General features: G+C 41.5%; 3 protein-coding genes across 3 annotated transcripts in view; all 3 read right to left on the bottom strand.

The window, feature by feature from the left end:
* Positions 1-3,002: 3,002 nt before the first annotated feature.
* rem2.S (RAS (RAD and GEM)-like GTP binding 2 S homeolog) lies at positions 3,003-8,527 on the bottom strand. Its single transcript, XM_041580190.1, has 5 exons — positions 8,357-8,527; positions 5,567-5,896; positions 5,405-5,478; positions 5,052-5,259; positions 3,003-3,917 (listed from the first exon to the last, which is right to left on the bottom strand). The coding sequence occupies exons 2-5, from the start codon at positions 5,886-5,888 to the stop codon at positions 3,640-3,642; spliced, it is 882 nt and encodes a 293-aa protein (XP_041436124.1). The 5' UTR covers positions 5,889-5,896; positions 8,357-8,527; the 3' UTR covers positions 3,003-3,639.
* A 10,443-nt stretch (positions 8,528-18,970) lies between these two features.
* lrp10.S (LDL receptor related protein 10 S homeolog) lies at positions 18,971-30,911 on the bottom strand. The gene is made up of 5 exons (XM_018243934.2): positions 30,718-30,911; positions 27,901-27,936; positions 25,534-26,686; positions 24,066-24,195; positions 18,971-21,563 (listed from the first exon to the last, which is right to left on the bottom strand). The coding sequence occupies exons 1-5, from the start codon at positions 30,746-30,748 to the stop codon at positions 21,021-21,023; spliced, it is 1,893 nt and encodes a 630-aa protein (XP_018099423.1). The 5' UTR covers positions 30,749-30,911; the 3' UTR covers positions 18,971-21,020.
* Positions 30,912-53,640: 22,729 nt separating this feature from the next.
* Positions 53,641-60,948, bottom strand: part of LOC108707025 (matrix metalloproteinase-14) — a 20,752-nt gene continuing 13,444 nt past the window's right edge. The window contains exons 2-10 of the mRNA XM_041580189.1: positions 60,253-60,401; positions 58,959-59,081; positions 58,352-58,659; positions 57,455-57,622; positions 57,077-57,249; positions 56,781-56,919; positions 56,307-56,457; positions 56,078-56,193; positions 53,641-55,930 (exon numbers count right to left, since the gene is read on the bottom strand). Of these exons, the coding sequence (XP_041436123.1) occupies positions 55,608-55,930; positions 56,078-56,193; positions 56,307-56,457; positions 56,781-56,919; positions 57,077-57,249; positions 57,455-57,622; positions 58,352-58,659; positions 58,959-59,081; positions 60,253-60,401 (1,650 nt within the window). The 3' untranslated portion in view covers positions 53,641-55,607. The remainder of the gene's footprint in view (positions 55,931-56,077; positions 56,194-56,306; positions 56,458-56,780; positions 56,920-57,076; positions 57,250-57,454; positions 57,623-58,351; positions 58,660-58,958; positions 59,082-60,252; positions 60,402-60,948) is intronic.

Below are 60,948 nucleotides of genomic sequence, written 5' to 3'. Positions count from 1 at the left end.
TCTGCATCCGACACGGATCAATGGTGCGACTTCATCCCTGACAATGCATTCACTTTCCTTATTTCTGTCGCATGAGATTTGTCGCAGGCGTTTTTTCACAGCGCGTCGGATCGCGCCAAAAATGTCCGTGTAGTCCTACCCTAAATGCTTTAAATACAGATGGCCTCAATGCATGTAGCTGGTGCCAGGCTCAGGCTCTGTTTCACTGTGCAGGGTGGCAGGTGCAAACACTATGGGGCAAATTCACTAACATTCGTAGTTTCGCCAGGCGCAACTTTGCCGCACTTCGCCAGGCGTAGTTTCGCCAGCGCTCCGCAAATTCACTAAAATCCGAAGTTGCGCTCAGGGGTAGCGTAAGGTTGCGAAGTTGCGCTAGCGTTGATTCGCTATGTAAAGCAAAGTTACGCTAGCGAAGGCTAATTTGCATACGGCGCGAAATTCAAATTTCAATGGAGGAACACGTATCAGCACTACAAATGCCTGGAAAACCTTCAAATCATCAAATAAAAATTTTATTTTGCCCTAGACATGTGCCCACTGTCTAGGTAAGTTGCCATGAGTCAGGAAATGTAGGGGGGAAGGAGGGGAGCCCCAAAAAAATTTTCGATCTTTTTCAGCCTATCACCCATAATGTAGAAAACACGCCAGCGTTTTTTGGGACTTAGAAATTTTTTTTTTTTAAACAATCCCTATCTACTCTATTGCGCTTCGCCAGGTCTGAGGTGGCGAGGGAAGTATAGCGTAAAAGGTAGCGTTCAGTACACTGCGCAAGTTAGTGAATTTGCGTAGTTGCATCGCTAGCGAAAATTCGCCTGGCGTAAGGGTGCGAAGTAACACTAGCGAAACTATGCCAGCGTTCGTTAGTGAATTTGCGCAGTAACGAAAATGCCAAACGCTAGCGAATTAACGCTAGCGTTCGGCGCTTCGGCGCTTAGTGAATTTGCCCCTATGTCTACTAACAAAGGTAATAACCCGTTGTGCAATAGTGTATTATTAAAGTATATTAATAAACTGTAACTGTTATTAGAGCATTTGAATGTATTACATTTCAGACCCATTGACTTCTTTTGACTATTCCCCCAATGTAATTTGAGCTTCCACTAAAGTTTTGTTTCAAATACAATCTGGGTAGCACTTCTGACTTGCAGCGTTGGGGGTCCTGAGTTTGATTCTATTTGCTTGCAGTTTGTATGTTATTCCTGTGCCTGTGTGGGTTTCCTCTGGTTTCCTCCCACACTCCAAAAACATACAGGCAGGTTAATTGACTTATGTAAAAATTGACCCTACTGTTGGTAAATGTGATCGATAGGTCTGGACTGGGATTCAAAATAGGTCCTGGAATTTCAAGTACACAGAGGACCAAACAGCCCCCCAGCAGCCCACTAAATAGTGATTTTCTGTGGCATCTTACAGCAGCCCCTCAGATTGCCAGTCCGGGCCTGGCGATAGAGACCTTAGATTGTAAGCTCCACTGGGGCAGGGACTGAATGATGTACAATCTGTGTAAAGCTCTGCACTATATAAATACCAGGAACGAAATAAATGTAAACAGGTATCAGTAAATGCACAATTTGAGAGCAAACTGTTGATGTGCCTTTTGCAATGTTGGATGTACCCTCAAACCTGCCCATTCTGCTATCTGTCCATCAGGCTCTGCATTAGAATTATTCCTTCACTTTTGGAGAAGTTCTTCAGGAAGGCAAGTTGTTCAAGCAAGAGACAGCCTACTGGCTTTTTCCAGCACAAGTGACTGAAGCACTGGGTGAAGGACAGAGAAAATGGCATGAAAATGACACATTATGTTCCTGGGATACCATTGTTCAGCTACTAATGAAGTGATACCTCCATCTCTGGGTTTGGGGAGTTGTTTTTTTCCTTCACCTCAAAACAACCTCTGAAAAGGGGAATCTCCTAACCAGGCAGTACCACAGTGAGCTAAGTAATGTGTAACAGCTGGGGGAATGGTGCCAACAAGCAACATACAACCATGGGACAAGGTGACAGCACATAACCTGTGACCATGGGGAGGCATATTAGCAAGTAACCTATAAACAAATTGCCTATAGCATAGGAGATCTGCTACCAAGCAACCTACATCCAAAGGGAGGTGTTACCACAGGTAAATTAAATAAAACACCTCTGCCCAATGGGCACTACCTTTGCTGTTTATATTTTAAAATACAGCATATCTTTTAGACACCTCTTAAAATGCAGAATGCCTAGTTTTTTAGAGTTGCCTATTTATTTTTGTGGACTTTTGTTTTCATATGTATTCTGCTAAAAAGGAAAACATCAGGCTCCCATATCAGACTAGCCAGTGCTATTTGTTGTGTTTTGGTTTCTTTCTCTTCTTCTGTATATGATTATGGGAAAGTCTCACTGTAGAAAACAGGAATGTGAGTTACAGACCAGAGAATTGTGCTCAGGAGCCTTATTGTCTGACCATTTATTATTATGTAAAACATCTCTCTCTGCTAATAATCTCATCCTCCACAACTTGTCAGGTACAAATCCCAAGTGAGTTGACAATTTTGTTATAGCTCTTCCTTGACAAAGCTGGTTACAGGAACATTTGGTTCTTTGTATTTCTCCTGCTCCAATCACAATAGCCTGCACTGTGCCTTGAAAGGGGGGGGGGGCTGTACCTTGCATGAGTTTCCATGGAAACCACACCCCCAGATCCAGGGGAGCACTGCAAGATGGTGGGCTTGGGGTTTCCATGACAACAAAAGCTGTTCAGATGAATATCTCCTTTTAAGGTCGGGACTGAGAGAGATTGTTTTGAGGGGAGGGAGAAAGGTGTCTAGAGAAAATATGTACTGAAACACATAGCAACCTGTCCTAATCCATGTGACATATAGAAATGTGTGCCTGAATGATTGATTTATCAATAATCAGTCCTTTGGGGTTTCTCACATGCAAAATTTTAGGTATTACTTCATCACCCCAGTCGCTCTCCCTGCTGACGCCCAGAATAACCATACACCTTCTGCACACAACGACAAGCTTCAAAAAACGAGTTTATTTCTTTTGTTGTCCTTACATTTCTCTCCTCCAGAACAACCTGCAGCAGCCTCCCTGTCCAAACCATCCCTCCACAAGGGTCCCATAATGGTTACCCCTGTTATCTAGACTAGAACGTAGCACATCAGTCTGTACTGTGCAAGACGTTGCTGTCTGGTTGTTGCCGCACAAAATCACCTGTCAATACCGACACCAAACTCGATTAAAGGTTCTGTATAAGACGTCGTGTGTTCAGTATGACAACATTCTGTAGAAATGAAATCTAGAAAATGTGTCTGAAGTAGAAATATGGCAGTAGAATGGTTGTGGAGAGGCCAGTGATTGGCGTAACATGGTTCTGGCAGGGATTAGACAACACTGACAGCCAGTAACCCTTTCTGGAATGAGCTCACTCATTACATTTACTGACCCTAACACGCATGTAACCCCCTGTGCCCACCAAAGCAATGCCATTAGGTCACAGATGATCTGTCTGTAGCTACCATGACTGATGTGGTTAGTCTATGGTTCAGCATGAAGTCAGTCATATCAGTCAGCGCCTTCTTTGGTTTCACACCATGACTTTTTTCACGTGATTACTATGTTGCTTTAATTTTTCTGTGGCTGGTCAGTTTTTCACAGTACTGAAAGGTCATGGCAAGACTTTGATCTCTGCTTGAAAAAGCCACGGTGCTTTCCCATCATCCCTTGCAGAAGGCGGCGTGCTCTTTTGGTCAGACTCTCTCTGCGGCCAGGAGTCAGGAGAATTGGGGTCTTCACACTGTGCTCTCCTTCGTCCTTTCTCAGGCGGATCTGTCTTACCACCCCCTCAAGCAACTCGTGGGTGTTGTGGTGTAGTGCAGCTGATATCTCTGTGTATTTGCAGTTCAGCATACCTGCCAAAGATCGTCCCTCTGAAAATATAGAATGCAGCCCCTTTAAAGGACATGTAAAGCCTACATTTTCCTACCATGTATATAAGTTGGGCATATCTTCCCCACCCAAGCCACATCATTTGTACTGCATATGTCCCCTCACATTTTTCTAAAACAAATAGCAGCTTTCACCTGGCGGCCATGTTCCCTCTGACACATGCAGAAGCGTAACTAGAGGGGGGGCGAGCCCTGGCGCAGGACGTGCAGCCGGGCCACCGCCCCCCTCCGTACACTCGGAAACTGAGGGGGTGCGGGCCCTGGCCCGCTCGCATCCCCTGCTCCCCCGGTAGTTCCACCACTGGACACATCATCAGTAACATAGAGACATGTATGCTGTAAAGTTCATGCAATGCAGAATGCAGCTTAACACAGGCACAGCATACTTTGATAAAAAGTTCTGCTGGGTTATGCACTGTAATGGTTAAGCTGAGCTCAGGAGAGGTGGTTAGGAGAAAAAAATAGGATCAGACAGCTAAAGTTTCTTCATTGGCTGTTAGACTGGAGGGTGTGTTTAGTAATCTGAGCCGAGAAGAACTGAGCATGCTCATAAATCAACAGCCAAAGGAAATTCCCGAGGGAGGGGACTGAGTGGGTTAGAGGAGTAGAAGGATTTCTAAGTGATTAAGGGGATGTTGCAACCTTACTATTAACCTTTTAACAACCAGATTGGCAGTTTTCATGTGGGACTGGGGGCCAATGTGGCGTGATTTCATTGTTATAAAGATAGCTAGAGTTTTACCAAAAAGCCTAACAGAGCTGCTTCTCCTTATTAATGCAACCATAAAATTTAATGTAAATCAGTTTTCTGGCAAAACTGTTCTGCTTTGCGAAATGTTATGTATTTTGGGGGACACTTACAAAACACAGTAGTGTTTTCCAGAAGCTCAGGGTAAATAACTGTCCATATGTTAACATTATAGCCTTCTATTTAAAATCATGTTTCTTTTTGTCTGTATTATTCTGTTACAGACTAGCTACTCAAATAATCAGGGTCTCTGCTGTGTAGTATACCATTAGGTAGTAAGATTGTAGTAATGGCTTCAAGTAATTATACAGTATTCCCTGATAGTATAGAACTATGATAAAATAAATCCCACCCATAAGAGACTATACCTTCTATGCTGACCTCTCTTGAGCGGGCCAGGTCACCTTTATTGCCAACAAGGATGATGGGAATGTGGCGATGAGGACGAGCTGTGCGCAATTGTAGGAGGAGACTAGGGAGGCGCTGGAAAGTGCTACGATCTGTCACTGAGAAGATGAGAAGGAATGCATCCCCCATCTGGAGACAACTGTCCTGCATCCAAATCTGAGGACCAGCCTGAAAGGTGGGCACATGGGTCACTGTTACCATGGGTGGAGCAAATGGGCAATGTATACATAAGTGAGGCAATGGTATTTAAGCACCCTTTTTAGTATATGACATTGATATCATGACATGGAATGTCTTACATTGACCATCTCACCTGTTCCCAGATGTCATATACAATTAAAGCAGTCTTCTCTCCATCCACAAGCAAATTCCTTTCATAAGTGTCCTCTGCAAGTGACAGAATGGTGAGGGTGAGATTCAACTGGAACACATTTCTGAACTCTTTACTTAACACTTTTTACACTATAAAGGTTACCTGGATGTTCTGATTCATGAGGAAAGGTGTCTTCTACTCCTCCAAATATGCCAGCTAGGGTTGACTTTCCCACTCCACTGTCGCCCAGCAGCATCACTTTGTAGACCCCAGTGTCTGGGCTACTTTCTGAAGACCTGACAGAGTCTGATGACCCAGAATGGACACTTGGCCAGTCCAGCTCATCTACTGCTTGTGTGCGTTTCAGCTGGTGCTTGTAAGGTAAAGGCATACTCCCCCGTCTGCGAGGTCCAGAAGAAAGGGGGAGGCTCCCCCGGTGCTGCTGCTGCAACCCTCCTAATTTCTCTCTCTTGTTTAACGTCATAGTAGATTCTGTGGGAAGAAAAAAATAATCACTGAAACCTAAACATTGGCACAATTTGTATACGGCCCAAATAAAGTTGGACTTCCAACAAGCAGTTTGACAAAGTGCCCATATGTGCATGTTACAGCTTTATAGATGTACAGTAAAACACTCTGCCTATGGCTGACCTAGCAGTGACAGCTGGACTCACTCACAACTACTTGTTCTGATAAATGGATTAAAGCTTTTGATCTGTGCCAGCCCCATGTGTCACGTCTATGATTTATATGCTTCCTTCCTTTTCTCCTTTTGCTTCCTATTCCACTAATTACATTCATCCACGCTGATCTGTTGTCTGCTTATTTTTGCATATTTGGAAAGTGCCAAGAAAATTAAAGAAATAATAACAAACATAAGCAAATTCAGTGCTATACTGCAGTGCAATAGAGCATTCTAATCCTAATGGGTTGCCATTAGTAACCTTCCTGACCATCTGTTGCCCTGTACAAATAAAACATTTGTGGTCCTGTTTAGCCTGGCACAAAATATTGTCTTCAATGGAATAACCATAACCCCTTGATGGTCCTGATTATAGCAAAACCAATGGTCCAGTACCCAGTTGGTCTTTATAATGCAAAGTCAGCTCAGACACCCACTGTCTGGTGCACCCATCAGTACACTGCCATGATAAGGGTTTTATAAGTCACATGTTGCTGGGGAAATACTGAGCTGTCAGTATTCACTGTCAGCCATTGGTTTATACTATACATTAGCTGGATTCATGTGCACTTTATAGCACTGAGCTGTCCGTGGGGGTGTGCCAGATGCTGCATATATCTGAACTTTGTCTATCTGCAACAGGTGGGCACTGTTAGCCATAAGAGAGTGTGATGCTTCCATTTGTTATAATGTGGGGTACACTGTATTAACTAAAAAAAAATATTGGCAACATTGCTGATCCTCATCTCTCTGGTGTAGTAATGATCTTCCACTATGTTTATGTTTGTGTTGCTAAATATGTGAATGCATCAAGATGTTAATTGAAGTCTTATGGTTGCCATCTGTTTCCAAGGGGTCGAGTGCTGCTTATTCATGTCTCCTGTTCCCTCTTGCTAATGTATCACCCCATATTATGTAATGCCAATCTTCCCTTTTCTAACCAAATCGGTCTCAGAGTATTATATAATGGCACCTCTCCCTGCTTTATAATCCAGGATGATCTCTGATCAGTAAACAGGACAAACTCAGATTATCCCCACTAATTGTATTAAGGCAAAGTCCACGCCTCCAGCGCTGATTTCGTTTTTCTTCAAGTAATTTATACGTAGATAAATGCTGGAGCCCTATCATTTCCATGTAGGAACAAAATACATATGTTGCCGTCGGTACCCAGCACAGATAATTTCTTCCATGGCATCTTTGCTCCCAATATGACTCATCACTGAATATGGCTTATTACTGAATATAATCACCCATACTTTAATACTTTTCCCTGACTGACTGCACATCACCCCATGATTATAAATGTGTCTTCTCCCCGCAAAGACATTAAATAACTCTGCGTCATTAGGGTGATATTGCTCCAATCCTGAATTAAATCAAATAGCTCTTCACTTCAATTGGTGACATGAAATAAAATCAGAGAAATGCAGAGATTGGATCACTGTAATGATCTGGGTTTAGTGTCTGTCCCTAAGAGACTTCCAAATCCCCAAGAGACCTGCCCAGTGTCTCCCTGCTCTACTGGAGCCTACAGTCTAATAAGGCAACTATTTTATCAGGAGCCAGTTAACCTGCTTGTATATTTTTGGAGTGTGGGAGGAAACCCACGCAGACTTGGGGAGAACAAAGTCACTGCACATAGTAGCCAGGTTGGAATTGAACACTTACCTGCAAAAGAATTGATTAACCCCCCCCCCCTTTTACCATCATTGTTGTTAATAAATCTCCAGCAAGTTACATAGCACTTTACAATAATTTATAACAAACAGGCGTCTTCCAATAAGTTAACAAATGAAGGTTCTACTCATAGGATCGAAATAATGAAACATTTTCAGAAATGAGTTAACCATTTCTTTGCTAGAGACATTTGGTACAGTGATCAACTCCTTCCATGCCAGGTATCTGTGGATTTCGTATGACAGCTATGCAAGGCATATCTATGGAAGGGTGTTGCTGTACAGACACAGCTTCTCAGCTTCATCAGCAGCACAGAGGGCACTGACTGACAACCATCAACTCAGCCATCTTTCCCTGTTCCATACTGAATTCTGTATAAGGGCAGGGGATATGTGTGTATGTATATATATTTATATATGTACTCACACATACACAGATATCAATGAAATATACAGAATCTTTCCTATGTCACTTGGGAACATGTCTGTGGCTCCCTGTAACTAGTGCAGATAGAGGTGAGATTCCGCCATGTCTGAGCCCACACATCTCCCTGTCAGCACGTGAGTAGGATTCCCTGGGTTTCCACCTACCTGTAGCTGCCACTGCTTGTGCCTGCTGTCAGTTGTTGTGCCCCCTGCGCCCAGCTCCTCACTGTATATCACTTTCCTAGCTGTGTCTCCCTGCTCGTGTGACAGACGCTTAATCCCATCTGGTCTGCACCTCCCTTCGCTTTTAAACAAGCCCCACATGACACACACTGTGGGCAGGGGAGTCCCTCCCTCTGCTGGTACAATCTAGGAAAAGCACAGGAGTGAGGTCATTGGGATTCCCTTTCAGGAGGACACGTGACCATAAAGTGTCGGTCCCTCTTAAAGTGGCCATAGACGAAGCAATTATAATTTTTCCTGGAAAAGATCTCTCCAAGAAAGATTGTTTGTTTCAATACACACACGTGTAGAGCTGAATCGTCATATATACAGGTAGATATACGGGAAGAAACAATAGAATTCTATCTGGATCTGACGATTCAGCACTAACAATGGCTGATGTTTGGGTGCCTTCAAAATTTTCCAGCCAGCCCAATCAACGAGGCGATCGATATCCAAGTCTTCTACCGATATTGGTCAGCTTGTCTTCCACCATACACGCATACGGATTATTATATGAAAATTTGGTTCGTACGATATTATCGGTGCATCTATGGCCACCTTAAAAGAAACATTACAGTTGTCTAATGTGACTATGGGTTTCCCTCTCAGACCTCAGCGGTGCCTGTGGGTGTTGGTGGTTCTTGTGCAAAATCCCCAGACACAGCCGAGCCTTCCCTTGCGCGGTTGCTAAATTGAAACACTGCAGTATTCGTACCTCGGCAACAAGCTGATTGACTGCACAGAATCCTTCTGTTACCACATTCTCTCCAAACCCCATATCACCTTTTCACCTCACCGTGGGTCCACAGCACAGAAACAGCAAGATGGAGAAATAACTTTGCACATTGTAGATCTAAAACCTTTGAATAATATGTACCAAATGAAATGAGATAAAACATGTGCAAGGGATCTAGGATCCTGGGACTATAAGAACTATTCAGTTATCCAAAGACTATGGGGCTAAATCAGGTACAACTTTGTATGAAAAAGCTAATGGGTTAAAAGTCCAGATAATGAAAAACCTTCATATAGATAGTAAAGGGATTTTAAAGGAGAACTAAAGCTAACTAAAACAAAAAAAAAGTAGACTTGATGTGTTGTACATTATGCTATAGGCTTCTGTACCAGCCCAAGGCAACCACAGCACTTTAGCAGGGGAAATTTGTGTCTCCAAAGATGTATCTTCCCATCTTCTTTTCTGCTCATTCACTGCACATGCTCTGTGCTGCTGTCACTTACTGAGCTTAGGGACTGAAATATACCACAAATGTTTACCACAACTAGTTTCTTGTTTTATTTTACCAAAAACAAACTCAACCTAACTCCCATCCACAAATTTGGCTGATTTACTAATAATTAAACTTTGGCCTGGGTCAGTCATAGAAAGTCTGGAGGGACTGAAATTGACAGACATCTTTTTCTAACCAGCTTTCACTGTAATTCTCATCCAAAAATAACTAGAGACACAGATTGAATGATTCTGTACCAGAAGCTTCAGGCTTCTCCCCACATGCTTATAAGGATGCAACCCACTCACACCAAAACAGATGCACTAGCAAGTGTCTCATGTGTCACGCACTGCTCATTTAGAAATTCTATGAATGCCAGGAGCTCTGAATGAATTATTTCAGGATGACACTCAGTTTTTTATGGATGGTGGATCAGAAAACAGGCCTATTTACCATTCCCCCCGGACATTAGCAAACAACAACTGATAATGAAGGTTTGTGATAAATTACTATTTTAGTATGACATGAAGAAATATCCCACTACCCCTAAAGCATGTAATTATTAGAGGCCAAGTTCCCTTTAAAGGAGAACTAAACCCCCTGTACCAAAAGCCTCCCTTAACTGCCTGCCATTGCTGCCCCCCACCCTCCCCGTACTGTGCATTAGTAAAAAAACAACCCCTAAAAAACTAAATCTGACCCTAAAATGCAAAGCAGCACAGCGGAGCTCCCAGGCACCATCTTTCGCCGCTTTGTATTCTTTCGGGGCTCAACGCCAACACAAAGCCTGTGGGAGCATGCTCAGCTGGGCCAAGTCAGGAGTCGGCTTTAACTGCACACGCTCAAGTTTTCTTTGAGACCTGAAAGAATACGAAGCAGCGAAAGGCTTGCTGCATGTTAGGGTATGTTTTTTACTAATGCACAATGTAGGAAGGGAGAGAGGGGGCAATGGCAGGCAGTTTAGGGGGGGGGGGCTTTTGGTATGTGGGGGTTAAGTTCTCCTTTAAAGCTACTGACACCAGAAAATAAACCTTTTGTTACAGCTATCATAGCAATGAGCCAGATTCAGTTCAGTGACAAAAGGTTTATCACGTGAAAAGTCACAGACAAGATTCAATTTGAGATGCAATTCAAGTCAGTCCAGTCGCTGTTTATCACGTGAGTCCAGCCCATCCCCAAATCCATAGGTCCAGCCCACCCCCAACTCTGATAAGCCAGCCTATCCCCCAACTCCATAGGTCTAGCCTGCCCCCAACTCTCATAGGCCCAGCTTTCCTCCAACCTTGATAGGCCCTACCTGCCCCCAATCCAACCAAGCCTGCTCCCAAGCTGAATCGGCCCAGCCCCAAACTAATTGGCCCAGTCCACTCTCCTATTTCCTCCCTCTCTCTTTTACCCTTGTGCCCCTATTATGTGCCCCTATTTCATCCCTCTCACTCTCTTACCTTGTCTGCCCCTTTCCTTTCTATTTTGTGCCTTTATGCCCTTATTTTCCTAGATACTTGGTGGGTCAGTAGCCAGCAACACTTTGTCTAGGAGCCCCGCCAACATGGCCCCAATTGGGCCCCACATTTGATAGGCTCAGCCCTGCTTTTACATTAACTATCTGATCCCCCATGTTCCTGTATCAGGGGGCTGTCACATCTGTCCAACACTAGTCTGCAGTAGTAGCATCAGAAGCGCTGACAGTTTGAGACGTGATAAAAGAGGCTGTGGAACTTCAAGTAACAATTACTTACAGACGAATCTGCAAGAAAACCATTAATATGACTTAAAGGGTAACTTTTAATATACAATTCGTTTTTTTTGTGTCACTATACCTTTAAGAATAACAAGAAAGAAATTAGAATATGAAACAGTTAGCTACAATGTGTTGAGAATGGGTAAGTCTGATAATAATGAATGAGAAGGAAATCATGACAGACACTGGCAATGAGGAGTGGGATTGTCAGTGAGCTTCATGATACTAAAGAAGTGAATCCTTGCCTTGCTTGTGTCACGGACGGGGTTAATGGTGTCAGAGTGAGATGTGCTCTGATAAGAGCTGCCGGTCATCATTGGGACTGATAATATCTGCTCCCCGAGTGCTGAAGTCATTATGCATGGACCTTGGGGAACAGGGTAGGTCACAAAATGATAGTGCTGTTTTCCAAACAGAAACCTTGTTGTCGATGTTCCAACATACTTTCGATATGTAATTCACTTTGTAATCCAGTTTAATATTGTAACCTCACGATACACATAAAAACTATTGGATAACTCTACTCACCGTCAGATAACTTTATTTCCACTAATTTGATGTACAGTTGTGTTCAGAATAATAACAGTCCGACGTCACTAACCTGATCAATCCCTGTTTTTGGTACAAATTATATTTCTACATGGCTAATAATTTACTAATAGGTGTAGTAGAGTAATAGAAAACCAACAGACCTTGCATGCAACACAGATGTGCAGCAGTTCTCAGAAACACGGCTTATACAACGAAATATTAGTTCAGTGATTCAAAGGAAAGAAAAATCTTGAAATATTTTTCAGTTTATACAGTGAATGTTGGAGTTTGTAAAGAAGAATGCAGATATTGCTATATTGTCTTCACTTTCTGTAAAGGAATAACACAAATTTGATACATTTTCCTTCATGTTTTGATTTGGAATATAATGTGCAGCGTTCCTAATGCATTTATGTGTATGGCAATAAAAGCTATAATAAGGATTTTGAGCTTTAGTCACTTTTTTTAAACACACTGCTGTTATTCTGAACACAACTGTATATATATCCCAAAATGCTTGGAATCTACGATACACTGAACTTTTAGGGGTGTACTTATTAAAAAAAAGTTCCCCCTCATTTTTATCAAAAACAAAAATTCGACCAAACTCCCAACCACCAATGCCCTTAATTGACCTTAATTGAAAATCTGAACGAAAACCCCCCGAAACATTCAGAGTTTTTGGGGAAAAATCGTGAAAATCTGAGCTTTTCCCGCAATAATTTTTGGGAAAATGTAATAATAAATAAGCGTTGAAAACCCGAGCGGGTTAGATCGGAGTTTGTAGCAGCCCGTAATGAGATAAATTTGGACCTTAATAAATAGCCCCCTTAGTGTGTTTGTGAAACCTATTTATTTTTTTTTAACAATTCCTTTATTTGCACAACTATCAATCGTACAGACAGTGTGAATCACATAGTTGTCATTGTTGTACAATGTCAATAAAGAAAATTTAACAAAGCAAACATAACCGAAGTGATGTCATTCTTCACAAATACAGTCATCAATGAAGGGTAATACAATTAAACGCAACATTGTAAACCAAGATAAAGCATTCACCTTTGAATTCTCATCTGCAAAATACAGTAGAAAGCCAGTAAGACAATACTTCACAATATCACCATAGCATGGAGCATAGCCCAGGAGGAATAATGTGCATTCCTGAGGTAAAACAGACCTTAAGGCACGTCCGGGTCAGGATCATCCTCTGTCCACGGCGCCCACACTTTATTAAATTTCTCAGGGCAACCCCGCCTTAGATACGTTATTTTATAGAGTGGCAGTGCGTTCTCAATTACCTGTTCCCATTCATGCAAAGTAGGCCCATTACTAGATTTCCATTTTATAGCTATCATTTTTTTTGCATACATACACAGAATAGATAGCAGAGTCCTCTGAGCGTGTCTCGGGACTAGATCAGTTACTTGATTCAGTAAGAGGACTTTGGGATCCATGGGCAGCGGGAGACCAGTTTTCATCCCCACCAGCTGTGTTACCTCTGTCCAAAAATTATAAATAACCGGGCATTCCCAAACCATATGGAAAAACTCCGCTGGGGAGTGAAAACACCTGGGACATACATCATGTATATTCGGGTTCATTTTATGGAGTCGGTATGGGGTAAGGTACACCCTATGCAAGTAGTTCAGTTGTGTCATTTTATCTTTACTACAAATAACCCCTTCAAAGGCCGAATCCACAATATCCTCCCAATCCTCCGAAGAAACCCCAGGAATGTCCCTCCGCCACCTAGCCATCAGTTTACTAAGGGAAGCACCCCCAGCCTTCATCAATTGTGCATAAAAGGTCGATAATGGTTTATCAAGTGTAACCTTACGAATATTTAACTCAATGGGTCTGGGAGTGGTATCTATTGCATTGTACTGAAATTGGGTGTGCACTGCATGTCTCAGCTGCAAGTACCTAAAAAACATTTTATTAGGAAGTGTAAACTTTTGTTTCAGATCCTGAAAAGCCATCAATCTGCCCTCCACCATAATATCTGCTAAGTATTTTATGCCATGAGTAGCCCATAGTTGCGGAGCTGGAATGGTACGGAGCTGCTGGAGTTTGGGATTGCCCCAGAGAGGGGAGAATTCTGAGCAAGACTGGTGTGGCTTAGGATAAAATTGTAGAGCAGTCTGCCAAGCTCTCACTGTGGTTCTCATTAAGGGAGAGATGTTTTTGGTAGTTGAGGTACCCCTGTAGAGAAGGTTTTTCAATCCCTCAAGGGACCCTACCAACTGCGCCTCAAGAAGTGTAGCTGCATTGGTGTAAGACGGAGTGGCCCAATTCCTTGCCACCACCAGTTGGGACGCCAGATAATACCAGTAAAGGTTAGGAGCAGCAAGGCCTCCCTGAGTGGTCGGAAGCTGTAAAGTACTAAGAGCCAACCTCGGGTGAGAGCCATTCCAAAACAAAGAAATCATAAGGCTTCTTAACTTCGCAAAGACCGAACTGGGGATTATCAATGGGGCCTGCCGAAACACGTATGTGAGCTTTGGTAATAACATCATTTTAAATAAGTTGATGCGCCCTAGTAAAGTGAGGGGAAGGCTCAACCATGCCTCTTTCTTTTGTGCGATGTATCGCAAAATGGGTTGTATATTGAGGTCCACAAATTGAGAAAGGTCAGCATGAATCCAGATCCCCAGGTACTTGAAAGACTCCACCCATTGAAGACCATGGGCCCGTTCAGGTAAGTGGTGGGGGGGGCGGTCTATGGGGAAGATCACTGATTTGGCCCAATTGATCTTGAGACCAGAGTAGATGGTATGAGTGTTAATGATCTCTAATGCGCTGGACAATGCTCTATGCGGGTTAGGTAGATATAAGAGTGTATCATCTGCGTACATAGAAATAGTTTCCCGTCTTGTGCCCACTATCAGACCCTCTATTTCTGGTGAAGTTTTAATTTGGCAGGCCATGGGTTCCATCGCAAGTGCGAATAACAAAGGGGATAAAGGGCAGCCTTGTCTAGTACCCCTGCCTATTGGAAATGCCTTTGATACCGACATATTAGTTCTAATCCGAGCCACTGGCAAACAATAAAGTTCTCGTACCCAGGCAACATATTCTGGGGGAACGCCCACCCTCCGCATTGTAGCCCACAAATACCCCCATTCCACTGAATCAAAAGCCTTCTCGTTGTCTAGAGAGGCAACTACTCTTTCCCCTCTGTTGTCATGCAGAATAGAAATGTTGGTGAAAAGTCGCCTGATATTAGTATCTGTCATTCGGCCCGGCATAAAACCAGTTTGATCGGGCGAAATCACAGAAGCCATGTGAGGTGCAATGCGCACCGCTAACACTTTGGCCAGTATTTTAGCATCCACATTTATGAGTGAAATAGGCCGGTATGAGGCACATTCCAATGGATCTTTGCCTGGTTTAGGGATCAGAATGATAAGCGTTTCTCTCATGGATGCAGGAAGAGGGTTCCCCATCCGAATTCCATTAAATAAAGTGGCCAGTAGGGGTGCTATTTTTTTAACATGATGCTTGTACCACTCAATAGGCAAGCCATCCAGACCTGGAGTTTTCCCCCCTGGAAGAGCTGAAATAGCCGCCTCTACCTCCTCAGACGAAATAGGCATAGCTAAATCAGTGCTGGCCTGGAAATTCAATGCCGGAATGTCAATGTCTTGCAGGTATGTCTGCACCTCTCCCTCAGAAACCATCAATTTGGAACTATAAAGGTCAGAGTAATATTCAACAAAACGTTTATTAATACCTTCGGGGCTAGAGGTAGTGTCCCCATTGACCAGTTTCACCGCCGGGACAGCCCCGGAGGCATTAACATCCTTAGATAGTAGAGCCAGCAACTTCCCATTCTTGTCCCCAAATTCAAAAATGTTAGCCTTTTGGTAGAGTATATGTTTCTTTGTGAGTTCAATTTGCGCTAAATGCAGTTCCCTTTGCCTATCCTGCCAAGTTTGACGGGTGCGGTCAGAAGGTTGCCTAACATAGTTATCCTCAGCCTCCTGTACCTGTTGCGTTTTAGAACAAAGGTCCGCCCTCTGAGAGTCCGTAATAGCCTTAATATTACTAATGAATTCCCCCCTAATATACGCCTTAAAAGCATCCCAGGTGCAATGTGGAGACACCTCCTCAGTATTCGTGGATAGAAAAGCCTCTATACTAAACTGTATGGTCTCATTCAGATGAGCATTATTTGCCCAGTAGGGGCTCAGCCTCCAGACACGGTCTGCAGGCGACTGTGAGATGGATAGGGTAAGAATTATGGGCGAGTGATCAGAAATTCCCCTGGTAAGAATATCAACTTTACGGATCCATTTATTTACCTCCGGACAACCCAATGCTAGGTCAATCCTGGACATGCTGTTATGACCCGGGGAGTAACAAGTGTAGCGCTTCACCCCTGGATTACGGGCACGCCACAGATCCACTAGTTGGAGTGTGGAAGACCATTTATTTAAGACAGTGGATGAGATTCTAGGGGGGTGCAATTTATCCAAGTCTGCATTTGCAGTGGCATTAAAGTCCCCCATAAGGAGGAGAGGTGCCAGTGGCAATGTAAGAAGCTTATTGGTCAGCTCAGTTAAAAAAGATTCCGTCAGTGGAGGCGGGGCATACACATTTGCTAAGGTGAATTGTTTACCCTGGAGCATTCCTTGCAAAAGAACAAATCTGCCGTGCCTGTCAGATACAACAGTTTCTACAATAAACGGACAGGTTCTGCAAATCAGAATAGAAACCCCTCTAGAGTAACTAGAGTAGACTGAGTGATACATCGAGGTTATCCAGGGTTTTTTCAAAGCAAGTGTCTTCCCTCCCACCAAATGTGTTTCCTGGAGCAATATAATCTGGGGTTTGTGCCTACGTATAAAATCAAATACCAGTCTTCTTTTTATCGCGTCCCCTAAACCCCTTACATTCCACGATAAGATATCAACCTTAGCCATTATACCTTGCCATAAGATGCTTAACCAAAATATCAAACCAGATGAGATGCTTCTCATCCCCTTCACATACTGCAGAAAATGATCTGGTATCACAAATGACATCAAAAAACCTATTAACTGGTAATCCCAAAACTATTCCCACTTCCCTCCCCACCCACTCCATCCTGACAAAATGAGTGAGTCTACTCCCAGAACGAACAAAAGAAAAAACAACTTATCAACGTGTTGGGGGGTTAGTGTCCGCCAGAGGCTCAGATAAGCGTTAACCTCTGCTTCTTCTGTACTTTCGCTCCAATGCTTCCAAAAACCTGGGGCTGGAAAGAAAAAACAAAATAACTTCCTGCCAAGGGTTGGCCAATGTCATGTTACCTGTTACAGGAATGTCCACCAGCATGTCATGTAGTGGAGAAAAACTCCCAGGATAGGTGACACTGTGTGAGGACAGTTGAAGTCCTGCGCCTGTGGATACAGGGTATCATGTCCTAATTCGGGCATATTTGGGAAAAGGAATCAGTCCCTGCGTGGGGAGTTGCGTGGTCAATCTCCAGCCAGTGTATGACCTCCTCGGGTGCGGTAAAGAAATGAGCTTTCCCTCGATCCGTGACCCTGAGCCGCGCCGGAAACATCATGGCATAAGGGAGCTGTTTCTGTCTCAGCATGCTCTTGGCTTCCGTGAATCTCGCTCGTTGCTTTCTTACTTCCGTGGAGAAGTCAGGGTAAATTGAAATCCTTTGGTTATCATAGTGAAGGTCCCCAGCCTTCCTGGCTGCTGTTAATGCTGCATCTCTGTCTCGATAATTCAAAAGTCTCGCTATCAATGGTCGCGGGGGTGCACCAGGTGGAGGTGGCCTCCCAGGTATACGGTGGGCTCTTTCCACAATAAAAGCATTGGAGAAGACCGACTGCCCAAATGTAGAGGAGAGCCAATGTTCAACAAATTTTTCCACCTCTGCCCCTTCCGCCCTCTCAGGCAGACCCAGGATCCGTATGTTATTCCTCCGGAGCCTGTTTTCAAGGTCATCCGCCTTGCTCTCTAGCTGAGTCAGCTGTTTCTCTGCGTTTACAAAACGCCCTGGAAGTGGGGCAATGGAGTCTTCCAAATCACTTATCCGCCGCTCAGCCTCACCCGTTCTCTCCCGCAATTTCTGCGTGTCATGCTTCAGAATAGCAAAATCAGTCTTTAATTCGTCTATTTTCCCCATTAGCATGGTGTGGTTGGTAGTAATAGCACTGAGTACTTCAGTGAGCGTTGGTTCTATAGGCCCAGGTGCGCACTCTGCAATGGCGTCCATAGTGGGGGAGGGGACCCCATCCGGGGTGCAGCTCACCTGGCAAGATGCCTTTTGTGGGGTATCTGACGTACCTGGCTGTATTCCCAGGGGTGAGGGTGCTCTCGCAAACCGTGCCAGCCGTTTCTCCGCAGATTCCCCTACACCCGCTGTCGCCTCCCTGTTGGTGCGCGGTGAACCCGCTCCAGCGCCATTTTGAGTCGACATGGCGCGCCGCTTCCCAGAATCTGTGGCTGCGCTCTTCCTCCGACCGCGTCTCACCATCCGTGCAGGGCACAGGCAATCAGGCAGCGTTTACTCACTGGGCAGTGAGGATTGCGTGCAGGTAAGTGGCAGGAAATGTCCAGTATATTGGGCCCCAGGACGGAGCTAAGGCTACCCACGTCCTATCCGCTCTCCATGCAGGCCACGCCCCCTCGTGAAACCTATTTATAGCATCAACAATCATCCTATAGCCCAGGGGTCCCCAACCTTTTTTACCCGGGAGCCACATTCAAATGTGAAAAGTGCTGGGGGAGCAACACAAGCATGAGAAAGTCCCTTGGGATGCCAAATAAAGGCTGTGATTGGCTATTTGGTAGCCCCTATGTGGACTGCAGCCTATTGGAGGCTCTACTTGGCACTATACTTAGTTTTTATGCAATTAAAACTTGCTTCCAAGCCAGGAATTCAAAAATAAGCACCTGCTTTGAGGACACGGACAGCAACACCCAAAGGGGTTGGAGAGCAACATGTTGCTCACAAGCTACTGGTTGGGGATCACTGCTATAGCCAGTTCTTTTTTTAAATGATGTTTCCATCACAGGATTCAGACTTCCTCCACCCACGTAATACCATTGTCATTTTAAAGATTTATTTATCCATTTTACATAAATCACAGTAATAAATAATTTACAGAGCTCAACAATCACACTATCAAAATCCAATGCATTATTAACCCTTTTACAGCCAGAAACACCAATACACCAAAGCAAATGTTGACATCTGTAGGCATCAATGGTCTGCAAATGGTTAACACAGCACTTCATATATATACATACCTTTACTATTATTGTGCTAAAACTTCATTCAAATAAAAAAGCTGCACACGCCTGGCACTAAATAGCCCCTTGCGTGCTGTGCACTGGAGCAAAAGTAAGAAAGATTTAAAAAGGAGATTTTACATAGAAAAATAGATCATCAGATTCACATAAAAGTAACTGGTGTCGTGTGCAATAGGACACCTTCCTTTTGAGGCACACAGTAGAACATTTAAATCAGTCCTTTTTCCCCCGCTTTCAAAAATAACCCATGATCCCACAAATCTGAATTCCAGGAAACATATTACCAAAGAATACGTCGGCTTCTTTTAGAATTACTTTGCTGCACTCTGCACATTAGTAGATGACAGAGTATTTTGTCAACATTCAAATAGAAGGGTTGTACATCCACATATTTCAGTAAGATTGGTCACATCAGTGCAACTTTGCCATGTAGGTATGAGGCCAAATCTCAAAAGGTTTATCCAATGGACAGCAGCAGAATTAGAATGGAGAATATTTCTTGATCGTGGACCCAGGCAAATTCATCTTTATTGAGAGTACCGGCTTCAGGTGGATCTATCTATCTATCTATCTATCTATTTTCAGATATCCTTACACATGTATGTATTCATTGATACTTTCAATAAAGGTCTATTTTTCCCCACTTACGTCTAGCAAAATATCACTTTATTTGTTCTTTTACTTTTGCCAGTGAGATTCAGTCTGTAACTGTCCAGCCGCTCCTACACTTCACCTGCCACGAGGCTGTTGTGGCATGCTGGGATTTGTAGTTCAGTGTATAATTTGGGATTTTACATAATGATCTAATGCATAGGGTCATTGTGAGGCATGTAGTAGTTAGAGATACAGGAATTAGATGAAAGAATAACAGGGCCCTTTACTGTTTCTTTGAAAAATAGTGCAATTAGTAAAAATAGCATTTCAGCACATTTCAGTGGTGTTGAATATAATAAAAGCATAAGGTGGAATATTTAAATAAGTTTTTTTTAAGTGGCCAGATTAAAAGAATGGTTAATTATTCATTGGTTTCTATATATTGCAACATCCCTTTCACCTCAAGGAAGGGACAGTTTAAAATAGTAACTATTTTCACTTTCCTGGGATAATTTTGACTGTTATGAGTATCCCCTAAAATTTATCAGCCCCACGGCAAATGTGTTAGTCTGTATATAATATATATTTATATACATAAATTTCTTTAAAGAACAAATTTCTCTAGCACTGGCTGGCTAGATGTGAAGCGATACTAGTTACATGTAATGATATAAACACATAGCTAGAGGCTCCAATCTATATATGTTTTTATCAGCGGTATGAATGGATTATTCCTTGGCAAGAGATTCCAATAAACAATTTAAGTTGTGCTTAATTCAACTTAATTTAACCTAATATACCTCATTCAATATAAAAAAAAAAGTACAGCAAATATAGTAGATTTACAATGAGATAAAGTGGCAATTTGTTTGAACTCCTATGGCCTGCTTGCAATTTGGACATTTGAAGCTAAACAAAAAAACGAAACCCTATTAATGCAGAATAGAAGTGAGGTATATGCAACTGATTGCATATCAATATTTAGCTGCTTAAGCCCGATTTATTTCCGGGAGATACATTCCTTTTCTACTTTATAGTTTGGCTATAATGAATTCTTTCATGTCTGGCCACTCCAAGAAAATTTTGCTTATGGATTAATACCCTCTGCCAACCTAGAGTAAAAGTCAAGGAGACTGGGAATCAAAATGGAGACACTTAAAAAGAAGGAGGGTTGAATTAGTTCAAGTGATGTTAAGGTTGTGTTTGTGCAAAGTTGTAATAGGGCTTACAACAGGAATTAACAGACATTCTGTTAACATACAATTAACCCAACATCCCCTGCCTCACTGTCCCAACCTTCTGCCAGGGGCAACAACAACATTTCATCCTCTTCTTCATGTCTTTGATGGTCTTCTCCTACTTCCTGCTCTGGCCTTTCTCTCCCTCTCCTCCCTCCTGATGGCTCCTCTGCTCCAAGAGGGAACAAGACTTGCATCATGCCCATAAGACTCCTCCCACTCTCAGAGTACTGAGGTAGAGTGGAGGCTTCTGTTTGGGCTGAAGACGTATCTGGATCATCTAGAGGCATTTTGACTGGAAGCGCTGGAGCTGTGGGAGGTTCGGTGCCCTCTGATGTTACTTCTGGTGATGCTGAGGTCTGGATTTGAGAGACTTCCACTTGGGGTCCCTGGGCACGAGGAGGGAGAAGCCCCCATCGGCGCAAGCGCCGAAGAAGACGTCTGACTGCACGAGGCGGGCGCCTGCGAGGTGGTAATTCATTAACTGCTCCAGCAGGGACTGGGGGTGCCTGGTGAAGAAACTGCAGGAGGCTACGTAAGTTCCCCATGAAAGAGCCCTGATAGGACAGAAAGCAAAAAATACATAAGTACAAATAGAATAGCCATGTCATGAAAAAGACACAGTGTGAATAACAGAGGCCTTTGGTTACACAATTGTTAGGAGACGTTAGCACCAAGAGAAAGCCACATCTGTGTGGAAACCTTCCTTTTTATTATTTGTTGACTAACCATGGATAGACAAGCAATACAATGGTTTGAAATTAAAAAAAAAGGCAAATTAATTACTGCATTGCAGGGAAGCTCAGGTTAACAATTTTAATTCAGAAACCATTCCATTAGTTGGGAATGATAGCCCAGTAAAGGGCAACTGGCTGAAGCATAGGGTAGGGAGAATGCCACATTATCTGCAGAGAATCAATGTGTACTAAACATTGCTTAGGGAACTGCAACTGGGTCTTTGCACTGTAGGAATACTGGGCTTAAACACGGTGAGTCTATTACTTCCACAACACCACATATAATGCTGTAATTTATATACTGATTGTACTGTACTAACCCAGAGGCTCAGCATATAACATATAACAGTAATGACCTATGCCTTCTATACTGTCAGAAGCAGGTTTTTACAGCAGGATCCGAGCTGCTGTTAAGATGCTAAAACGTAGGGGTCACAGGAAATCAGCAGAAAGTGAGGTCCCATTTGCTATTGAAGTTGATGCTATAGGGATGATATTTATAATTAAATCTGATGAAGAATGCACTGATTGTGTGATGCAATTGAATCAATCTTATTATTGTAAATGGTATACTATACTGTATATTGTGCACTGATCCCTAAACTCAGGTTACATTTAGCAGCCCAGAACACTTGGATTGGTAAAGAAGCCCAATATTTCTAGACCTTGCTGAGCTTCAAATACAGGTGGAGTAACCTCATTCCATCCCCGTTGTCCTGAATCTGCACAGACAGGTGTAGGCTCCACTAGGGCAGGTGTTTTAAAGTAGTTAAAATATAATGTAGTATTGCTTTGTACTGGTAAAAACTGGTGTGTTTGCTTCAGAAAGATTACTATAGTTTATATAAACACGCTGCTGTGTAGCCATGGGGGCAGCAATTCAAGATGGAAAAAGGAGAAAAGGCCCAGGATACACAGTAGATTACAGATAGGTTCTGATGAAGCCCAAGAGCGCGTCTATCTGCATCAAACATTTTTGTTGTGGGATGTGGTGCGTCAAATTTTTTTGTCACAAGACAATTTTTTTCACACTTTGGAGTCTATGGACTTCAAGAAACGTTCTCTCATCAATACTTATCTGTTATCTACTGTGTCTTCTGTTTGAATGGCTGCCCCCATGGCTACACAGCAGATAGTTATATAAGCAAGCTTACTGTGGCGAATATCCTGGACCCTCCACAGCATCCCACAAGGTTTTATTTGTTACATGCACCAAATTGTTAATGTTAGGACAGTGGCACCAGATGCGATATCTAGCTTGGCAGGCAAGTTGACAAACACTAAGTAGTGCCCCCTCTTGCCCTAAATGTTAAACAGCTGGATCTTGCCACTGCAATTGTGGGCCAGGCAATTATTGATTGAAAATGTGGCAGTGAACATATGGCTTCCAGGTGATTACCATGAAAGTCAATGGAGGGGTAATTCTAGGTAAAAATTACTAGGAATTAACTGTATCCCATATGATCAAATGATCATTTCCTGAAAGTTTTAAGCCCAATCACAGCCGTGTGCACTGACACTGCTACGTACAAGAAGGAGCAGCTGCTTTAGGGAATCAGAAAATCCCTTTAAATGATTGCCATATTATAACAATTATTTTCAGCCATAAACTGTTCTAGTTCAGCTGTTGCATATGCCTGGGTATTCATCTATTAAGGGTCAAGCCTCAAAACCACACTACATAAAGCCCTTTTAAAATAGTTCTGTGCTTGGCCTCAATAGAGAACAACAAAAGACCTTTCTAGACATGACACACTAAATTGTATCAAGCATATTCACTGTGCAACCTGCTGCGCAAAACAAAGTTATTTGTAAATGTAATTGCAGTTGAAAGTATTATTTCTTTCGTTATACAAAAAACAATTTTTGGTAGAGATGTGCTTTAATCTTAGCTTGAAGAACAATATGTGTATTTTTTATTGTGAAGAAGCCAACTAACAGTGCTAACTGTAGTTATATATACAATATAGGCACAAACAGAAGAATATAGCAGCACAGCATTAGTATGTTAAACCAGGATGCTTATTATCCAGCATGATTTCTCCTGACAGTGAAAAATCACCACATCAGTATAATAGCTATAAAATAAACTTTATACTGTACATCATACAAAGCAATACCTATACAAATATGCTGGAAATTTCTTCACACGGGATGCATATGCAATGCTATTGAGTTAAAAGAAGGCTAGAGCTGGACAAGAAGCACAATGTTTCCTCTGAGAAGAAAAATTAAGAATAAAGCAATTTGCTATCCTCCTTACTTAAGCAAGTACAGTTCACCTGTAATATCTACAAGACAGCCATGCACACAACTACTCACATCAGTTGGGCTCTCAGTGGGAAAGTCATCGACAGGTGGAATTGCTCCTTGGGCAATCAGCTGACCATATGATGGTGGTGCCTGTTGCTGGATGAGTTCTGCATCCATTCGGGACAATGGTGCGAAGACGCTGGAAAAGAAAGGCATCTATGGCAATATCAACTTGGTGAAATCTTCAAGAATGATTTTAAAAACTAGGAATAAAGTTGAGGACGAGGACTTCCAAGGTAATTTTCTCAGAGATACTGTATTACCTGTGCCACAAGCAACGTTAAGAAGACAGCGGGAGATTAATGTGTGGCAGAGACACTTGTGTAGGGAGGAGGGTTTTGTGAGAACTGGCATGATTTCTTAATTGGCTACAGGCTCTTTGCCAGGGATGGGCTGCACCTCAATGATGATGTACAGCTGCTTTGGGGGAAGACGATGGCTAGTGGGTTGGAGTAAATGTCAAACTAGGCATGGGGGTGGGGGGTGTAGGGTTCAGGATTATGTGGAAGACAGGTTAGATGAGGTAGTGGGCACAGGAAGGGAAAATGGGGAGGAGATTTTTGTTGGGGGTACTGTTAAGGATAGGGAGGACCACATGTCATATGTTCATTATGGTACTAGTAATAAATGTATGTTTGCAAATGCAAGGAATCTGACTGGTTAAATGGAAGAGCTGGAGGTGCTGATGCTGGAGGGAAAATATGATGTGATTGGTGTGGCCGAAACATGGCTGAATGAGTCACATGACTGGGCAGTAAATATCAGCGGCTATACTTTGTTTCAGAGGGACAGAAGCAATAGAAAAGGATAAGGGGTATGTCTCTTTATTAGTCAGGATTTAAAAGCTAATATAAAGTATATGTTACTATGTAACATGCAGTGCTTAAAGGGGAACTCCGGCTTCATAACCAAAATTTGATAAAGAGGCCCACATAACACAGAAACCCCTAATATATCCATCACAGTTACCGGTTACTTCAAAAAGTATGAATAAATGCCATTTTCTATGCTGAAATCCAACTGTTCAACAGTTCTCTTTCTGCATCATTTAAATTCCTGGCAGGGAAGGAGGGACTAAACACGGATGTTACAAATTGTAACAACTTCTCCACAGCTTACAGACAGCATGCAGGAACTACATAACCCACAATGCATTGCACTGACGTTCCATTCCTTATTGAAATCACACATACAGGGAATTGGAGGATGCAGGCTAAGGATTGCTGGCTGCTGATACAAATTAACAGTAGTCACCCAGCTCAGCAAAGTAGTCAAACAGATCAGCAGGAGAGCAGGGGGCTGAGGCTTAGGAGAACTATTCCAAACCACTAAAATCATGAAAAGTCTGCATATTTTTTAATTGATGTATTATAGAAAGTTGCTTGAAATTATGTATACATTTCAAAAAGCTTGAGATATGTTTGTGTGGAGTTCGCCTTTAAGTTCAGTACTCGCCACCCTTACAACCCATTCTTACCTGTACTCCCGTGCTCGGGTGGTATAAAGCCGACATGTACAACCAAGTGCAACAACTAGCAGTGTAGCACAGATAAGGCTTCCTATGACAGCTGCAGCAATGACTCTACGAGGCAGGGTATATCCGCATCCTCGTTCATCACTTCCATCCCTGCAGTCAGCCTGCCCATCGCAAACCCATGCTTCATACACACAACGTTCCAAGTCACAGTGGAATCCTCCAGGCTGACATGCGCGGCATCCCCTCTCATCAGTACCATCCTGACATGATGTTTGATAATTACACCTCTCAGTAATGGGGTAACAAGCACGGGTCATGGCACAGGGGTAGTGCCCAGGGGCACAGCCTGAACAATTCATTTCATCTCGGCCATTGGCACAGTCCCAGGCACCATCACAGCGCTGTGCATCAGTGAAGCAGCCTCCGCCTTCCTCTACTTCATCATTCCACAAAATTCCAGGGCTGGACCCACAAGGGTGGTCCCAAGGGAGACAATAGCCACGTACCCGATAAGTGGCATTAAATCCCCGAGGACGGAAAGCAGGGAACCAAATACCATGAAAAGAAGAGCCAGAAGTGTGGGAACCAAAGGAAGGGGGGCCAAGTAGGTCAGACTTATGAGGGCCAGAGTCACGGTTTATTGGTTTAGAAGACACAGCAATGTCAGAGTTTGGAAACTTAAATCCTGAGCCATGGGTGACAGAAGAAACAGGACTGGGGTTACTTAAGACCTCAGAGCTGTAATGATAGTCAACCATGACCCTTCCTCCCACAGACTCCACTGTGACTGATTTTCCATTGCTTTGCCGGTCAAGAGCACGGAGAATGCGATTTGAGTCTCCATCAGCCAACTCATACACCACAAGAGCATCAGACCCAGAGAGCTGGAGAGAAGAAAACTGCAGTGACAGGCCCCGACTATCTCCAGAATCAATTAGCCATCGGCAGGAAGTAGGTAGGGGACTGGGTGGAGAGTCTGGGTAACCCGGAGGAGAGAAGACCCCATAAAATTCCAGCAGTGTGAAGCTGCAGTGCGGGGGACACCCAACCTCATCAGACTGATCTTCACAATCAAAGAAGCCATCACATCTAGAAGACAGAGGTAAGCATTTTGACCTGCAGAGGAAATAATTTGTAGGACAAGGAGAGGAGTCTGGAGAGAGAAAAAAAAACAAACATATTAATTCTGCCAAACATGAATAAGTTATTTTCCTGCTTTGTATACACAAATATCTGTGGTTACAAATAACAAAATCATGGGTACCGTGTTTTATTTTGTTGATCACAATAAGAATACAAGAATAGAAGTAATATAAATATAGAGGGGACCCCCTGGGGGCTCGCAAGAAGAGGTGTTGTAAGTGACCCATAACGCATAGAAAATCAGGAGTTACATGTTACACTATTTTGTGTCGGGTCTGATTTTTTTTTTTGAAAAGGAGAGGCTGTGCCCGTGAAGTTATGACCCTGGAAAGGACTATGGTGACAGATTACAGTTTTTACAGTATGGTCAAAAGCCTAGGTCACAAGCATTCTGTATAACAGATCATATTACTGAAGTCCATGGAAATCACTGTGTTAAAGGAACAGTAAAACCAAAAAAGAAAGTGTTAAAGCAACACAAATAATTTAGTGTTGCACTGCATTGGTAAAATTGGCGTGTTTGCTTTAGAATAACTAATATAGTTTATATAAACAAGCTGCTGTGTAGCCATGGATGCTGTCATTCAAGATGGAAAAATGAGAAAAGGCTCAGGATACACAGCTGATATACAATGGGTATCCTTTACTTGAATGGCTGCCCCCATGGCTACACAGCAGCTTGTTTATGTAAACTATAGTAGTGTTTCTAAAGCATATACACCAGTTTTACCAGTACAGGGCAACAGTATATTATATTGTCCTTCCTTTAATTTGTTGGTGTTGCTGTTCCTTTAAGGCCCATACGCATAGTTTTAACTAGAAAATGAACCAGCCAGCAATTTACTAATAACAGCTCCTGAGTACCATACCCACAGTATTATGCAGCTAACCATAATGACAATTATTTTGTGCCAGATTTCTTCTAAGTTATGGCGTCAGCCCACATAACAAACCGCAGAATGCTGACATTCATTTATAAATACTGTGAAACAGTAAGAAATGCCGACATGCATACTCAATTGTTTCGGCAGCAAAATCTGCTCTATGTGCCTGCGCCCAGGCTTACACAGTGGCTCAGGGAGCAGGCAAATCAGAATGCTGAGAGGAGCGTAGGGCTGATTCTCTGCCTGCATTTATCTGGAGGTGGTTAATCTGCTTGGTGTGGTAGTAGCCTAATAGATGATCCAGTGTTCTGGAAGTGTTACAATGCATCAAATTACTCACCAAGACTAGAGCTTCCTTTTGTGAAAATCAGCCAGCCTGTAAAAGGAAGCCAGAACAATGCATTAGAAATAAGACAGTTTCGGTACTAAAGATCATAAGGGTGGAGACCCTTTTGTAGTCAACATCCTTACAGATCAGGAAGTGAGTTGTAGCACGAAGACTGGGGCCAGGATGGAACAGCACAAAAACAAGATACATTTGATACAGGCACAGAACACCTCAAGTAGTATAGAGTATATCAAAGTAAATGAGCACAGGGTTTGCTGAATGCTGGTTTGACGTCTGCCCTTATCTATACTGTATGTGACAACCTTAGATAGAAGTAAGAATTTATAGACTATTCAGCTTGACCACAGATGTCAGAAACAAGGAAGGTTTTAGTAGTTTACACATCAGATCAGGAAATAGAGGGTGGAACTCTAAAGTAGTTGTTATGATTAGTAAGTGGAAAGGTTAAAGAGGCTGTGAAATTCAGGTCTCTCAGAACAAAGGGAATACGAATACTTGTTATTTACACAGCCTGTCATAAACTATACACCCTGTGGAGATTGGAAGCTGGGGGGTGGCATCTGTAAGGGCTAGTCCACACGAGGAGATTTGTAGCCTCAGTGAGGCAACTTCGGGGCGACTATAGAAAACGCATCACCGCGTGTGCATTAGCGCAGGCGACTTTTCATTGTAGCCTATGGGGAAAAAACGCTGAGGCAGTTCAGGGAGATAGTCGCTCAAAAGACGAGGCAACTAGTCGCCAGGCGACAAAATCTCCCCGAATCTCCTCGTGTGGCCTTACCCTTAAGAAGCAGGTCTCACAGTTTGAGCTTCTCAATCTATCCAGTGGTTTTATGACACATATATGTGAATAACCTTATTACTAGAGGTGTTCCACAACTAATGAAGATCAACAGACAGAACTGAACCTGCAGACTGATGTTCATTACTTATAATTGGTTCAGGATTTGGCTGAATCAAATCTCAATGCTAAGGCCACTGACAGACTTACGGTAGATTTCGCCCCTTGAAGTCGCCACTAAGTTTCCTAGCAAGACACCTTCAGGCGACTTTAGAAAGCTGAAGCAACTTGGATGTTTTCCACTGGTGATTTACTTTATTGCTGGTGGAAAGCACAGTCAGGGCTGGACCTAGATAGCGGGTGCCCCTATGCCCACTGCTGTTCGTCTCCCCTGTCCCCTCCCCTTTATTTGTTATTTGTTCAAATTTTCATCATCAGGACCGGAGCAATGGGGATTGGGGTACGGGAAATTTAAAAAATTATTGTATCTCCAGGTGTTTTCAAACCAATGTTGTGCAGCATGCTGCCCCCTAAAATCCTGCCACCCTAGGCCCAGGCCTTGGTGGCCTTTCCACAAATCTGGGCCTGAGCACAGTCCATAGTGCTAGAAGAGATTAATTGCAGGCGTGTGTGGTGTGTTGAAGTGGTGATTCACCTGCAAGTTACATTTTGGCACAAAATTGTATATTTCTAGCTACTTTGCAATTGGTCTTCATTATTAACTGTACTATACAGCTGCACAACAGAAAGCTAAATAACTGAAAAACGGCAAAAAATGCAAAATGATGCCCAATTACTAATTGTCTTAGAACATCAATGTCTACATCATTCTATAAAGTTAATTTAAAGGTGAAGTACCCATTTAAACATAAAAGTAAGTAAAAATGGAATAGCCAGCTTGCCTACAAATCTGTTCATGAATTAGAGTGATACTACTGGACTTTTCTATACTCAAAGGAATACAAGCGGAGGAGCAGGACTTACTTACCCACCACTGCACTTTGTACTTCCAGTTCACCTGGAAGTGACACCAACAGACGGTACATTCCACTAAACACAAATGACAAGAGCACTGTGGGAACTCTTAACATGCAACCAGTAACTTTTATAAATGTATGGAGCACTGAAAGGATTTGGAAGGAGCCCTGTATACCGGTAACTCTCGCTTTTTATTTACTGTGGTATATTGGTAGATGAAATAATTAAAGCATAAGCAAACCTGTTGTTTCCAAAGAAAGAGGCGAGTGCACTCACTTAGCAAATACACCCCTTTCAACATATTCGCTTTTTCATGGTTTCCACAAGAGGAACACGGGAATGAACAGGCCCCGTCTTTCTCAATGAAACATGTACTGATAAGGGTCAGGCCACATTGGGTCGTTTTGGGGAGATTTGGTCGCCTGGCGACTAATCGACTCTTTTTTGCGGCGACCAATCTCCTGTGATTAGCGCCGGCATTTTTTTATTTTAAGCCGGCGGCAGAGTCAGGGAAGCCGTCTGGAGAGATTGGTCGCTGCAAAAACAAGGCGATTAGTCTAATTATTACTCAGAAACCATGTCATATTTTAATTTTGCAGATTTTCTTGTTTTTTTTTTTTGGCAAACTTGGTTTGGACAAATCTTTTCTGCATAATTTGGTATTGAAGCTAAGTTATTTAGGGAAAAACAACATTACCAGCCAGCCATATCTTACACAGAGATGAAACTAATCAGGTTTTTTGTTTTGAATTTAGCCACAGATCTCAGGTATTGGCGGCCATTTCTAATTGCTACACACACCATTTGTACCAAACAAAACATAACCTGTTGAAGAAGCTTTTCATAAGCGAGGGCAACATAATGAAATTGTACGCGCGTCAGCGACATTTCTGTGGCACAACATTGGTAAGAGTCACTGGCTGGGATCATAAATATACAAGAGCAAGGGGAATATTCCGACCTCGGCAGACAGATCCCGAGGTTGAGGCCCGATACACCTAACACAGTCCGCAAGGAGGAAAATGTATCATTGTTAAAGGTTAACTTACCGCAAAATAAAAGCACCGGAAAAAGAGACATGTTGTTGTTATTATTATTATTCGGGCTGTCCGCGCTCCGTTACTCAGTAGCTCATATGTCCTACATAAGCTGTTCGCAGCCTTCCTTAAACTTTACGTTCCTTTTGCCTAGTTCTCTCCTTCTTCCTGTTTCTTATTTTTCTTTTAACTTCCTGCTTCCAAAAGCGAGATTCTTCCGGCTCTCTCACTCCCCCTGCTGCTAACTAAAGGGTAATACAGCCAATATTTTAAAGGGGGTTGTTCACCTTTGAGATAACGTTTAGTATGAGGTAGAGAGGGATATTCTGAGACAATTTGCAATTGGTTTTCATTTTTTATTATTGAAGGTTTTTGAATTATTTAGCTTTTTATTCAGCAGCTCTTCAATTTGCATCTAAAGCAATCTGGTAACTAGGGTCCAAATTACCCTAGCAACCATGCATTGAATTGAATAAGAGACTGGAATATGAATAGGAGAGGGCCTGAATAGAAGGGTCAGTAATAAAAAGTAACAATATCAATACATTTGTAGCCTTACAGAGCATTTCTTTTTTAGAAGGGAGTCAGCGACGCCCATTTGAAAGCTGATAAGAGTCAGAAGAAAAAGGCAAATAACCAAGTGAAAAGTTGCTTAGAATTGTCAGTTCTATAAAATAATAAACGTTACATTAAAGGTGAACAACCCCTTTAACTCTCGTTCCTTTTTGCTGCAATCGTAATAATCTCCTGTAGGCTGTGCGATTTCTTTTTGGCTTGTTGCGCCGCGCCCCAGGGTTGCCTGGTCCAATGGCCAAAGTCAGCTACGAAACCAGCCCAAAACTAGCCAAGAGGCACTTCCAAAGCAGCCCAAGAATAGCACAAAATGTGCAGGGAAAAAAGTCTAAAAAAAAATAAATATATGTGAAAATACACCTTTATCAAATTGTCTTGCAAATTTTTCCATGAAGTAAAATGTGACAGATTCACCAGTCACAAGGGGAATAAATGGGGGGGGGGGCAGAAGGTATAGGGGCCCCATAAGGCCCTATTACATATACAATTTAAATAAATATTGGTAAAACAGGTCAACCTCTAGATATTTTGGTGGCCAGAACATTTTTTGCCCCAAAATTGTCTAAAATTGAGGAAAGTCATTAGAACATGCTAGAATGGGATGGTAAACTGGGATGCAGATCCCCAAAACTGGTAACTTCTACACAAGCAGTCCCATTGCATGCTGGGTATTGTAGTCTTACATTAAACTTGGTTGGTAAATTGTTAAACAAAAACTACATTACTACCAATGCAGTGGGAGACAGGTCTGGACTGTAATTCAAAATAGGCCCTAGCATTCCAAGTACAGAGAGGCCCAATCAGTTCCCCACCAGCCTACTAAATAGTGACTTTCTATGGCATCTTATAGCAGCCCCTCTGGCATTTGCCAGAACCCACAGATTGCCAGTCTGGGCCTGTTGGGAGACGCAGGCTTGGCACATTAGGGCAAAAAAAAACTTTGGTTGGTTTCCAAAGTACAAACCAACCAAAGACCCAAAAAGTAGCCCAAATCCATACCCTGGCTAGTTTGTACTTTCAAAGCTTGGCAACTCTGCCGCGCCCGCAAATCACTGTGACTCAGTCTACCTCAGTAGAACGCGAACTGTCATCTTCTTGTCTTGGAGTCAGATGTGCAGAGGCGCTTCAAGGTAGTAAGGAAGTAATGGCCCATGGTCTAAAAGATGAGATTCTCCAGTCGACTGTTGAGAATTTTTCATTCTATGTTTTATTTTTAAAATTGAGGCTTTTTTTAAATCCAGATTTGCATCATCAGACAATGACGTGCGATTTAGTGTTTTACTGTAATTCAGAACATATAGAATACCACCTCCAGTGACAACTAGGTTGCCAACTGGCCGGTATTTTACAATACGGTATTTTAAAAATGATGCTTGATGCCAATGTTATTAATAGTAAAAAAACAGCAAGAATATAGGAAGCCTGGTATTTTTTTCCAGGAAAGGTTACCCTAGTAACAACTGAAGTCCTACAGATCAGGTTCAAAACATGAATTGACCCCTCCCCCCATTCCTTTCTCTCTCTCACACAGTCACCCCTGTGACCAGGCCTGGACTGGCAATTTGTGGATTCTGACAAATGCAGAGGGGCTGCTATAAGATGCCATAGACCAGGGGTCCCTAACCTTTTTTGCCCGTGAGCCACATTCAAACATAGAAAGATTTGGGGAGCAAAACAAGCATGAAAAAAGTCCCTAAAGATGCCAAAAAGGGGCTGTGATTAGGGTTGCCACCTGGCCAATATTTTACCTGCCTGGCCAGTAAAAATGATGCTTGATGCCAATGTTATTAATAGGGAAAAAAAGGCAAGAATATAGGAAGGCCGGTATATTTTTCCAGAAAAGGTGGCAACCCTAGCTGTGATTCGCTATTTGATAGCCCCCTGTCAGCCTACAAGAGGCTCTATGTGGAAATAAACCTATTGGGGCATGTGCTCACAACCTCTTGGATGTTGCTCTCAGTGGCCTTAAAGCAGGTGGTTATTTTTGTATTTCAGGCTTAGAAGCAAGTTTGGGCCGCATAAAAAACGGTTTACTGCCAAACAAAGCCTCCTTTAGACTGCCAGTTCACATACCAAATCACAGCCCTTAATTGTCATCCCCAGGGAAATTTTTCTTGCTTGTGTTGCTCCCCCACCCTTTTTACATTTGAATGTGGCTCATGGGTAAAAAAGGTTGGGGACTCCTGCTATAGTTACTCACTACTGAACTGAAAACTACAGCTACTGGAATTTCTGCCCATTTAGCCTTTCCCAGGCTCTGGGGGGTTCTCATTTTCCCCTTTCACCTTCTATCTGGCGTGAAGTGTGGTCATAGTGTGGTCAAGCGCCTCTTTTGCCTACCCCTAGTTCTGGCCCTGTAGAGCAGTGATCTCCAACCAATAGCTCGGGAACATCCTTGGATGTTGCTCCCAGTAGCCTCAAAGCAGGTGATTATTTTTAAATTCCTTGCTTGGAGGCAAGTTTTGGTTGTCTAAAAAACAGTGCACCTAGGGCATATCAAATAGCATTTATTTTGATCCACCCAGGAACATTTTTTATGCTTGTGTTGGTCCTCTTACTCTTTTCACATCTGAGAAAAATAAAGAAAAGTTTGGGATCCCCGCTTTAGAGGCTCTGCTTCAGGCAGGGCAAAATTCATAGGACAAATGCAAGAGAAGAATTTTGCTTCACTGAAGAGCAACAGGTATGGAATTTGTTTGTTATCTGGAAACCTGTTGTCCAGAACACTCCGAATTACGGGAAGGCCATCTCCCATAGATTTCACTTTAATCAAATAATTCTAATTTTTAAAAATGATTTCCTTTTGCTTTGTTATACAAAACAATAAATTTGTACTTGATTCTAACCAATATATTATTAATTCTTTTGTGAGAAAGACAATGCAAACCCCGGGTCCCGAGCATCCTGGATAAAATGTCCCATACCTGTTCCCATGTACCCTATAAGTCTAATGCCAAATTTGTCTGTTTCTTGGCTTGTGCATAAAAGCAGGATAAGAAATAACCGAGGCATTCACCTCTGCTTGCTACTCTGTTCACACTGACAGGCACTGTGTTGGCCTGTGTGTAGCCGCACATAGCAGATTTTACATATTCTCACATTTTGAAGACAAAATTTGCTGTGTACCTGCAGTGAGTCGAGGTGAGTTTATTAGTTGTTTCTTAGTTTAGTTGACCCTGGATGTGTAAGGGAGCAGATCCAAGTCTCAGCCTGCACAAAAAACACAGACAGAAAGCAGGGGAGCCATGGGTCTGTGTGGCCTTGGCCTTCTGACTCCTATGGGTAATTGCCCCATTGTAAAGCTGCTTTACCCTACCACTAAAGACATTTATCTGTGTACTCAATAAAGTACCTCGCTTTGTTAATTGTTGTTCATTACAAAAAATCATTATGGTTAAGAACCACTTGAGCCTAAGTTTCCTTTTGTGAAGTTTTGAGTGTTTTTGTTCAGCTTGCAAAGCCCTTCCTCCAACACCTCTGTGAGGGCCCAGCTGAGAAAATGAGTGGCAATGGATCAGTGTTCTACTAGCCACCAGCTAGGATAAGGAGGCATTTCATGTGAACACCCCCTTTTATCAGGTTACATTTTTTAAATAATTATTTCTCATGTTGTAAATTACTTTCTTCAACTTTTTCCCAGCCTTGATTTCACTTTGATGTCTTCTCTTTGAAGATCTGACTTTTCACTCTCATCTGACATGTGTACATGTGATCGGAATTTATCGTGTTATTTGTTTCTTGCCACCAGGAGTCAGTGCAGGCTAGTTACCGAATCATTCTACTGCTTGTTTGTTCCTTTGCTGTGTGGCCTAGAAATATTCCAACAGCACTTCAGCTGTTGATAGGTATTATGTTATGTTATATATGTTGAGAGCTGTTGTCAAGCAAAATCGGAATGGTTGTAGGTTGCCTATCCTTGTCGATTTAAATGATATGCTGATATAACAGCGTGTAAATAGGAAATTAAAATTTGGGTGTCTCTATGATTAAGCGCCGGAAGGCCTTGGGACAGATATCTTTTGATATAAATCTTTTTGTGGATAATCAGGACCTACACTTGAATCAGCACTCCACTGGTGGTGGCACACAGGGGCCTCTCAAGGAAATTTCGGACGATTTCAGAAAACGTAACAAGGTGAATGCCATCCCACCGGCAAGTCACATTCTTGCTGGTGGGAAGGCATTTCAGGGAGATTTGTCGCCCACAGCAGTAAAGATTTATTGTTTGGAGACTAAACCCCCCCCCTGTAAATTTTAGGGATGTACAAACAATGGCTGTTGTTGCACTATTGTTCACTGAACTGGGAGCTGAAGGTTATTCTGGAGTACTTGAAGTTTTCTAGCAAAAGCTGAAGTGTGGCAGGTTAGATAGTGCTTATTACAAGGTCTTTTTTCCAAGCTGAGGCCCCTGCTCTATAAGGGTAAGGGTACACCTGGCGAATCAGGGAGATTTAGTCGCCTGGCAACAAATCACCTCTTCTTTGGGGCGATTAATCTCCCCGAATGCCTTCTCTCTGTCTTGCGCCAGCCTGCGGCATGGTACTCGCGGCCCTTCGTATTCCGAAGTCACCCGAAGGTTCCTCGCAACACTGTTGCGAGGAATTGGTTTTACCACCAGAGATTCACATTATTGCTGGTGGGAAAGCTTTTACAGGAGATTAGTCTTCTGCAGAAGCAGAGATTTATTGCTAGGGATTAATCTCTTGGAGTACCAGAGCCCTTATGCTTAGCCCTGAGTTGCTGTTTCTCTAGCACTGCCCCTGAATATGCCATGCTCCTGATTTTGAAACATGCAATCTATTTTGGAAGGTTCCTATTTATAATAGATATATAGGAACTGTACATTATAATTGATAGGCTTAGCGATTAACCCTTTGTTTTAAACCAGAATGAGTAATCTGACACATCCTTGGAAACTTTCCAAGAGGAAGGAGTCAGATGTGTATGACAAAGGTTGAAAGAGGAAGAAAATACCAGTATACAGAACAGAAGGTCAGTTTGTCATGCAGCAGGCCAGGCCTAGCAAATGTGTCTAAGCTTGGATAACACCTGAAGTCGCAGTGGGGCCCAATAATTATGGGGAGCAAAATGACTATGAAGATTTTCATTCATCCAAGTCATGGTATATCTAGTATAGGTAAATCTAAAAACAACTGGACTTGCTGACTGAGTAATCAATAAAGACTTCAATGTGCCATTGTGATTGGATTAGTGGAAGAGTTTATATGATGAGAACTTCCCACACCAGTCAGTTGAACTGAAGAAGCTGCTCGGATGAGTAGTGAAACATCTTCATTGATTACTCAGCAAGTCCAGTTGTTTTTAGATTTTCCTATACTAGATATGGGGAGCAAAGCAATTCTCAGAATTTCTAGGTTCAACCCTTTCTTTGTGGCTCAGCATTAGAGAAGATTTTGCTTAGTACATAGAAAGGTTATAGATTCATAATATAGTTGTAAGAGTAACTTGTATAGATTAAAATGATCCCTAAATCTCACCCTCAGATTAGGCTCCCCTATTCACTGCTTTGATCCCAGTCCCAAAGTCCGAGAACCTGTGGGAAGATGCTGAACCAGTACATGCATCCTTCAAAAGAGCCATCTACAGTATAGATACAGATCTTTCTGACCAGAAACAGAACATAACCTGTAGACGAGCATGTGTCTCTGTGTGTATAAATGTGCGCTTACGTAAAGAGATGTGTGTAGGATGTTTGGCTATTAATAAACTCGCCGTATGGTCTGTATGGTGACCACATCACAGCCAGGCCAGTCACATGACACCCCCACAGGGACACATCCTCAAATGATGTCACCTCTTTGTTTTGGTAGGAAGGAGGGAAGTGACAGGAGTGTTGGGGATTCAGTACAGTACCACAACTTGATATGTCATTGAAAGATGTAGAAAAGCTATTGTTCAGCTAGATAGTACACTATGCTCTCTGCTAATTTAGTATTTATAAATAAGGCAAGTGAGTGCAGGGTGTGTGATTTCAGAGAACGAGCAGTATATATGTGCATTGTACGTTTTAGTCTGGGATGAGCTCAGTATAATTAGTGCCCACCAGAGGTGAGCTGACTGGAGGAACGTTACCATGGCGACTGACCACTAACCACATCCACAGGATATGAACCACACAGTCAAGGGAAAGACACTGCAGCTCTTTCAAATAAGAAATGTGCTGTTTCCCAGACTTTTTCTCTCCTGACCATTGATTAGTTTCTATGCCCCCTAAGTTAGGGCTAAGTTGGTTGAACTACCTCGCTGAAGTTTTGACAGTATTTCTTGTGATTCCTACAATCCCATTTGGGGGCTGATTTGTTATTAGCACACAAGGGGGAAAACATAATAAAGAAAAAGTTTTTACATAATGCAAGATAATGAAATTCTAAGAAATGTCCCCATAAGTACACATTTTCAATGATTTTAAAGTTATTGGTAAATGTAACTGAAATTGCAGGCAATATACAAAGTCTATTTACTACTGTATGTTCCCACTGGTTTCATCAACTATTTCAAATGGTCATACTTCCATAGATGTGCCACTGTGCAGACACTGCATTTATGTCATGAAAAACATTAAAAAATGAGCTAAAGGCAGTATTATAACTGCAAACCTTGCAGTTAAAGGACATGTTTTGGCACATATGCCCTTTATCAAGGACAAAGGTCCCAAAGCATGTTGTGTTTTTTCCAATAAAGGATTGCAGTTAAAATACTGTATTTGGCTAATCTTTCAAAAATATTTTTCATGAAATTGAAAGCAGTTTCTGTCTTTTACTAATTTCTCTACTGTTTGTTCTAACTAAAAAGCGTTCAATTTGTTTGCAATGCAAATAAATGTTCGCAAAGTGATCAATTTTGCCTTAGCAAACTCTTTGTTCCTTTACGTAGCGATGGCAGATTTTTATAGTTTGCGATAGTGCACAGGGTATAAATTAAACTTCTTATCATCATCATTTATTTATATAGCGCTGTCAAGATACGCATTGCTTTATTCTTAATGAAGAAGTTGTTACTTTTGTTTCAAAAGTTTACATCACTTTGAAGCAGATGTTAAAGATTCGCAATGCACAATTAAGATTCTCAATGCAATAAAAGCCTAATGAAGAATATTACATTGCGACATGCAAATTTCTATTTGCAAATTTGTTCCCTTTGTGAATTTTATTACGTTTCTCCCAAAGTGTTAAAGGCATTGAGGGATAGATGTCTTGGTTGGCAAAAAAAATTATACATAGGGGGTCAGTCACATATGCTACTGCAGTTGCGTCTGCACAAATGTCACCGCTGTTACATGTAAACCCAATTTCTGTATAGTGCTTTCTGCTGTCTGTTCTGAATTGAGTGCTGCTGCACTTATTGACGCAGAAGATTCCTGAAACTACCTCTGTGTGTTGCATCTAAAGAATTAGATGCACACATGTCACACTGAACACCAGAAGTTCCATTAACTCGACTTGAAATAATTTTCAGCACAATAGTATATGATTTACAGTAACATGCAGCACAATTGTGTTCATTTTCATTCATCAGCCACAGTAATGTCAGACGCAATCCCCCCTTGGGACCGTAACAACACAGGAGTTCTTGGAAAAAACAATGCATTATGGGGAAAAAACATGATTGTAGAAAAAAAATTAGATTAATATCCCAAATATATATAAGACCTGTTCATGAATTGAAGCAGCGTTGGCGGTATTTCACAGTCAGGTCAGTGAGGCTGTGAATTGCACTGCCGGGTGATGATGTGATGGCTGATTCAGTTAATGCCTTTAAGAATGGCTTGGATGATTTTTTGGACAGACATAATATCAAAGGCTATTGTGATACTAAACTCTATAGTTAGTATAGGTATGGGTATATAGAATTTATGTGAAAGTAGTGAGGGGTGTGTGTATGGATGCTGGGTTTTTATTTGGAGGGGTTGAATTTGATGGACTTTGTCTTTTTTCAACCTGATTTAACTATGTAACTATGTAACTATAAATTAATCGCTTCAGTTTCGCCATTTTATTATGAGGTCACAATCACATATGATCCTGTCATTTGGCCCATGGGCCCAAGGAACTGTGTATCCCACATTTTACTTATCATAAAAATAATTATAGGGTGCTATTCCTACCTTACTTGACAGACAGACTGACTTGATGTCAGATGTTAGTATTATTCCAGTTTTATTATGTATTAGGAATATTTTGATTAACTTACTGAATAAGGGAAGGTATCGATATTTGCAAATAATTTGAAAAAAAAAAACGACAGAACTGTACATCCCAGGGAAGGGGTTAATTAGCTGTATGCATTTAGAATATATAAATATGTAATATTGTTATTTGCTGACAGAGAAGCTTCCTTTCTTCCAGTTTCTGACATATAGGCGCCCAAGTGCATTTCCTTTGATGCCATTTCCTGTTCCTGTACATTCTTACCCACTGCCACCTGTCTTTCCACGGTTGTTTATGTACCATTAAAAACTTTGTGTGTTGGTTAAAAAAGTAGAAATAAACAGAGCAATGTTTAGTATTATTTAGACATACAGTTAAAGCTCTCACAGAGATACAGTATGCCAAAAAAGCTTGCTTCTTGGAGTTATATCATTGATTAGGGTATCCCAGTACAGGTCCAGTTATGGAAGAAGTAGGTGCACATATAGGGGCAGATTTATCAAGGGTCGAATTTCGAAGTAAAAAATACTTTGAAATTCGACCATCGAATTGAAATACAATTCAAGCGATTTCAGTGATTGATCGAAGGATTACTTTGAATTTAGAATTTTTTTACTTCGAAAATTCCCTCTAATTCACTTCGACCCTTGTAATCTTCCCCATAATGTGTTAAATACCTAAATTCAGCTTCTTCAATTTAAAATGGCAGTACACCTGTCTGTTCCCCTCTCAAGTTCAACGAACAAGGCTTGTGGCAAACATACTTCTTGCGTATAGTTTTAATAATGAAAAAAAAACGTTGTTTTGTTATTTCTTGAGCTAAACAAGGCATAGAGAGAAACTGAACCTACTCCATGTTTGGTCCTTAGTAGATAACCAGTATACAACCCCTTCTTTTCCCCTGTGGATAGTGTGAGGTAAACCATAGGATAGTCAACAAAGGTTGTGCTGAACTTTTTGTTTTTTGCAGAAGCTTGTCCACAAGCCAAAACAACAATGGTGAAGGGCTGGTTGTTTATACAGTTCTTAGCATCACTAGTTAAACTCAGCTAATCAATAGTAAGATAGTAATTATAAAAAAATCTTCAAAATAAAAATGCTTTTTTAAAATTAAAAGTATATTCAAAATATATTTTTAACATGAGTTTTATTTATTCTGCTATTGTTGAAAAGAAGTGTATAGAAGTGTAAACTGCCCCTTGTGTGACTAAGATTTAAACTGAGGCAAAGACAGCACATTGCCATAGATCCCATGAGTTAACCCAGCTGGGAGAAACTTGATTAAAGCCCAAAATATGATGACTGTTAATAGAAGATGCTGTGCAGAATGAGTTTTCATGAGCTGGCTTCCTGATGTGCACTGCACCTGTGCTGGTTCACATGGCAGTTCTGTATTCTTTCTACTCCCTAGCTGACTGCTCTTTCCTTATTACTATCTTCCGGTTATTCTGTTTGGCAGTATTGCCTGGTTCACAGGATTCGAGTTATGTTCATGCCCACACTCCACCCAGAATAATGATCTCCTCCATACTCACTGGCAAATTTCTTTCTTTTTAGTAGCATGGATTCCCCTTCAAATTCCCTGAACTCTCTCCATATCTGATTCTTCTCATCACTTTCTGTGCTCTCTTCTATTAACAGGCTTAGATTTGTTCTGCTTTGTGAGCAATGTTCCGTGAGCACCTGCATACATATTTTGAAACCAGCACAGATAATAAATTGTGGTGCATGCAAAGAAGAAATAAGAGGGTACATTGCATGTGGGTGAATTTTAGAATGTGAAACAAATCAATCAGTTGTAAATTAATTGACCACATAGCTCTGGTCATGCATAGTCAACAAATAACCTAGAAGTTTAAAGTACAATGGATTGTAGAAATTATTCTAACAGGGTTTGAAGACACTTAAGACTGGGAATGAATACAAGTTAAATGCATATGAAATTGCATATAATTATGTTCTAAGGCAGGGGTCCCCAACCTTTTTTACTTGTGAGCCACATTTAAATGTAAAAAAGAGTTGGAGAGCAACACAAGCATGAAAAAGTCCATGGGGATGTCAAATAAGGGATGTAATTGGCTATTTGGTAGCCCCTATATGGACTGGCACCCTACAGGAGTATCTGTTTGGCAGTACATCTGGTTTTTATGCAACTAAAACTTGCCTCCAAGCCAGGAATTCAAAAATAAACACCTGCTTTGAGGCCACTAGGAGCAACATCCAAGGGATTGGTGAGCAACATGTTGCTCATGAGCTACTGGTTGGGGACCACTGTTCTAAGGTATATACTGTAAATGAATGTATGATGTTTGCATCTTTCACTTCAATACACAGATTCTGCAAATAAACTCCTTACATACAGACCATGCCCCTGACATCCACTAATTCATGTGGCAGTGCTTTCGAACAAGAAAATAATGCGCTCTTGAACTGGAGGTATCGCCTCCCAGACTGACTGGCAGAATGCTGAATTTTCCTTGTCCTAATTCCAGCCCTTTATCACTTTATTGATTCCTTAGCCCCTCCAAAATGTGCTCTCTGAGATGTGGGTGGAAGGAAAGGTCTGTGTGAGGTATGCTTTCACTACAATAGTAGGTCATTTTGCTGGCCTCATTTCCTTAATGTGGTTTGTATACCTCACAGGCAGATGATGAGATAGCTGAAACTATAATAAAGGGAAAAAGGAAGTGGGTAAGGAAGGAAACATTTTTCTATGACAGGGGCCTCTGGTTTTTATTTTTATCTCCAGGAAAATATGAATGTGGAGTAAGCAGAAGCAGTTGAATGAATATAGGCATTGTACATACACCATTGTACATAAAAACAGAAAGTTGTGTTTGATACTTACAGGCTTGTACTTCTAGTGTTAAAGAGAGTGACTGGGAAAGGGTTTTTTCTAAACAGATTTAAATATTACATTTAGTGTAGTACAGCATTTCAGATTTTCAGAGTTTCTTCTACCATTAGGGGCACAACTGATATTGTCAATGTTGCATTGTGTGTTTGGTGCAATGTTGAACTGGGGCACCTGGAGCCAGGGTCACACTAGACTTGCTCCCCCGGCTGCTTCATAAAGAGCCACAGTTGAGCAGCAGCAGCGTTCGCACATGCGCACAGCACATTTCTCGCAATGCGTCTTTCACACAAGCACGCAACAAGACCTGCAGTTTCAAGGTCAGAAGGGGGTCCCCAGGGACTGCAAGGAGGTCCTTGTTTTTGCAGCCCCAGTGGGCCCCCAAGGCTCTAGTCTGACCCTGCCTGGAGCCCATCAGAGTAGCTGACCATTGGCCTCCTTGTACCTCATTGGTGGCAGTAGTGGCAGGTGCCTATCTGCAGGAATGGAGCAGAAGTTGGGCAGAAGGACTGGCAAAGCACATAAGGTATTAGGGATTGGTCATGTAGCAGGCTAGCAGCACATAGTTCAATGATGATAAATGCAAGGTTATGTGCTTTGGCAAAAATAATATAAATGCAAGTTATACACTAAATGGCAGTGTGTTGGGAGTTTCCTTAACTGAGAAGGATCTAGGGGTTTTTGTAGATAACAAGTTGTCTAATTCTGGGCAGTGTCATTCTGTGGCCTAAAAGCAAATAATTTTCTGTCTTGCATAAAAAAGCATTAACTCAAGGGATGGAAATATAGTTTTGCCTCTTTATAGGTCCCTGGTAAGGCCTCATCTGGAGTATGCAGTGTAGTTTTGGACTCCAGTCCTTAAGAGGGATATAAATGAGCTAGAGAGAGTGCAGAGACGTGCAACTAAACTGGTTAGAGGGATGGAAGACTTAAAGGAATAGTTCAGTGTGAAAATAAAAACTTGGTAAATAGATAGGCAGTGCATAATAAAAAAATGTTTCTAATATAGTTAGTTAGCCAAAAATGTAATGTATAAAGGCTGGAGTGAACAGATGTCTAATAAAACAGCCAGAATCCAACTTCCTGCTTTTCACCTCTATAACTCTGAGTTAGTCAGCGACTTGAAGGGGGCCACATGGTACATTTCTATTCAGTGAGTTTGCAATTGATCCTCAGCATTTAGCTCAGAGTCAAAAGCAACAGATATGACCCATGTGGCCCCCCCTCAAGTCCGATTGGCTACTGATTGGCTACTGCATGGTAACCAGGGTAACCAGTCACTGTAAACCAAGAGAGCTGAAAAGCAGGAAGTAGTGTTCTGACTGACTTGTTATACATCAAATCACTCCAGCCTTTATACATTACATTTTTGTCTAACTAACTATATAAGAAACTTTTTTTATTTTGCACAGCCTATCTATTTACCCAGTTTTTATTTTTACACTGAACAATTCCTTTAAATTACAAGGGTAGACTGTCAAAGTTTGGGTTGTTTTCTCTGGAAAAAAGACACTTGAGAGGGGACATGATTACACTTTACAAGTACATTAGAGGACATTATAAACCAATAACAGGGGACCTTTTTACCCATAAAGAGGATCACCGTACCAGAGGCCACCCCTTCAGACTAGAGGAAAAGAACTTTCATTTGAAGCAACGTAGGGGGTTCTTCACAGTCAGGACAATGAGGTTGTAGAATGCACTGCCGGGTGATGTTGTGATGGCTGATTCTGTTAATGTCTTTAAGAGTGGCTTGATTTCAAAGACAGACATAATATCCAAGACTATTGTGATACTAAAATCTACAGTTAGTATAGATATGGGTATATATAGTTTATGTGAGTGTATAGATGAGTCAGTGTGAGTATGTATTGATGCTGGGTTTCATTTGGAGGGGTTGAACTTGATGAACTTTGGTCTTTTTTTCAATATATATTGCCTTGGTGTATGAGCCGTAATTATCTTGCTGTTACTAAACAAAATGATCTTGTAAAGAAAAGAAAATAGACTTTTCAGAAACTGTCTTTAAAAAAACTTTACATGCAGAAAGAAGAGAGTGAAGGGCAAAAGTGCATTTAGGCCTGTGAGAACCTAAAGTCTCAGACAAAGACCTACCTACAGCCATATGAACTTGTTTACTAATGACAGGGTAGGATGCAAAGTGCAAAATATAGGCACAAGACACAATGTTCTTTAAACTTGTAGCCTGTCCCACACAAGTGGAGCACAAGGACCTGTATTTAACCTATGAATACACATTTGCTTGTGTTTGACACAATGCTTGGGGGGGCAGGTAGAGAGAGCCACATAAGCATGCCTTTTCCTACCCCCCACCTATGCCCTAATTAGAGCATCATTCCGATGTACAAGTTGAGTAGGAAGATGGGGTTCAAAGGTGTCCTATACTTACCTCCTGCCTGTATGCAGGCAGTAAAGACAGGATTTTAACTCTACACCTTGTGACAGATGTATACTGTCACAGTACTGTGAGGTGTAATGCACAGTGAGACCCCCGACATTAGGGGAAAAATGTTGTGCTCCTTAGTGTCCCAGCACTTGTTTCCGTGATTGTCTTAAATTACCACTTATAGCTTTATGGTAATGGGATAATAAAAATTGTAGTTTTGCCCAAGAATACTCAATATCAGTGCTGTCTAATTTCTGTTGTACGAGTGCTGAAATTTTTCTGGCCTACGCAGTGGAGGGCTGATAATGGAGGCCAATGTTGATCATGGGCAGGCAGAGTATTGATCAGCCTGGGAGCATAGGGCAAGCAGAGTATGGCACACACAAGGAGCATAGGGTAGGCAGAATATGGCACACACAGGGAGCATAGGGCAGGCAGAGTATGTCACACACAGGGAGCATAGGGCAGGCAGAGTATGGCACACACAGAGAGCATCGGGCAGGCAAAGTATGGCACACACAGGGCGCATAGGGCAGGCAGAGTATGGCATATACAGGGAGCATAGGGCAAGTAGAGTATGGTACACACAGGGAGCATAGGACAGGCAGACTATGGCATATACAGGGAGCATAGGGCAAGTAGAGTATGGTACACACAGGCCAAGTACGGTATACACACAGGGCATAGGGAAGGCAGAAAAGAGCAGAAGACAGGGAAAACTATAGAGACTCTAAGGTGGACAGTTCATACTATGCTACATACAAGGACACAATGCTTGCGTCCCTCCATCAGTTTGTCTAATGTGTGAACAGGTGTACAATTTGGCCAGTTTCAGGCTGGGTCTCAGGTATGAACAGTACAGGGCTTTAAGGGAGAGAACAATAGAGGTGTTACACGTATGAACAATGCAGGGGGGGATTACAGGTGTAATCTGTCTGTATTTGAAGTGTAAACAATGCAGGGACCAGTTAATCTCAGTACTGATATCTTTTAAATCTTACACAAGGCTAAGGAATCACAGCAGGCAGACTTTCATGTGGGGTACCAAACAAGAGGGGTCACGACTTGCAGGCCTCTAGTTTAACAGCCTTGCTCTATATTATTGCTTAAACATCTTATTTGTAACAAATGAAATGGTATATGTTTAATTGAATATTGTCTACAGTGCTATAATCTATTATGATGTTTGATCCTTGGAGCTACTCCTCTCCCCCCGATCCACAATGTATAAAGTTTGCTACCTGTGGCTTTACTGCAGGCATGTCCAAAGTGCATCCCAGGGGCCAATTGCGGCCCGTTTTCAAATTTACACTGGCCCTCAGCCTCTGTTATGAAATTAATAATAATGTGGCCCTCTGGCACAGTGCAATCAGGAATCGCATAGCAGTAATATTTGGGCACATTAGTGAAATGATCTGCCACTTGGTCTATACTGCTGCCTGTGTGCTGAAGGTGTTAGCAATAGACACTTATTGGCACATAGTGACACACCGCTCTCACATACTTCTTTAGCAGGGCCGCATTACCCGCTAGGCGCCCTAGGCACCTGCCTAGGGCCAGTCTAGCTCTAGGGGCCCAGCCAGGAAAAAAAATACCCCTGAAATCTTTGGGGTTGCGGGCCCCCCTAATTGCGCTGACGGGTGGTGACGGTGCATGCGGTGTGACATCACGGCGTGCTGACGTCATGGCACGCATAGCATCAATGCATTACTGGGGGAGGATCTGCTGAAGGCAATAAAAGCCCGCGTGTGTGTCCGGAGAGCGGCAGTTGACGCCTAAACTTTAGCTTGTTAGGAACTCCTCTTATATAAATCTGTGTTTTGCCTTGTGCCTGGTCCGTCTGTCTGTGCAGCAACAGTGTGTGGTAGTGGCTGTGCATGCTGCAGGCTGATTTTTTTTTAAAAAATTGTTTTAATATATTTTTGAAAAGTGTGTCTGGGACTGTCTGACTGCTGCCTTGGCTTGTGAGGGGGGAGGAGGGGGCAGTAAGGACAGGCTGGCAGGCTGTTTTGCAGCCATTTTAAAGTGATCTGGGCATCTGGCCTCTGGGGGTAAAATTGAAAAGTAGCTGTTTGGGCAGTGTTCTTTAACTGTTGCAGGGAGGGGGCCAGACAGAACTGAGTAAAAAAAACAAAAAAACGACAAAAACAAAAATCTAGAAAAAGAATTATTTGGGGGCAAAGTAATTTGTAAAGGGTCTCTGGAAGTGGGACTGTGACTGGCTTGTGAGGGGGAGGAAGGGGCAGGCTGTGCTGCAGCCATTTCAAAGTAACTCAGTGTGATCTGCGGGTCAAAATAATTCAAAAGGGTCTGTGGGTCAGTGGAACTGTTCAGCTGCTTCTGCAGGGAGTGAGGGAGGGGGGCAGACAGAACTGAGAAAAAAAAACTACAAAACAAAAATACAAAAAAGAAATTTGGGGGCAAAATTATTTGTAAAGGGTCTCTGGGAGTGGGACTGTCTGACTGGCTCTGAACGGAGTACCGGAGGGGGCATCCAGGCATGTTGCAGGACCAACCAAGGTTACAACTGAACTGAGTGCAAAATAATTATTCTATTCTCGTCATCTCAGCTGACTATAAAATCATCTAGTCTTCTCATCTGGCTGCAAAACAGTTCTAATATTCTAGGTGCGCTAGCATAGCAGTGCTTCTTTTGTAACTGTAACTTTAGGTGGTTCGAGATGGGGGGGCCCCAGAAGCACTACCTTGCCTAGGGCCCTGTTAAGTCTTAATCCGGGTCTGTTCTTTAGGGCTGAAGGTGCAATAGACGTACTGACGTTCCAGTACAGTAAACTAAAAAAGTATGCGAGAGCGGCGCGTCACTACGTTCCAGTACGTGTCTATTGCTTAACACCTTCAGCACACAGGCAGCAGTATAGACCAAGTGACAGATCATTTCACTAATGACTAATGTGCCCAAATATTACGACGCGATACCTTGTTTAAATGAGGCGCGGAGAGTAAGCCCAAACAGACTCCACTTCCTAAATGCCGTGTACACGTCCAACTCCAGTTGGACGTGAATGATCCTGATCACAAGCTAGCTACATCGGAATGGATGTTAGGTTGAATGGTCGGCCCTCACACCCCTGCTTTACTGCAATTCTGTGGCAATTTATGAGTTAAGCAACTCGTGTGGCTTGTACCTATTGGAAGTGACTGGTGGTTAGGGTTCCACCCTTTTGTTTGGAAAAGAAGAGTAAAGGGGTGGCAGTGATGTAAATTGGAGCAGGGTGGTGCTGTTTAAGGAGCGTGTCATGCCATAAAGGTGGCAGGATTGTGACAAAAGAAGGCAGATCCATGCCAATCTGGAAGGAACATCTGTGAGTAGGGGGAGAAGAGGTTGGACTGGAAGTGAGGATTGGAGGTCGGAAGTGGGAGTAGGTCTGAATAACAGGCTTTTACAAATTTACCAGCAAATGGCTGGTATTTTACTGGCTTAGCTGGTGATCCAGATCTGTGTGCACGGCTACCACATGGGCTACCATATGATGAATAGATTGGAATGTCCAGCATCATTTGTTTAAATACTTGTCCAAAGTAATAGTGTCATTTACTTGTTTTGCACTATGCATATTATAGTGTAAGCATCAGTGTCTTTCTCTCCCGGCTGTTGGATCTATGCAAGCTTCCTACAGATTCAGTGTTCTTATTTGAATCAGGTGGACAAAAGTGGATCAGCAATGCTCTATGTTGGTGAATCAGCCCAAAGTTGCTGTATGTCAGCATGCAGGGGGCATGGCCTAAAATGAACGATTTTCCAACTGATAATGTTTAAAGGAATGCAGTAGTACAAGGATTCCTCTCACTTAATAACTACTGTACAACTGCAGCTAAACAGCAGTAAGGAGTGGCTAAGCACATTGCACAGAGGCTAGAATTCCTTTGATCTACCCTGTGCACTTTTGTTCTTATCATTGGCAAAACATTTTCTCATCCCTGTCCTCAGCAATATGTAATCCAGTCATGCAGATCTGATCCTTTACAATAAGTTGTTTTTGGCTAAAAATGAATGATTAAGTTTAGCACTCTCTCTCCTATTTTCTCAGATACTGGAGGTGAAACACAAACTATATTACACATTGTCTGGAATGAAAACCATTTGGCAGCCCAAGTGTGCACTATATATACAATATATATACTGTATATATATATATATATATAGCCATTATTAGTGCCCGTTATTGGAAGACCTCTTGTTCAGTTTATACAGCAGACAGAGAATACTGCCAATCTCTGGCTATTCACTCACTTCTGCCAAATTACTATTCCTCTTAATTGAGAAATCAACTTCTCTCCATGTGATGAAACAATGCTTTGGGAAATGAAGGAATGAGGTAGTTCTGAGGAACTCTGAATTCCAAGCAGTATGGTAATTGTATCTATATTTGGCTTTCATGTCAAACCTACATTAAATCAGATGAGTATTTTAATGAAGCCTAGCGTCACATACAAATTCACTCTATCATTCTTTATCCAACCCTAATTTGTTTCCACAATATCAGACTCATAGTTTATTACAGTTATTCAATATCTGGCCCTTTATTGTTTGTATTATTTTTATCTTGTGTTTGAATCTTGTGCTGTTTAACTTGGGCAGGTTGCATGTGCAACTGCAATCTTAAATATTGAAATGAGGGTATTTGGTTAAAGCTGACCATGCACAGGCAGACTTTGGTTGCTGAGTCATAATCAGCTGCTGTTTATGTCTATAAGTCTAAGCATGGCCTCCATAATTGACATCTATCAGGGTAAATTCAATTAGAATGACTGCAAAATCCCATAGAGTAACCAACACAAATGGATTTGGTTCTTCATATTGCCATGTTGGCCCTAGTCTGCACAATGAAATTATCCATATTTTGCAAAAAATCTGCTTGTTTGGGCACTTCAAATAACAAGTATGCCCATCTTAACACAATGTGAGATCTCAATGGTCATTCTTTATTTAGCTGCCATCAGTGTCCAAACCACAGGAAGAAAGAGGGATGGTACCATTAGTATAAAAAGAACTGGATATGTGCATGGATACCTTTTGAACAAATACACACATAAAAATCCTTTTTTTTTTAAACAGAAAATGCTATGTAGTTTTGTTTTTCTCTTTTTTTTTTGCATAGCCTATGAGCAGCTACACTATTTTGCCTCTCCAGCCACATTTTTGGTCAAAAGTATTCGGACACTGCATCTACATGGCATGTCTTTAGTTGGAACTCAAACTGATGAGTTACAAACTGTGTCTGCAAACAATATAAGTAAGTGACTATTCGTTAGGAACATGGAGTTTTTATAATCAAGCAGCTGGACACATCAATAGGTACAATGCCCAGCATTGGATGGAGTGGCCACCATTTAGCAGTGAAAATGCATTATCTGGAGTGATGAATCACCTTTCTCCATTTGGCAGTTTGACAGACGAGTCTGGGTGCCAGGAGAACAGTACATGCCTGAATGTGCAATACCAACTGTAAAGTTGCTGAAGGAGGGAACATGGTCTGAGGCTGTTTTTTTCATGGTTTGGGCTAGGGCCCATGTTCCAATGAAAGCAAAACTTACTCTACTCCGTACTATGACATCCTTGACAATTCCTTGTTTTGACAATTTGCAGCACACTAATTCTCCAATGCCACAAAAGAATGCATGAAGAGAATGGGTTTGCAGAGACGTGAGCGAAAGAATCAGACAGACATACTGTACAGTGAGCAGTAACCTCGGCCCAAACACCTGTGGGATGAACTGGAATTCCAGCTGAGGGCCAGGCCTGATCTCCTAAGATCAGTGACCAACTGTACTAATGCTCTTGTGGCTGAATGTAAGCCGATCCCACCAACAATGTTCAAAAATGTAATGGAAAGCCTTCCCAGAAGACTAAAGGTGTCTTGGTACTTTTGGCCATACAGTGTATCACCAGAATCTGATGAAGAAAGTCAAAAGGCTAAGGCTTTACTTGCTGGTGATTATTCATAGGGAAATACTAATAGGTTTTCTCTGTGCAAAATATAATACTGCTAAAGTAAATGTGGTATTCCGCTTTAATAGATAATGAAATCCATTAAGACACTAGATGTAGCTGAACTACAAGTGAACTGTATGACCTTAAATGTATCTGCTTTTTACTGATCTGTTTTTTTTGGTATTTGTTCCATTTGAATCTCTGTCTTAGCTCCCCTTTCTTTCTTTACTGCTGTCACTCCTGTGTTTTGGCTCGGCTCTTTACAGCTCTGCCTCTAATTCCATCTCTTTCTCCCAGTGATTCTGAGATCACGAGTTTGGAAAGCTCTGTTTCCATTTTCTGTGGAATGTTGGCAGCTTTTCTGATCACAGGACACAGACCCCAGCCAGGAAGAATTGTGGTGGGATGGGGGGGGGGGAGAGGAAAGAGGCAGGAAAGATAAATGAGCGAAAGCAGAAATATTTAGGTTTTAATGTAATAAACTTACCGTATTTGGCAAAACCTTTGATCTACATTTGCTGTTGTTTTCTCTGTGATAGCATAAACATGTACCATCTCTTGCATCAGCTAATATGTCAGCGGTTATGATGTCAACACAAATGCGATGCCAGTTATTGTGAAATGTTAATATCTGTGATTTAATGTGGATGTTCTTCAGGGACAGAGGCTTTTTTTTTCCAAATGCAGAATTTAGCTGTTCCTGTCTCTTCATTGCAGTCTCCTCTATGAAGTGGTACACAAATAAGCTGAGCATTCACCATATATTATATAAAATCTATAAGAAAAATATGTGGGATTCATTCTTTTTGCCCCCCCCCAAAATAACAATATCTCCTTTCGGTAGGCGCAGAGATGCGCCTCCATTAACAACAGCATCCCCAGTGGCTATACATCAACTGGACTATTTTTTGCCTGTAAAATATCATTTTTAGAAACATCAGACTGAACACTTTCTGGGGGTCCCATAGTGGTTCCAGCTGAAATCTATATATATATATGTATATCGTCATATGCTGGATGGGACGACAGAAACAATTGTTCAAAACCAAAAAATAGAAATAATTGTGGCATGCATAGAAAACGTATGTGTGTGCGTGTACAATAAAAAGATTTATATGGACACGACACATTGATTTAAAAGTCAATGGAGACTGGACAACCAATCACTGATTACCATTTTTTTGCCAGTTGCAGGTAGATCAATAAAGTAAACAATTGATTGGTCTCCACTCTCTATGGATTATTGCCCTGGTAGAAATTAGCCCAGTGTTGCAGAATTCTGTAGTCATGTTTTTGAGCCACCCACTATAATGTGTATAGGCTGCACAGTGTATTTAAAAAAGTGGCACAAAATAAAATCAATCACATACCAAACATTGCAGAACATTGTCACTATCACTGGCGGTATCCATACTTCCTATTAACCTCTACTATATGATGTATATGTAGTCTAGATAAACCATCTCAGTGCTCCACATAATTGCCCATGGGACCAATGTAGGGCCTCTGCTATTGTCTCTGTGCTGCTTAGAAGAGCTAATGGGGAATCAGTCATTTCAGCAGATTGTTTTGTTCTGGCACAATCAGTATAAAAGTGTCATTTGTGTAAGATATAGATGGGATGTACAATAAGCATTAAATGCATAAAATGTAGCAATGGCTTTACTCTCAAATCTTCCTTTATTTTGACCTTACACTATGTGGTATGAGTAGGGGCACAAAGAAGCACAAATTAGGAGCCCTTACTATTAGCATGGTGTATAATGCGCTAACCACAAATATGTTTTGTTCATTTATTATTAGGCTTGATTTGATGCAGCTATGCTGATCATATGACAAATCACTGGTACATCTACTGTATATAGTATTGAATAGCACAAAAACCATCTTTGATGGAAGGAATAGTTGTTCATGGGGACACCATAGGAAGTAATTCCAAAATCTTTTCTATTGCAAAATAAATTTACACTATAAAAATAACTTGTTTGCTTCATTCTTTTGGAATCCACAATTAGAGCACATAGGACAGTGCCATTTTATAAAGCAAGCATTGTATCATCCCAAAATCGCCAACATAAGGGACCTGATGCCCATGCACAGGCTACACAGTTATAGATGGTGACGAGGGAGGGCAGTGACATCTAGCTGGTGCAGAATGGAAAGTGCCATAGAGAAGGGTCTGAAAAGGTCTTTAAAGGAAAACGATACCCCCAAAATTAACACTTAAGCAACACATAGTTTACAATTTTAAAGAATCTTTTTTCTATTGCCCTTTTACATCTCTTGCCTTGAACCACCATTTTGTGATGGTCTGTGTGCTGCCTCAGAGATCACCTGACCAGAAATACTACAACTTTAACTGTAACAGGAAGAAGTGTGAGAGTAAAAGACAGAACTTGGTCTGTTAACGGCTCATGTGACCTAACATGTATGGTTTGTTTGGTATGTTTGTGTGCACCGTGAATCCTACGATCCCAGGGGACGGCCCTTATTTTCTAAAATGGCAATTTTCTATTTATGATTGCCCAATGGCACATACTTTTAGAAAAGTATATTATTATGAAAATGGTTTATTTACATGAAGCAAGGTTTTACATATAAGCTGTTTTATGCAATATCTTTTAATAGAGACCTACATTGTTTGGGGGTATAGTTTTCCTTTAATTATACATATTTTTATGTCTGGGTTCCAGGTCCCCATTAAATGACAGCAGGAGATAAAACAGGGGTGTAACTAAAGGGGGGCACCTATGGGCACAACAACTGGAATAACCAGGGCTGGTTAACACTACTTCCCAGTATGAACCCATCTCACCTCCAGCAGTTGTACAGTGCACCTTATATAGAGCACTACACATGTCCCATTTGTGGGGCTGTTCCAAGACACCTATATCATTTGCTGTTCTCTGCTCAGAAATGTTTGCACACAATTGCCTGAATGAAAGCACCACATATATCACTAATGAACACACACTTGTAGCACATTTTGGCATTTAATGGTTCCAATGTTACAAATTTTTTTGGACATAACAAATTGTTTTCTTTAGATAAAAAAGGACACATAAAAACAATTAAAAAACTGAATTTGTCCATTCGACAAGCTTTAATTAACCCAACAACGTGGCCCCAGATACTCCAATACATTAAATTGAGGGAATACTGCAGTAAGTTTGCCCTTTCTAGTCTTTGTATGAGTCAGTGATAATGCACTTGGGGTCTGGGTTGGAGGTTGGCAGGTTGCCCCCCCCCAAATCAATGTGCAAGCACTGGCCTCAGTGTGGCTTTTAAGGGTAGGGGAAAATAAGACACCCATTCACTGCAGAAGGGGCAAGCAGAGCGCTGCTCTTTATACCAAGACCTGAGTTGCTCCATAGACCCCTCTTGCAGTAGGCAGGTGTAAAACACAAAGCCACCTGACCTGCAGGGGCTGTGCAAATACATGAAGCCTCATTACCAAATAATATTAATTATAATATTAAAAATATAAACCAAAGAATAGGAGAAGGGAAAGAAGCAAATGTGATCCCCACCCCCTTAACCGTACCATGTGATTTGCCCTTCGTCACCCCTTTCCTTCCAAAGACACCCATAGCTGCGATTAACAGAGATGGATAATCTTTTCTTTAGCACTGGAATGGACACTTTTGCTAGCACAGCATGATGTAATGCCTTCCTGCTAGACCCAACGAGCAGTGAATAACCCCTTTGCTGCCAGATTGTATACAAAAAAAAATAGCCAATACCTTCCAAAGTACCTACAGAGCAATGTCCATCCCTCAGCAATGATCTGTAGGTAGCAGGGAGCTGCACATTAACCCTTTCCCTTACAGAATCATCAGATTATAAAGGTGGAGGGCTTAGAGGAGGCGTCATAGAAGAAAATGGGTGGTTGAGGGACACCTAATAAGGCACTAAAGGATTTGGGCAATGTTTATCTTAGACTTGCCCCCCCCCCCACTTCTATATACAGATTCCTGCTCTGCAAAAAAAAATTAAAAAAAGAGAGAAAGAAACTAACTCCTCAACAGTCCCCATGTCACACCTTACAAAACAATCCCATCACTGGCTTTTCTACTGATTAAGTGGTGGGGCTATTTTTTAGGGTATACTGTCCAGGAATATGAAGGGATCACACAACATACTAACTACCGTTGGGTTACAGCAATACGTAAGTGGAGAGAAGCTACTACAAGTTTTATATATCTTCCCCTTAGGACACTTATACAGTTTATCTGTAGTTTCCATGGGACTGGCAGAATTATTTGGCATATCTAAAAGCTTAGTAACCAAGACTTGTGGTTAACAGCCAGTTTAATGTGCTCTCCTGTAGTTTAATTCATCATTCATATCAATGCCTTTAATGTATAATTACCATGACACTGACCTTCTAATCAATATTTAAAACATTGTGTGTCCTATATCAAATCCCATGCAGTTCAAGGAGTATGTTCCTGAGTGTACACCTCCATATTCCTGGACAAAAAAAAATCCTTATGACTAGCACATTCATACCCAGCTAGGAACAGGGCTCTTTACTTCTGGCTGGTGATAAAACATTGGGTGTTTGTAGGAAGGAAAAGAACGAAGGCTCATATTTATTTTGAATTTCAAAAACTAAACAGTATTAGTCCTTTTAAAGCTCAAGTTCATGTCCCTCTCTGTCATGACTTTTGTAACTTGCTGTTATTTGAGAGAACAGGCCCTAATGACCAAACACTTATCATAATCTGTTCAATCATCTTGGCCCCAGTCTGGCAGTGAAGGGGTTAAACACAACACGTGCCACTAGAGAAAATAGTAAGAGGCAAAGTTGGTGCAAATTGCATTAGCGCTTCTCTCTTTCCTGGAAGCTGATTCTGCTCCCTGTATCATTTGTATGAGGCAGACAGAGGAGGGCTGGAGAGGCAGTAATTCAGGGGGAGGGTGCAAATTTCTAAGTGTAGGTGGTCACACTTTATCCAAAAGGGACCGCTGCCAATAAAGAATCCTCTTCGGTGTGCCACATTGCCTGAAAAGCACCACAGCCAGTCCAAGGGAAATAACACAAAGCAGAAGAAGGACAGGAACGACAATGGCTGCAGCACTCACTCCACCACTCGCCTCGTCTACCTCAATAATAACCACCTCCCTGTCATCATCCTCTTCTGGCTGTTGAACAGTGCTGCAGCCCATCCAGTCGACCAAAACGGATTTAGGGTAGCCAGACTCTGTCTTCAGTTGCTGGTTGTTGAACTTCCAATACTTGTTACCCTTGTAAAAGTAAGTGAAGGCTGGAGGACAGAATGAGGGGAGAAAGCATTATAAGCCATAAATATAAGAATGGGTTCATTATGTTTTTTGCTCTGACCTACGTAAATGGATCTATTTTATACTGTCCATGGATCAGACAGACTTTGCCTTCAGAGTTTCATATTTACCTCCATCACTGCCCATGAATGCTCCTTTGATAGAGTCTGGGATGCCTTCCCACACTTCGACAGGCTTGGGGTATTCTGGATCCACTGCTCTCGTCTCCTCATTAAACCGGTAATACCTGGATAAAACAAGATGAGGATGAAATATGTTTGTCCTAGAAAGAAGATCACATTAAAATGGTATCTTAAATACAATCTACACCTTTGTCTCACACCCTTATGCTCCACTTACTTGGTTCCCCTGAAGAAGTAGGTCTTTCCATTTGGCATCCAATAGAGGGCTGCATCAATTCTGTCGCTTGGAAGTCCACGGCCCATCTCCTTTAGGGTTTTAGGATAACCTGGCTCTAAGATAGCTTCATCAAATACCCAGTGCATATCACCTGAAAAAACAAAGCATATGTCAACAAACTTGGCTTTAGTAAAATCTAGGGACTTGTTTGGGTTAGTATATTTTATATATATATATATATATTCATACTTGTGCATCCAACGTTTCGGTCCGTATTCGGGCCTTTATCAAGGATATATATATATATATATATATATATATATATATATATATATATATATATATATATAAATATATATAAATATATATAAATATATATATATATATATATATATATATATATATATATACATAAAAGTATATACAGTATATGCCGTATGTATATATATATATATATATATATATGCTCATTACCTTTGAAAAACACAAATTTGCCATCCTTTCGCTCATAAGCTGAATTAATGGAGCTGGGGAGACCACGCCAGAATTGTCCAATAGGCATAGGGTATCCATCCATTATACGTTTATGACGTACACGCCAGAACCAGCGTTCCTGTTGCATGGTAAAGAGAACATTAGACATAATATAAAGTTTAAAGGAAGAGCGTAGCTAATGAAGGAAGGTTGTTAAAATTATATCAGAATAAAGAATCTATTTGGTTAAGAGCCCAAAATAATTTCCATCTAATCCATTCAGTTTGCGTACTAACCTTGAAGACAAACATCTCTCCCCTTAACACAGCAATTGTGTCAAAGTTGCCCTGACAGATGTCAGGTCCAAAAGTGGGTGGGTTGGGATCATGTGGGGAATCATCTGGTCTCTGGGTTTGTGTGGGAGATCTTGTAGGGTAAGGTGCACGAGTTGGAGGACCTTCTCCATGATCTATAGATGAAGACATTTAACAGTAATACACTTCAGTTATCATTTAAACATAATTTTGATCACTTTTGTTTTATCTTCATATATTCGTCTTATTTTTATAACCTCACCACCACCTACTCAACTATTTCCACATAATTTTCGTCATACTAACATGCTTTCCAACTTTTTTTTTCTAGGAGTTAGACCCGTTATAGTTATCACTTACTAGGGCCATAGAGCTGTTGGATTCCTCTGCGGTCATCATCTGGTAGCTGAAAATTCGTTGTGTCCATCCACTGATAAAAGGGAGCCATAATTGCTGATGGATCATTTGAATGTTCCAAACCAAGTGCATGACCAAGCTCATGTACAGCCACCAGGAACAGATCATTACCTAAGAAAATCAAAGACTTAGTTAAATACATAGCACATACACACATACATTATAAAATATCGGAAGGTCATCAGTTCTAATGATATGAAATTTTGTTTTTGTAAATGTCAGTAACAGTGACAATAGCAGGGCATTTATGGAACGACACATGAGCCACTAGTATTGTAAATAAAAATATATAAATTGGTGAAAGACAAATTGTAAATGCTTCAGAGGAGCCTATACAATTTATTGACAAATTAGTAGCTCACACTACTAGCTATGGCTTTGCAAAGCAAAACTGGTGTCAAGAAGAGCCTAATTGTGGCTTAACCCAAGCATCCAGACAATAAAATTACAATGTTTTTGATTTAGAATGGGCATTGACACATGGGAAAATTCAGTCATTGTTCTCAGTATGCTTTTTATTGCATTGAAGCATCAAGATCATTAAAATCTAAAATAAAAAACATGCCTAGGAACCAGGTGACAGGGCCAGCAATGATGCTTTTAAGGTTGATTAAATTCAAAGATGTGAAAGTTAAACATCGTATAAGCTAAACATTTTCCTAAGTAGTCAATTCTACAAACAGTGCAAAGTAGCCAAAAATACAAAGATGATATCAATCCCAAGAGCCATTATAACTAATAGGTTTAATGTCATTTGTATTAGAAGTTGCAAGGCATTTTTATTCCCAAGGGGCTTGTGATGCATACTGTAGTGGAACTCAAAGGTCATTATTGCCTTACCTTCGAGATCCTCATTCCTAGCTGTCCAAGGTTCTGCAGAATCAAAGTGTGTATCACCTCCAATGCCTGTCCCAGGAAAATATGCATGTGCTAAAAAGCCCCCCTCTCCATCAAAAGGAGTGCTGTCTCCATGGAAACCCTCAGCAAAAAATAACATGATGTCAGCATGTTTAGTGTATCCATCTTGGATATCCACATATCGAACCTCCTGGAAGCGCAGTGGTGTTACACTCTCCCAAACTTTAAAGGCTCTCCGAATTGCCTCATGGGTAGAATACTCGCCAATTTTGGGAGTGTAATTCTGTATGCTGGAGTAAATATACAAATTAATACACATATACAATTGCTGTGTGTCAATAAAACTATGTGGGCAGATTAATCAAAGAATGAAACTAGAGCTCACCACAGTCTGCCTCAGTGAAATTCCTCCCATCTTTTTTCAATTGGATTGGATTTTTAGAGATGTATTTTTGAATGGAGAGCTCACACTTTAAAATAATCCCTTACAAGTGAATAGATAGCAGAGGGAGACTTTGGCAAGCTCTAGTTTCACTCTATGATTAATATGCCCACATACTGTATGTCAGACTTGATTTGTGCCACACACCAGAATGTGATGTCCTTGTGCTGCCACTTCAAACCTTGGATGGCATATCTCTTCCGTCTCACATTTGCCTTTATTTCAGCACCAAATTTGTCAGGGACTCCACATCGTGGCCTCTTCATTGCTCTTCATGAAAAGAAACAAATGAATGAAGGTTATTCATATGTAGAAATAATCTTTATCTCCAAAAAAACATTTGTTTTTTTGTGGTTTTCGGGCAATAATCCAAAAAGAATTGTACTATTAGGATTTTTTCACCATTTTATTGAGTCTTTTCCTGCACCAGATTATTTTGAGTTAATTTATTGATAAATATGATAAAAATGTGGGTGGGTGTTTAGTCAAAGTGGTTTTAAAAAAATAGTGAGAAATTTTCAGATTTTAGTAAATAGCTCCCTGAGTGTTATTTTCTGCTGGAAAACCACTAATTAAGGGATTTTGGGACAAAAACGCTCAGAAGGTAATGCAAACTGAAAAAGGCCAGTGCATTTGTAGCCTATCAACAACAGCATTTCCTAGAGAAGCCTTGTTGTAACTTCTGTGTAAACTACATTTAGATGTAAAGAATTCTTTGTTTTGTCATTAAGAAATGTTTTCTTCCCAACATCTGCTTCAGTACTTATATATGCAGACATTGTAAAACCAATACTCAATGTTGTCTTTCTTGGTCTCATGGCAAAGGCAGACATAATGCACATTATAAATCCAACACAAAAGATAAGGTGTAAATCAGATAGGCTGAGATTAAAGGGACAGTCACATATATTATACATCACCAAAATCCTACAACAATGGTTCAGTTCCCAGGCCCTAAGCATTTTATATGTTCATAATATAATCAGTTTTGTTACACGTACCTGTTCTTTTAATTTAACTAAGTTTAGTAATCCTTTGATTATGCAGATATTGGCATAGGACAAATAGCATGTGTTGAGCTGCGTGGGAGCTGTAGGCAATTACAATGAGAGATGTGGGGTTCAACTTAGAGATGTGGGGTTTAAAACATCCAAAAGTCATCCCTGTGCCATTATCTTTACAGAATGTCCACACAGACACATTACCACTGACAATAGATGTCAAGTACAGATGGTCATATTAACGGCTGACTGTGGAAGAATTCCGCGCTGCCTGTATTCTGCACCTCACCCCTAAGTGCACATGGGAATTCACATTTGTGTTTTCACTGTGCAGTGCTGCTTGCTACCCCCCACCCCTTTAGCTAGTGAATGCTGCCCCAAAGTGCCCCATCCTTAAATGAGCTATCATGATCAATATACAAGGCCTCGCACACACATACTTCTCTGTGTCACTGTCAAATGTTCCTGTAACTTTTAACCCATAGAACTTCTGCATGGCAGAGATGGCAGAATTCATGGACTGAGGGGAGCGTAAGGTGTGTGTCCGCAGATCTCCTGGGGGAAGATATCCATACTGTTGTAGCCAGGCCTGGAGAAAAAAACACAGTTATTGCTTACGGACAGCACCGCATTTCAGACAGAGTTTAATAATGAAATAGTATATACAGTAACAAGAATATCAATACATCGCTGAGAAGACCCTACAAAAAAGGAGTAAGGGGGATGATGAATTATGTATTAAAGCAAGATTGCCAACCTGTTGCACTCCAAGTACAACATCATGCATGCCCTGCAGTTATACTTAAGAACATCATTATTTTTATACACATTTGTTATTCATGGAGGACATTTTCAAGTTACATTTTAAGTCCTCTATCATATTATTCATATGTCTCCTGTGAAGTCACATGCTATCCCTCTTCTATCATGTAGTAGCTGCTTTCTTGCATACTAAATATAGTAGCTCTGTCAAATGAGGAGTAATTCAATGTCCCCTCTTGGTAGATAAGATGAGTTGAAAGTGATGCAATGTTACAGAAAAACAGAAATGAAAATATTGACACATGCACATAAATGTAGAAAATGGTGGTGTCCAACAAAGCTCTGTCTTGAAAAAGCATACTGCCCTCTCTGCA

This window comes from Xenopus laevis, chromosome 1S (assembly GCF_017654675.1).
Source record: "Xenopus laevis strain J_2021 chromosome 1S, Xenopus_laevis_v10.1, whole genome shotgun sequence".
NCBI classification, from domain to species: Eukaryota; Metazoa; Chordata; class Amphibia; order Anura; family Pipidae; genus Xenopus; species Xenopus laevis.
This window is presented reverse-complemented; position numbering and strand designations above follow the sequence as displayed.

Coding starts and splice junctions, on each gene's coding strand:
- rem2.S (XM_041580190.1), bottom strand. CDS start 5,888: ATGACGTTAAACAAGAGAGAGAAATTAGGAGGGTTGCAGCAGCAGCAC. Junction 5,479..5,566: donor TCATGAATCAGAACATCCAG/GTAACCTTTATA, acceptor TGTCACTTGCAG/AGGACACTTATGAAAGGAAT. Junction 5,260..5,404: donor TATATGACATCTGGGAACAG/GTGAGATGGTCA, acceptor CCCACCTTTCAG/GCTGGTCCTCAGATTTGGAT.
- lrp10.S (XM_018243934.2), bottom strand. CDS start 30,748: ATGTCTCTTTTTCCGGTGCTTTTATTTTGCG. Junction 27,937..30,717: donor TCCGGTGCTTTTATTTTGCG/GTAAGTTAACCT, acceptor TTCCTTTTACAG/GCTGGCTGATTTTCACAAAA. Junction 21,564..24,065: donor CCACTGAGAGCCCAACTGAT/GTGAGTAGTTGT, acceptor CTGTCCTATCAG/GGCTCTTTCATGGGGAACTT.